Genomic DNA, 71,476 nt, shown 5'->3' with positions numbered 1-71,476 from the left:
AAGGCAGACAGAGGTAAAACAAGATTGCTGACCATGCCGGTGCTCCCCAGTGTCCTGAAGCTCCACCAAGCACAAAGGAGGGAGAAGGGCCAGTATGGACCAAACCTAATCTCTTCTGCCTTACCCCATAAAGGAACCTACCAACCAGCCCATGTTAAGCCAAAGGACACTCTCACACTAAAATTCATGGAGATTTCACCCAAACCCACAACAACAAGATTAACAGGTTTAATTACTAGCTCCTGGATTTGGCTGTTGCTGCCAACTCCTCAGTACAATACCACATACAGAAGTCCATCTCCAAGCACACATATGCTCATGAACATCAAAAGGCTTGGAGATGCTGCTTGGGATCGGGAAACCAAGTATTCTGATGCAAACACATCCAGCCCCATTACCCAGAGCTCAAAAGCAAGGCTCAACCAGAAATACAGCTTCTTCAGATTGGGATCCCTTGCGACATCCAGTCTTTCCTGCTTCTAATAAGATCTGGAATTGCCTTGAAAGAGCCTTTCTGAAGGTAGTTCAGAAGATCTGTTTTTAGACTTCACCTCTCTGCACACACGTCTTCACTGAAGGTCACAGGACAGGAGGTGGTGACAGCCCCATCACTGACTTCCCCTTCCCTAAGCAAGAGTCACCTCCACCTATCTCCTGCCTTGTGACAAGGACAAAGATGTCACAGGAACCATATGGGGATCATAAAATTCTAAGTATCATCTTCATTTTACAGTCCCTGGAAAAGAAGTGACTTGCCTGAAACCAGAAGTAGGATTATGGACCATAACCCATAAGTTCCCAGTTTACCCAACTGGGACATGGCTGATTCCAGGTTTCTTATCACAAATGAGCAGCTGCCCCCATCCATGCTGCAAAAAAGCTTCTGCTCAATGTTTCAAAATGAGTGACTTTAGTGAGGAATATGTCTATTTTTCCACTAAAAAAAATTCTCCCAAAAGATTGCAAAATTTATAAAAAGTGGACCCAAACAACGGTAAGAGAAGAGGCCATTCCTGCGCTCTGTTAATGGGGTGTTAAATTATCCCAATTACACGTGTTGCAATGTCACATATTTAGCTCTGTAACAAGCAGTAAAATCTTGGCATTGCTTTTGGCCAAAGGCAATTGCTTATCAAACACAGTGCCAAAGAAAAATGATAACTATTTCCTAACGCATCAGAGGAATTCTGCACTAGACGCAGAGCTTCATTAGCCAGAGAGAAATCCATTGTGATCGCGTGGTTTTCATCTATGCGGGGTCTAAGCCGGCACTGCAAGAGCACATTGTGGCAGGGAGGTCTGTGGAAAGAGGCTCCTGTTGAAAACGAGATGAGCAGAGCGCAGCCAAAGACACGTGCGCTGATGCGTGTTAATTCACTCGCGCTGCTCTTTATTATTATTTATTTAGAAAGCTCGCTGTCTGCGTTGGAGGAGCTGCAAAGAGGGAACACCAGAAGCACGGAAAGGATTTGTAAGTGTTCATTATACCATGTGAAGGATTTATAGAATCATAGAATCATTTAGGTTGGGAAAGACCCTTAAAATCATCGAGTCCAACCATTAACCTAACACTACCAAGACCACCAACGCTACCAAGTTCACCACTTCAGCAAGAAGACCGGCTGCAGAAGGAATCAGCAAAGCTGGGATAGGTGGTCACTGCACCCTGGGTGAGCACAGCAACCCTGCAGCACCAACCAAGCAGAGCCCTGCCCTTCCAAGCACCATCCCCACCTGTAAAAGGAGGAATAAAGGTGATCTGCTACCCTGAGCAACATCCAGATCTTTCCTGCATGCACGACACGTCTATTTATTCCATTTGGAGAGCCAGGAGAACTGCAATGTCCGGAGTGCTCTAAGTCACACAGGCACTCTCACATTTAGGTTACTGGCTTGTTTCAGCCTGGTTTGGAAATCCTGCAGCGACAGCTACAGCCTCCCCCAGCGCTTCAGCAGCTCCACGTCCCAACCCTGCTGGAACCTGGATGAGAAGAGCCTGCGCTGAAGGGAAAAATAACAGGGGGGGAGGAAGAAAGTTAGCTGAACTTTCTTTAACCCCAGAAAGAGTGCAAAGGGATTTCTTATTTTCTTCCCTCTGGTTTGTCCATCCCTAATTAGTATCTCAGAGAAAGCCCTGTCGGTATTTCGTAACCCTGCTAGCACAGGGAGGCTCAGCCAGGATTGCCTGGTGTTGCAGAAATTTATAACTTAGGCTCTGCCCTCCCAGCACTTCTCCCAGGCCAGACCACGGGGTGTGCCAGGGGCCAGACTGCCAGACATCAAAGCACACTTTGGCCCAAAGAGTCCTAAAAAGGTGACTTGAAACAGGATCATCTGGGAGCTGGAACGCCCTGGCCTGAAGCCAGCTCTGGGACCGTGCTGGATTGTGCCAACCACAGAGGGATGAGGACTTCACCATCCAAAGGCTGGCTCATAAATGAGATAAAGCACAACTATTGCTAGCAGTTTCCAGTGGCAACAATTCTCCAAAACTTTATCCAATTAAGCCCAAGGGTGAGAAGCTCAGCTTGGGAGGTTACACCTACCTGAGGCACACCTCCTATAGATGCAAGAGGCTGAGGTGGAGCAGGAAGGATTCAACCTGCTCCCTCCCAAAACTGTTGGTTTGGGACAGTTGCAGTTGGTTTGGGGGAACCCAAGTACTTCTGCCATCAACTACCAGAAAGCAGGATTTCTACTCAGAGTGGATATTTATAGGTGCTTCCCAGCAGTGCTGTGGCACAGAACCACAGACACAGTCTGGAAGGTTTGGGGAAGGCTGAAACAAGTTTAGTTGCATTCAGACTTTGAGGACTGTTTACTGGAAATGGGCATGTCAGGATTAGTTATTCATAACAACCAATTTAAACCAAAAACATAAGAAATTCTATACTAGCCTTTAGATATTCACAACAGAAGTCAGAACAAAGAGCTACACTCAACCAGGCCAGCGAACAAAACCAGTTCTAAACGATCTGTTACCCAATCAAGAGAATTAAATAAAAATGCCACGGACTTACTAACAAGCTAAAATAGGAGATTGCTCATGCAGAAACCTTGCTGTTCTCTTGGATCAAAGTGCTTGAAAGGAATCTCCTCAATTCACCAATTCCTCCCACTCATGGGCTACCAAGACCTGGCCAGTACATGCCTTTGTGGATAGCAGAAGATTTCAGACCAGATGCTGTCAACCAGCACAGCTCCACTGGGTTCATCTTCAGAACAAGAATACAGCTTTACAACCCCTAGCATCTGGCTCACCGGGAGATCCTACTGACCAGAAGGTTCTAAGAGGTGTCCTTGATATATTATCACACCCCCCAGAGCACACCCACCACAACAGGGCTCACAGATGACTTCTCCTGGAGAAGTGCAGTCATTAACAGCTAGAGGAGGGGTCTCCACAGGAGGGATTTACTCCAAAGAAGACACATCCTTCCTGATAATGTGTTCCAGTTTCCTTTTTCCTATTAACATCTGGGGTATATTTATAGGTAGACAATTTAGCTCAGTGATTCCCCATATGGTACCGCAGCATCGTGTTTTCCAAGCCCTCGCATTTGCTGTGTGCACTCAGAGAAACTCTTCTGGAAAGCAGTGAGAAACGATCCCCAGCGCTTTATAAAGTTGACCAAGGAGTTGCTAACATGTGAAGAAACAACAGGAAAAAGGAATATAGCTTTGAATAAAGTGGTGCAACAGCTCTGGAAAAAAACAAGCAAAAATTATCCAGCTTGTATAAGATATTCCAAAACCCGGTGTCAGTCCATCATGTTTCGTATTAAACCCAGATGTATATCATCTTCTCATCAAAGAGAAGTGGCTGTAGTTGTTACAGTCGGCCAGATGGTTTTAAGCTCCCCTTTTCCCCGTAGTGTAATATATCCCGTGCTCGTAGGAGCTTACGTCCCATGGAATATCTTTGCAATTTGTAACCAGCGCACAATACGGCTCAGCTGTAATTTCATAAATCACCCTGGAGCCTCCGTTTAATAATAAATCTTCCGATAGCGCTGGGTTGCGAGGGACCAAGAGAAGGTCTGAAGGGGGATTTTTTTTTTTTGCCTTTCGAAGAGAAAAAGAGATGCGAAGACATTTGCAAAATCCACAAGGGGTCAGTGTCTTGGCAGAAATCCTCCTTCGACGCTGAGGAGCACAAGCGTGGCCTCAGCTCCAGGATGTTTTTAATACTCTGAGACAAGGGTAGGATTTGTGGGGGCAGGGGGTTGATTTTGATGTTTCTCCCTCCCTCTTTTTAATGAAAAAAAGGAACTCAAGCAGCAATTCTGCTTTGCTGCACTGTTTTTCTTCTTCCTTCAGCACAAGTGATAAGAGTGGGAGCACCCAGCCAGAGCCCTGAAGGGGGATGGCAACCCTGGACCCACGTTGCTCAACCAGGATGGATGTTGGGGCCATGCAGGGCAGGGGCTCAGCACCACCTGCCTTCACAGAGGAGCTTCCCAGTGCTCAAAAACATCCTTCATGGTGGGAGAGCAATGCCGCAAAGGGATGGTGGGATCACAGCCCCTTGGGTTCACCCAGTCCCTCAACACTGGTGCAACTCCATGGTGAGCTCAGGGTTCACCTCTGGTGCTGCCTGGTTTAGTGGTGTCAACCCCACCATGCCTGGGGATGTCAGCCCAGCCTGGGCATGAGTCAGGATGGAGCAACACGAGGCTGCACAGCAAAGTGGCAGTGGATCAGCAACAACCCAAGTCCACCCAAACTGCAGCCCAAACCCACACCTGACCATGGAGCCTGCGGTGCAGTGACCTTGCGTACACACGATGCCTCACAGCATCACACAGAGCTTTAAACAAATACCAGCCTCCAACTCATCCCCCCTCCTCAATCCACCTGAGGGGTACGTTACCAACAGCAGGTCTGGAAAAGGAGGGAACAGAACATTTCCCATCTCAGAACAATAATCCCAGAAGTGTTTTTAAAACAAGGGAACATCTTGTTCAGCATTGCTCTGGTAGTTTTCAATCACAACCCTGTAAAAAGGAGGCTGAGCTTTGGAAGTTCATCTCTACATTTCCCCACACCATTTTCCTGCCCACATGGAGGATTGCAGGATTGTTTTGCAGATGTTTTCTGTTGACTCAAGGACCATTGCTCCAAGAGGTGATGTCTGGAGGCTTTATGAGCTTTTACTTTGTTTCCCTTTCTCTGGTGCATCATACAGAATCAGCTCAAACACACAGAGTGGGGGTTCTTATCGGGGAGCGTAGGTTGGTGAGAGAGGGAGGATTGCCCAAGTCTTACTCAAGGAGCAGCTCTGACCTCCCACCTCCCCCTCCGCACACCATCTTGAAGGAAATATGTTTCACAACATCACATTAAAGAATTTTCTCACAGCTTTCTTTTACATTGAATAAGCCAAAGCTTACGAAAGTTAAGCTGATATCAAAAGCCTTCTGGAAATTTCATCTCAGCTTGTCTAGTTTCAGAGTAAAAAGGTACAACCATCTTGGCCAACTCCAAAATCATTGCACAGCCCCTTTTTATCTTGGTTGATACCAGCTCATATGCGCATTTTCATGAGATATTTACTAATGCAAGAACTCAAGGGCATTGCTATCAAGCTTTTTTTTTTTAAGAAAAGAAATATTGAGGTCAGTTCCCATCAGGGCACCACACACTTGAAGTCACCTCAGCCGTTGAGAGGCTTCCTGCCCAAGTGACTACACATACACTGCAATTTAATAGGTTACTTATACCAACAGCAGCATAAATACTGCTCATTTAAGGACTGTCTGCTGAACCCAGCACAGGTTTAACATGTCAGATTTCAGAGACTGATAAAACTGGGAAGCAGAGAGGAAGAATAAGGTCTCCCACCATTTTCCCATGGATGGAGGGCTGCACCTCTGCGGAGAAATTCTCCCTACGGGACCTGCTGGAGGTTTATGTGCAGGACACCAGTGGCACCTTTGCTCTTCGTGCCCATAAAAGTACTGTGGGTGAGTGCAGAGAGAGGGAACCCATGTAAGGACATGGCACCTCAATCCCCAAACCCCAGGTGCAGAGGAACATGTTCTCAGGTCCCAGAGGAGCGGAGCAGAGCTCCAGCAGTGGCTTGGACCACTGAAGAGCCTGGGCACAAGCAGCAGACCAAGCATAAAGTTACACAATTATTTCCAAAGCAAGGTTAGTAGGCACTGGCTGCCTATAACAGAAATAACTCTGCTCATTTTATTAAACAGAGTCCACTGGAAGTGGAACCTTCATTTTGCTATCTCAGTTACACACAAAATAAGAGAAACTAGGAGTGGCAACTATACCCAGAACCCACAGATCTTTCCCAAGAGACACAAGGGGAAGAAACAGCAAAAAGCAGAGAACACAAACAATCAGTTGAACTAGAAAAAAAGCCCAGGACTTCTTAAGAAAATTGAACTTCACAGATGGGCAAAAAATTTGTGAGAATACTTTTTGATCAGAAAATACTGATCTGATGGAACCGAAACATTTGCATGACTGCAGCCTTTTGGACCAAGCTGGAAGTGAAAACCACAAAGCAGTGCATTCTTCAAACTATTCAGGTTCTGACTTAGTTTCTTCATGATTTTTAAAGCAGGAAGGACAGACAAGAAAACCAGTGCTACAGGACAAAGGAGTTCTTGGTTCATAAGAGCACTCTGTGCATCCTTACCCTGGAGAAGTAATTTGGATGCTGCTTTGAGAGTTCATCCTCCAGTTCACACACAAAATCCTCCAGATAATCTGAGCTTGGTCATGCTACCAGCTTGCTGATCCAACTCATTAGCTCATCACCATGCAGATGTCAGCCTAGGGACAGGTCACACATCAAGCTGCACCCCAGCCAGACATCCTGCTCCCAACACCACTGATCCCAGAACACACAGGTGGATTTGTCTCCTGCTGTAACCTGTGCCTTCATCTTACACCTGTTCATAGTGTTTGGCTCCAACCTGAAGAGAAGAAAAGCCTTGCCAATGAACTAAGGCAACATCTCAGGCAGCTGAACCCCTTTCTAATTCCTCTTGCCAAGTATCATAACCCATGGATGCAGACTCCAAATGTCAATGTTGTGTTTTTCCAAGAAACCAGTTTCTTGGCTTGTCCAAGAGGCTCCAACCAGGCACCTGAGCAGTCTCTCACTGGGACTACATGGACCCACTAGGAAGCAGCAGAGTTTTCAGAAGTACTTTAGATCAGCAACATCAAAGGTTCCTTCCAGCCACTTTCTGGAGCAGAGCATAGGTCCTAGAGGGGATTGCTCTGCAAACATACAACCAGCTGGAGGAGAGGGAGGATTAGCCCTTATGAGATACCAGAAGCAATGACCAGAGGGGAATCTGTGCAGTTCACTGCATGCAGCAGAAAGACAACTCAGCAGGGACTTTCCTGGTGGGAGACATTTTGAGCAAAGCAGAACAGCTTTATTGACCATCTATGTGCAACTGTTCCTTGAAAAGCTGCAAGCAAAGCAGCTAAAACCCAGATGAGCACAGGGAGAGAAGCACGAGGGACATTTAAGCAAGAAAGGCCTCAAACCCCCAAGATAAGAGCACTGAAGGCATTCCCACATGCTTAACTTGTTTCACTAGAACTGAGGAAAAACATCTGTAGGAGGAAAAGGCTTTTTAAAGTTTCCCATGCTAAGGGTTCAACTCAAAGAGTGTCACTTCGCAGGGAGCCTCCTCCACTTCACAGCACAGTCAGGACTGGGGGAACACTGTGAGCAACTGGGGGGGCCCTGGGCTCCATGGGTCAGCTTCAAGAGGAGCATCAGGACACAGATCACCAAATGATTTCTAAACCTTCATACGCTTCAGTTTCCAGCTTTACCTATTTATGATATTTCAAAGATTTGAACTGTCAGAAAGTGAACTGAGCTCAAGACAGAGATCACAGCAGTCCAAAACATGGGCTGTTCAACTGAAACTCTTCAAAACAAATCACCTTTAGAGACTACTTTCCATTGCTATGACTGTTCACCTCCACCACATTTGCCACGAGATTTGCAACTGAAAACTTGCTTGAAAGAGGCTGAACCCCAACCATTCCTGCATAGACCATGGTGTCTGGAGGGGCAGAGTAGGTAGAAGCTCTTGAGACACCATGACTTCTGTTTTCCCAGGCAGGCACAAACAGGTTAAGATCCAGAAGAGACTGGACATGGACCACATGTGGTCTGAAGATGAGAGAAAGGAGGATTCTGCAGAATTCAGATTTTCAGCAGAAAAACTAAGGTGCTTCCACCAAAACCTCTAATGTGTTTTAGCTTTTTTCTTGGTCTTCCTAAGCCAAAGAAGAGCTCCCCATAGGAAAGCAGGCCCCTCCCCTGTGAAAACTCTACATATGTGAGTCCAAAAAGTACACAGAGACCTCTGCAGAGGTAAGCAGAGAGAAGGGCCACAGCAAGGTCCCAGCTGCAGCAGTGCCAAACACATCACGTAGAGAGAACTTCTACAGATCCAGCACCAAACCATTGTATCCAGAAATTCACACACTTGGGAGTTTTAAGAACTAACAATGGGTTAATTATTGACTCACCAAAGCTATTTTTAAATAGCTGCTGTGACAGAGAAGATCTGCAGAAGCTGTTACAGCATCAGCTCCCCTGGACTGATGGTCCCACTCAATCCCCACCATGTGATCTGGACCATCGTCTGGCTTACAAAGTCCTCAGAAGAAAGAGAAAAACATGCTGAATTCCCCAGCATTTGAATCACATAAGCATTTGCCAAGAATGGGCCTCCCTCGTTACAGTTTCATAATTCTTCAATCCTTTCAGACTAACTCAGACACCATTTGGGTAATAATTAACCATTCCCAGTGCTCAAGCGCCTGCTCAGTTGAGCTCTGCGTGTTCAAGCTTGGCACGCAAGACCTTCAAAATTAACAGCATTGCAAAGTTTATTTCTGTTAATTATGCTATTTTGGAAGGAGAAGAGGAAGGAAAGCAATTTCCAGAGACTAGTGGGGGCTTTCTTCTCACCCTTCCCCCGCAGAGTCCTTTGGGAGAAGGCACTTCACGCTCATCATGTACCGTCCCCAGAAATGGGCTGTGGTTTCAATTCTGCATCCCAAAAGTGAACACAGCAGTGTGTCAGATATCCCTGCTGCCACAGAAGGAGGCATGGCACACGCTCCACACAAAGCCCTTCAGATGGTGGCATTTAACCGCAGTCATGGTTTCAGTTATCTCCCCAGAGCAGTTTGTACCGCCTGCCTGTAAAGCCTCACATCCCAAATGCCATCCCACTGCACGGCACCATGACCTGACTCAGACCAGTGACAAGACAGAGAGCATCATCCAGCTTAAAACATACAACCCAAGTTGGAAGAGTCTAGAAGGCATGGGTGTTGGGTGGAAGAGACAACCAGGGACAAGGTGTAGAGTTTTCTCCCACTGAAACCCAGAGCCAGGCTGCAAGGGCTGCTTTGGGGACTCCTCCCCTTCTCTCCCATCACACATGCTCTTCCCTGTAATGCCAGGCTGGAGGGCTTGCTCTGGGGACAGAGCCAGGCTGTGACCTTCTGCCACTGCAACTGAGTGACACACAGCCCCCACCATCCTCCAACACTGTGGTCACACAGGTGGGACATTGAAAATGTTTTGTGGCCATTTCACTTGGTTCCTGCCCCAGCATGGCTCCCTGGTGCAGAAGCACTGGGGACTGAGCAAGTGCCAGTGTCTCCTGCACCACAGTCACATACTACATAGCAGTGGCAATGGGCAACCCCATCCTGGGAAGCAGGCAACAGGTCAGAGGTGCTCTCAATTTATTATTTGAAAAAAATAAATCAATAAAGACATTTCTGGGAGTCTTTCACATGGATAGAATAATCCCATTTCCTCTTTCCCCGTGTCACAGGTTGATGTGCACCCTACATGAACCATGGAGGACCCAGAGTCCCATCACACGTGCCACAGGGCCATCGGCTTGTCACCCAACTCAAATTGGCAGCTGGAGGGTGTCACACACCAGGGAGCTGTGGTGGGAAGGAGCTGGGAAGCACCAAGACGCAGATGAGGAACCTCTGAGCAAACACTTGGCAGCAGTTGTAAAGCAACAGGGAAACCATTAGCTCCAAGGAGCGTTTATCAGGACTGCAGGCTGAGTGAGGGATGGGGAGATGCCACCAGTCCGCAGGCCCTGGCAGCAGGCAGTGTGGCATCTGAGGCCGATTCCCACTGCCAGCGCTAACCCCCTCCCGCAGACACGATCATGCCTAACACAATCCCATAAACAGCATCCAGATGTGATCTGGGAGGCTAAATAACAGTTCTTCATCTTCTGACAATAGTGCCCAGAAGGATCTGGAAAACTGACAGAAGGCTTTGAAGTTTTATGTAATGTGCTGGGACTTCTGCGGCAACAGCTCCATCATCTCTGTCCCACCCAGCTGAGGGCCTGACCACTCTTCCCACACCCAGAGGTGCTGCTGTGTAAGAAATACAAGCCTAAAACGTGCAGATCTTGTGCCACACATTCAGGAATCGGGAAGCTTGGCTCTGCTCTGCTGTTTATCTCCATCTCGCTGGCCTAGAAGTCACACTGATGCTACCCAAGGAATGCTGCACTTGGGACATCTCCTCTGTTTCCTGGCTCAGGTTGAAAATACTGTGGGAAACATTATTCCCAGAAAATATTGGTAGCTATAAGCCTGGCCTAGCAGCAAATGGAATGCAAGAGGCAGGAAAAACAGCAGAGCAGAATCACAGAATCAATCAGGTTGGAAGAGCCCTCTGGGCTCATCGAGTCCAACCATTGCCCTGACACCACTATGGCAACTAGACCAGGGCACTAAGGGCCATGTCCAGTCTTTTCTTAAACCCCTCCAGAGATGGTGACTCCACCACCTCCCTGGGCAGCCCCTTCCAATGCCTAATGACCCTTGCTGAGAAGAAATGCTTCCTAATGGCCAACCTGACCCTCCCCTGGCCAAGCTTGAGGCTGTGTCCTCTTGTCCTAGCGCTGGTTGCCTGGGAGAAGAGGCCGACTCCCACCCCGCTACAACCTCCCTTCAGGTAGTTGTAGACTGCACTAAGGTCACCTCTGAGCCTCCTCTTCTCCAGGCTAAACACCCCCAGCTCCCTCAGCTGTTCCTCAGAGGTCAGACCCTCCAGACCCTTCACCAGCTTGGTCGCCCTCCTCTGGACTCAAACTTCTCAAAAGTAGAGAGTAGCTGATGGGGTTTAGTTTTTAACCGAGTTTCCTATGGAAACATGGGAGCGAGCCACCTATCTGTCCAGCCCCACAATTTTTGAACCATTTATTTGATTTTAGCAAAACCTGCGTGAGGATGAGCAACCACAAAAGACACTTCACAGGGTCTGGCATGCCATCTCACATGCCCCTTGCCTTCCCTGTAGCATAAACACCACACTTATTAAACAAGGAGCCTCCACAAAGGGGATGCATTTTACACCCCGTTCCCAGAGCTCCCTCGTGCACACACCAGGTTTCATCTTGCTTCTCAGAGGTTCGTTCTTGGCTTTGTCCCTCAAACCCCACGTCCCCCCGAGCCGGGGCCGGAGGGCAGCTGCGAGAGTCACATTTCCCCAAGAAATTCCGGGAAAGGCACTCCTGCTTTTAATGAGGAGAAGATTTTTTTTTCTCTCTGCTGACTTCCATAGCCAAGCTCATAAAAACGGAAAGCAATAAGAAATTCCAGCAAAAAGGAGGTGTGGGGGAGGAGGAAAGGGAAGATACCACTCATTTGAACCTATCCTAAATAGGAGAAGATAATTAGCCACATACATCCCAGAAAGAATACTAACAGTATATGCAATTATTGGGAATGCACACTTTAAGAGCATTTGCCAAAAATGCCTGCTTTTATTAAAAAGGAATGGTTTCACAAAGGCCCAACTGTAAGAAAGGTTGTAATTTGCCCAAATAAAACTTAATTTGATCCATGAAATAGCTGTGGTTTATTGTGTAATATATGTGCTATGTGTTTTAATTTAATAGAATCCAATATAATTGTAAGCCAGTCGAGTTTCAGAGCAATTTTGGGTTGTTCCCACAGCGTATATAGTACAGATGCTACTTTGTGCATCGCACCAGCACATACATAAATCAGGACTATAGAAGGGATTATCCACAAAGCAATGCTTCATCACGCACCGAACGGAAAATAAGACCTTGGAGGAAAGCAAAGAAGTTATTTACAGGAAATAACTCTGGATGCTCTGCAGCAAACCACTGTGTCTCACTCCTGGACCCAGCCTTGGGGCACCCGCACTGGGACGGTGGCTGTGCGACCAGCCCCAGGATGCCACCCAGCACCGAGCGATGCTGCGAACCCCGTTGCAATGCCCTGTCACCTCCAGCACACCTCCCTTCCTGGGGGCTTGCCAGATTCAGCAACCCTGTCCACCTCAAGCGAGGGGAAATGGAGATGAAGCTTTGTTATTGCTTTCTAGGACAGTTGTTGTCCATATTGGCCATCCATGAGACCAGATCCCTGTTCAGCTCCTGCTCTCAACCAGCTTGGGCAAGAGACAGGAGGGACACGATGGGGTGACAGCACCAGGGTCCCTCTTGCCCCCCAGCACAGCTCCGCAGTCACCCCACACCCAGTTTCTCAGAAGAGCTCATGGAGCTTAAAAACCAGCCAGGGCAGCCCTGGAGCAGGGAACTCCCCACCAGCCCCACTCAACAGCGCAAAGTCCAAGGCAACCCATGGCACCAGCAGCCCCGTCCCCGTAGCAGCCTCCCTCTGCAGGGCAGTTTACCTGCAGGTGACATTTGATTTTTGGCCATGGCATTTGTCAGAAAGCCACTGCAGCTCCTGAGGCTCATTGCACACCCCTCAGCAGCAAGGGGAGAGCAGCAGCTCTGACCACGCAGCTGCTTCACCCTCTGACCCAGGACCACACTGTCCTGTTAAAGCTCTTCCTCCACTTCGATCCCACCCACTGGCTTTAAGCTACACAGTTACACCACCAGAGCAGGCACAAAGCCTGAGCCTACAGGAGCCACTGAAGTTTTGGGAGGTGTAGGTACATCTATGAGCACTTCAGCAACTCCACTCTCTGTTAAAAACATTAATTCACACCCCAAAGAGCTGGAGATGATCCATTACTTGCAAAGACCACGAAGTCAAGCAGCATCACACCCCGAGACAAACCTCCAGCTCCTCCTTCTGCACCAACAGTGATTTTTTTCTTTTTCCTTGCTACCCCACGCATGGGGGGGAATATTCAGCTTTTAATTATGCATTGAACAAGTCTCCAACACTTTTACTGCAGAGATAAAACCCTGAGAAGAAAGATCATGGTCTAAAGACTGACAGACCCTGCAGAACTGCGGCTAAACCTGTGCCACAAATAGATCTTAGCCTCTCTTTTTAAGAAGAGCTGAATGTGGTTCCTTTCAGCATTCATTTCTTCTGTTCTGGCTAGTAAAAGGTACTTCTCAGTCATAGCAGCAATGAATGTCAAGGACAGGGATGATGAACATCATCTTGCAGGAGGAGCAGCAGCCTCTGGGACCTACCAGCAGCAAATGGCTGCTTCTCATCAGCCTATTGCACAGACAGTTTTAGAACGCAGTATTACTCAAATTAAGAGGATCTTGTCAAATAAACACACTCCACAAACCAAAGCCCATAGGGACTCAGATCCAATACCAGAATTACTAATTCAGGACTTCCACTTGAGTAGACTGTGTATATTTGGCACAGGGAAGCCAGAAAGAGACTGTGCAGCCTTCAGCCTCCTGGTTGCACCCATAACACCATGAGGAACCAGCTGATGCCTCTGTCAATGCTTTGGCACTCCCAGATGAAGGTGGCCAGCGAGTTTCGCTGCCCAAGTAACACCTTAGAACACCTCCATGTCCCACCACCTCCGCAGATGATCCATAAAGCACCCAGGGTGAGTCAGATTATTCATCTCCAGCTCTTCTGCAGGATCAAGATCTTACTCCTCGTTGACAAGGAAATTTGAGGGCTGTGGTCTGGGGAAGCTCCACCTGAGAAGGAGTCACTGCCTTGGAGGGGTGAGACTCACCAGTTTAAGAACAGCTGAGGCACCAAACCCATGCAACACCCCCATCCTACAAGAAAACCACAACTTCTCTGTACAAATAAATGATGAGTTGGAGCAAACTCCAAGGTCAGTGCATTTCTCAGGCCCTTCCACCTTCAGCGCCAGTGGAAAGGTGTGTTGGCTCAGGGATTTGCTGCCCCTGTGTCTCCTCTGACCGTGCAGGGCTGGGGGGTACTACAGGGACCCTGCCATGCTCCTGAGTGGTGGTGGCACATCCAGCTCCTTCAGCTCAGAGGTTGACCCCCTGCAGCAGCACGATGGGTGTCACAGCACTACTACAAAGCACGTCCCTGCTGCACTGCCAAACACATCCCTCCGAAAAAGCACTCAGTGACAGCATAGCCACAGGGGTGACCCACCAACCTTCCCACGACAAAGCTAAACCAGCTCCAGCTCCACAACAATCACACAAAACCCTGCAGCACCCCAGTACTGAGGCACCCAGAGCAGCACCAGGAGCTCAGTCCAAGCACAGCCCAGGTAGAAACACCCCAACACCCTCCCACCAAGAAACTGCTTTCATTTCTGCCCTTAAAATGGTGCAACCCCACATGGACCCTAAAGGAAGGAGGACAGAGAACATGCCACTTACTTTGGGTGCTGGAAAAACCACGACTGTTCCACAAAGGAGAAGAAACCACCATTATAGGATCCCAAGAGGCTGCCCAGAGGGGAGGGGCTTGTGGCCATCCTGGTTTTATAGGGGCTGGGGCAGATGAGCAACCACCAGCAGCTGTGGGCACACCAGAGACCCATCGGGTCGTTAGCAAAACCCAACGATGCCCAGCTGCTCCCACACCCCCTGGCAGGGCAGTAACTGCTCTGTCCCTGATGTAAGTGCCCTCCATCCACAGCCACCCCAAGGGCTGCTCCAAGTGCCACCTCACAGTCACCAAACAGCCCCCGGGTTCAAACCCAGCGCGGAGGAGAGCACGGGGAAGGCTTCAGCTGAGCTCTGCGAGGATCCAGCGTGGAGTTCAACAGCTTGGAAGTCCTAAAGCTTCTTTAAAGGGTCCTAAAGTTTGAATGATTACATGAAGGTATTAAAGGAGAGAGGAGGGGGACAGAAAAGAATACTTGATGTCTCATTTCATTGCCTCACCATAAAATCTTTTTATTCCCTTTAAAGCCTTGCTGTCAACTGAACCAAAACTCCAGATTTATTCCTGGGGAAGTGCATGAGTAATAAAAAAATTAAGCACAATCAGTGGATTGCACAAGGGAAACCCCAAAAGTTAACCCTCAAATTTCAACCCACAAAAAAATCCTTTTTCTGATGCAAACCTGGAATGGAGCTGAAAGGCCCCAACGAAGGGCGAAGAGTTAAGGTAGGGAAAATCAACGGCACGTGAACAACAGCTTCTGTGGTCACTGGGATAAGGTCGGTGGTGGTGGGTGGTATAAAAGCAAACAATGCCCAACCTTGGTGCTATTTTATCCAAAATATGGAAGAAGCCGGTAGAAAGTGGAAAATTATGGCACTGCTGCATCCGTGTGTGCACACGAGGAGGAGGAGAGGGAGGAAGGCAGCAGCCAGCTTGGGACGCGAATACAAACCCTTCTGGGGGGCGGTGGGAAATGCTGGGAAAGAGAAAAGGGAATAGGGAGAAGCGACTCAGCTTTCGGCTGGTTCCTCCCAGTTAAAGGATGGTATTACCAAAAACATCTCTTTAAAAACCCCAAACACAAAACCAGCCTCTTGACCGACTGCGTGGAAGTGATACAGCGAGTGATGGAGGTGCCATGGCAGGACACACCACATCTAAGCCAAAGGGGATAAAAAAACCCCTGCAAAGCCCTTGAAAGTGGCTTTAAACGATAGTGACATGTTTTGACACCGTTCCCTGACAACAATGGCTGTTACACAACCAAAAATTAATGATGGCAAGTATTAATACCGATGCTGCATGAACTCCACCAACGTGGTCCCAATTAAATATCAAGTATGGTTATAAATTGAAAAACAACTGTGGAAATGTCACTGGGACGTCCCCCCAGGTCTGCGCCGTGCCCTGCTGGGATGCAGCTCTCTGCCGCAGTGGGATGCAGTCCCCACCTTCCCCATCCTCATGAGACCTTTTTAGTAGTGAGTTTAAGTCCTATTTTATTGAGTTTTGAGCTGTTGAGGAGGTCTCATTGCATGTTTTTCTCTGCAATTAAGAGGGCTACAAAAATATCCTCTGTAACACGGACTGCTGAGGTGCTTCTGCAGTCACCGGACTCCAGAGGCCAGGACTTCATGAAAATCAAACGTACATGGATCTGTAAGAGAACTCTAAGACTTGGCAACACCATCATTGGCAATAACTAACCTTCCCAACCAAGCCAAGCCAGACGACGTCCAACCTGCCCCTGCAAGCACATGGGTGCTATGGCGCTGACAGCAGTGAAGCTCACACAGAAGTCAGCAAAGTGCCTGATTCTATCCAGGGTTTCCAGAGAGTAAATCAGCTGAGACAAGCTCATTTGACCAGCACTTCTTCTGGCTGCAACTGCTCCTCAGAACAAATTCTTCCCAAACAATTCTGTAACAGTTTATTGCTTGGACAACAGATTGGGAAATCTACAGGACAATTCTGCACACAACTCATCCAACTTTAAGGCCAGGTTGGATGGGGCTTGGAGCATCCTGGTCTAGAGGAAAGGTGTCCCTGCCTGTGGCAGGGGGGTTGGAACTAGATGATCTTTAAGGTCCCTTCCAACCCAAACCAGTCTGTGATTCTAACTCACCTCCACCTTGTTACTGGAGAGGTTCTCGAAATTCAGGCCACCCTGCTGTGTCTCCAGATGAGGATCCACCCAACCATGAGTTGTCCAAAACCACCATTTATTTCTCAACCATCAAACATGTCCGGGAGATACCAGACTCACAGGTAACCCCCGTGCAAGGCTGACAATGCAAACTGGTCCTACTGGGCAGGTTTTAGGGCCACAGTCTATTCTGCTCTTCCCACCAGCACTGACACCCGTTGATTTCCACTGATCACCATTAATTTGCATGAACACGCATGCTCATCTTCACCACGTCCCATCACGTTCTGTGTCATCAGAGAGATCACAGAGCCCTGAGCAAGAACAGCGACGAGAGATTTTCCTCTCACCTTCTCCGTTTGCTCCCTGGCTCTCAAAACTGTCCTCATTTACCCTCCTCTTGGAGACAACTGCAGCCTTCCAGCAGCTCACTTATGTTTCTAAGGGTCCTGGCTGAGGTGGGAGACAGCAGTCACCCCTCTGGAACCCCCCCTGACTGCAGGGGGAGAAAAAAAAAAAAGACAATTAAACCCCCCCCCTATAATGCGAATACTTTATTATCAATGAGTGACTGGTATTAGCTTTTTGTCTGGGTATTAATAATATTTCAAAAAACCATACATCAAAATTAGGGCTTTCTCCTATTTTTGCTGTATAATTTTTCTTTTAAAAAAATCTGTATTGAAAGAATTATATAAGCCAAAGTGCATCTTCTGGTTTTTGTCCATATACACATTGCACCATACATAAATAATTACATTGTAAAAATGACTCCATAATTACAAGTATAATATATATTTTCATATAATATATAAAACTTTATATTAAATCTAGGTAGATGATATTTGGGATAGTCTGTGTCTTTTTTTTTTTTTTTACTTTTTCCTTTCGCCAGAGGCTGACCGTTATCGATTGTTACTGAGTAAAATCTCCAGCCAACAAGGACACGACGTGATAAACTGTCTCGAGTAACACGGCCCCCAGCCTTTGGCGAAGCTGATCCGCACGCTGTTCGGGTCGTAGGGCCCGTCTGCGTAATCCAGATCGGCCGTGTGCTGCAAGAGGCAGGACTTCTCGTAGTCGAACACCTTGATGGAATAGCCCGGCATCACCTTGCGCACTATCAAAGTCCTACAGTTGGGGATGTCCAGTGTCGGGGAGTTGACGAAGATGGGATGCTCGCTGCGGTTGTAAGCCCACACACCGTCCGGTTCTTTGCTAAGTAAAATCCCGTAGCCGATTTTACTTCGAGTCCTTCTCACAGTCTCGCTCCTGTTTTCCAGGTTTAGCTGTCCGAGGCAGAAGCCGTTTCCTTGAGGTAGGTCATAAAATATACTGACAGACTGTTCGTACACTGTGTAGAGGCGGCCGACGCGTGTCCGGTGCTCCCAATAGGCCACGTTGCACCAATGGCTCCTCTTCACGGCATCGGGCGACGTACTGGCATCTGCGGAGGGAAGCAGAGGAAGAGTCAGGGTTTGCTGTGACCACCTGGGAAAAGACAGGTATGGAGGGTAAGAAAATGGCTCTTCCCACCCATCAGCTTTGCTCATGTGGGAACTGAACTTGTGTTCAACACAAAACTTGTGTTCAACCCAAAACTCGTGTTCAACCCAAACTTGCGTTCAACGCAAAGCCCATCTTCAACACAAAACCTGTGCTCAACCCAAAGGCCGTCTCCAACCCAAAGCTCATCTTCAATTATGTCAAATACCACCAAGAAAGAAGGCTCAAAGCAAAGGCTGGTGACCCAATGGGTCACCCACTACCTCCCGTGGAACTCAACGCCTCTTTCTCTCTCTAATTTAATGTTCCTGTGTCCAGCAGTGGGGACCCTGTGTACTCAAGATATGTGCATTTCTACCACGAAGAGCCAGCATGGATACTGTGTACCACTGGAACTCAGCCACCCCTGAGCTTGGTGGGTCCCCAAGCTCCTCCAGCATTGCTGTGGTGGTGTACCCCCCTGTTCAAAAGCCAACTTGAGCTGAAACACAGGAGATGTCCAAGAAGTGCTTGGATGACCAACCCAACAGTTATCTCTGCTATGTAATACTCTCTGACAGCGATGCTGATGTTCCCACAGGGAACATGAAATCTGAGGAGGCGTTTCATGCCAAGGGGGAGTAGTTGCTATGAACTATACATGTTCTCCTACAAAGCCATCGCTTTCTCCAGAATAATGAGAAAACATCTCTTCTTTCTAGGAATTACATTCAAGGAAGACAGGAGGGAAGCAGACTGCCAGGAATCTGTTTAATTTATGATGTCTCCAGAATTTATGATGCCTCCAAAAGGAAGATGAGAACTCTCAGCCTTAAAAGTGCTTCACAGAAGGCAAATTAACCTCTTGCTGAACATCATTCCTGCTCCTACCACACTGGTTAACAGAAAACCACCCTGGGATTTCAAGCAAGGAGCTCTGCTTCGAGCCAGCCCTGCTCTGTGCCTGGCATTAAGCTCCCTGACACTATATCACGCGCCCGCAGCCTGCTGACCCCTCTGCCTTCGTGCCATCATGTCTGATTAACTCGCACGCGGGGTGATGCCGTTATTTTGCTTCAGAGACTCTATTGACACACGGGACTTCAAGCGCAGCCCTACAGCCCCATTTCTTTTCAGGCTCAAATTACCCTGGAGGGGAATGGGCTGTCCTCCCCATTAACGATCTTTGAATTAAGCAGCTTTGTTAGAGTTTAACTTGAGTTGTAACTACATACATTTAAGGGGAGATGAGGGGAATGGAGTAATTGGGCAAGTTGGAAGGCAGCGGGGCCAGTGGGATGCCCTTTGCTGTGGGCAGTGCTCATCGTCTTGCACTGACCCCTTCACCCATCACAGGTTTAAACCCAACTCAAAAATGCCAGACTGGCCGCTTTCTCCCCCATCATCTGTTTAAATAATTTTTAGGACCCAGCACGGCCACCAACAGCCCCTTTTCGGTTTGATGCATGTTATCCAGAACTGGGAAGGAAATCCCGCAGCAATCAGACACTTCAACCCCACTAGAAAAAGAAACACCATTTCCCTGCATTTATGGCAATCCTTCATGGAGGAGCGAGCCAACAGCTTCGTGCCTTCTAATACTGGAGGTGATGTCCTAGGCCTCCTAAAGGCATGGGAGAAGCCCTGCTGAACACAACTGGGTGAGATGCATCCCTTAAATTCAGAGTTAGTGGCTCTGCACAGCAGGGAAATGGGTGAAGACCCTTGGTCAGAGCAACGGCAGCATCCCAGAGCCAGGTGAGGCAAACTTGGGTTTCTTTACCCCAAGGGACCAGGTCCTGTCCCCCAGCCACAGCCCTTATGGCAGGGTGGGACACTCCACCACGTCCCTGTGACACCGATGGGTCTTTGTGTCTCCGTGCTTCTGAGCCATCCTCAGTGGAAGCCACTCCGAGTCACTCTGCACTCCGCTAACAACAAAACTCATCAAAAACAAAGGTTTTTCCCCATTCTTCTCTTTGGCCAATAACTGTATTTCCTTTGCCATCTCAAATGACCCTCCTGCATCCAGATCGCCAGGAGTCAAACAACCAACCCAACTTACTTGAAAAGGGTAACGACTTCATTGGCAAGTGCATGATAGGTAAGTTGTACCCAAGCACATCATTAAATACTGACAACTGGACTTGACTCTTCCTGAAGTACCTCATGATGCCTTGCAAAGCACCAGCCATGTGAACATGAAGTTTTAGGGAAGGAAGAGAAGATTCAAATGTAATTCTGGGTTAGAAACCCCCCTAGCTGCCTACTGCCAACACGATGCGCTAAGATCTCCACCAAGAACAGAAACTTTGATGAAATGGGTGATAAAAAGTTTCAGAACCTCTTCACAGTATTTCTGCAGCAGTTGCAAAAATGATGTTAACCAAGTTTAGGCATTAACACAAATCTGACTCCAATAGTCTTACCTAACTGAACGTTACTGAAGCAAGACCACCCTTAGCTACGTCTGTGCAAACCCCTGAAGTCAACAGCTTGGCACAGACAAGGATCTTTTGACCTTCTCTGATAACATCCCTTGGTCTACCACCATGCAGACGATCAGTGCGTTTTGCTCTTTAAAATGCACTATGGCAAATAGTTCCACATTTTTAAGAGGTGAAACAAGATGTAGTTCATCAATAACACAACAGAAGAAGAAGAGGTACTGAGCAACTGAGTTTCATCTGCAGGTACATCATCCACAGCGTCCAGTTTCCACAGTCATCTTTCCCCTGGGACATCACACAGCTGAGATGCCCCCACAGTGCCTTTCCAAAACTCTTCTCAAATGCTAAACTTTGCTGTTGTCCCACTTGAGTGATGCTGAGGGGCTACAGACAAGCTCAGAGCTTTTCATCTGTCGGGCCCGGAGGCTGGTAGCAATTACCGAGCTCTGCGTCCGTTTAACCTCCCAACCTCCACAAAGCCCTCCATGCCCATTAGGTGAGTTGGTTTTGTTATTACATTTTTTAGAAACTACCACTCAGCCCCCGAATTTCCCTTACAGACTAAGAATGGGACAACTTCAAAACTCAAGTTTCCCCATCAGCTGAATTAATTAGGGGAACAGTCAGCAATAAATATTTAAATACGTGTTTCCCATGGTTTATTGCAAATTAAAATACCTAGTGGGGGAAAGCAAAGGAGGAGGAAACCAGTGTCTATGATACAAGAACATCTCGCTGTAGGTGCCACCACCCCTGGTGCCATCTCTGCTTTCCAGGAACTGGTAAATATTTTGTCAAAACCATCAATCTACATATGTGCTGAAAACAGGGCAAGTTTTTTTATACCTCCTGCTTTCGTGCATATGAAATAGCCTTACTAAAATCACTTCCACACAAATTATGGCATGAGCTTCAGTCCATCCATCCATGCATGCACCTCAGGGCTGAAATCACCCCTGCCAACGTGCTTCTTATCTCTTGTCACCCCGTCACAGCTCCTGCCCGGCAGTGACAGCTCTGCCAGCTTGAGCCTGGAGATGTCCTGTGCTCCTTCAAACGGGTGAGGACGTGAGTTTTAGGTAACTGCACATCAAGCAGCTGGAAGTTTCCTTTCCACCCCACTCCTCCTGGCCAGGGGTGAAGGGAGGCTTTAAAAGCCATGCACCAGCCGCGAAAGCAACCTGCCCGTGGCCTGCAGGCAAATAAAACATGCCGACAGGAGGCCGTTAAAAGGCTCATCTGAAGTTCCTCTGCCTCCGGGAAGCTTTGGGCAGGGACCCCCTTCTCCCCCAGCCCCATCCATCGCCGCCCTGCTCCCCGTGCCGCGGCGGGTTCCTTCGCCGCCTTTTATCTCCCAGCGCGCTCCACCAGACCCTGAGCAGATGAACTCATCCCGCAGCCCTGACATAAAGCAAGCACTTCAGCGAGCCCCTAAGACACGGGGGCCTGCGCTGTGTCTTATCCCCTGCCAAGTATCAGTTTCGCCTCCAGCTATTAGCCACTACCACTCAGCAGACAGCAGGGGCAGAAAAGCATGTCCTCTGCCTTTTAAATAAATATCCCATTTTTCCCTCCTCTTTTTCCACGCTGCCCTTTACGCACAGACAAAAAAATCCACTTTTTTCCCCCCTTCTCCCCCTTCTCTTTCTGCTGGAACAGAGGCAGGCTTGTTATCTTTCTTTTTGAAGAAAGAAAAATATTTTAGTCCTGCCGTGCCTCCCTCGATGGTATACGCCGCATTTTTAACAACTACCATCGTAGGCAGCTCCAACTTCTAACAGCCACATTTAGGCTGGCGTCAGGGCTATCTCCTCCATCAAAGCCACCTTTATCGATCAGACGGACGGGCTGAAACTCCGGCTCTTGTTTACACGTTCCTCCGAGTCACCGTTTCCTCCGCTGCAGCGATGCCTCGCAGCAGACACATCCAGAAGGAAATTCAAATGATTTAAGATAAAAAAAACAAGATAGGAAGCAAGACGCAGAATTAAAACCAGAACTTAGTGGGAAAAGAGTCTTGAGTGGCTCAGGCAGAAGGATCCGGGTATGGGACCAAATGCAAAGAGCAAATACTGTAAATCCTCGTGGTGTTAGTGCTGTTGCTTTCGCTCCCTGCAGAGCGTGGAGGTAAAGAAAATAACTTGAGGTTTTAGCTTATTTGTGATTTGACAGTGCTTTATGCCAGTAAAGTTCAAAGCAGCGCATTAAAAGAGAAAAGATGCTTTTTTTCCAAAACAAAACACTGCAGAGTCCCACTGCTCCATGTTGCACTTAAAAGCAGGATGGAAAACATGGGCAGATCACAAAACACACCATTAAAAAAAATCTCTGATTCACGCTCTTCCGAAGCCACCAAACCTCCTCTCAGCAGGTCTGGGGCCCCCCAATATATGGCTGCGAGTAAGACCTCGCTGTATAAGTGAACAGGGTGAGAAGGGAGGTTTGCTGCAGCACTTTGAGGAATATTCCCATTTTTGCATGGACTCCTGATGGAACAGGCAGAAGTGGCGCCGTGTTGTTTGCCCAAGAAGAGCCGTGGGTGATGGCAGCCCCCCCTTCCCCACCCAACCACAAACCGTGCTCAGGGGTTTTCAAAACACATTTAAGAGGCGCCCACAGGGAAGACGACGCACGTTAAAAAAGAAATGACCGGGGGCTCGAATGCACATCTGGGCACCTGAAGAGATGGAGTGGGATATTCAAAAGTGTCCCCACGACTCAGCCCACACCCCATTTTCACATCCCACCCTCCCGTACCCCTGCAGGGTCATTAGCCATTGGAACAGGCTGCCCAGGGAGGTGGTGGAGTCACCATCTCTGGAGGGGTTTAAGAAAAGCCTGGACATGGCACTTAGTGCCATGGTCTAGTTGCCATGGTGGTGTCAGGGCAATGGTTGGACTCGATGAGCCCAGAGGGCTCTTCCAACCTGATTGGTTTTGTGATTCTGTGATCTCGGGGCAGCCTCATGCTCTTCTGGCCATGGAGCTCAGTTACATCCTTTCTCAATGGCCAAGGTCTTCAATTTTATTCTTTAGACTATTAGATAAATGCGCTGCCTTTTTTCCCCGCTCTGCCGTAGCACAGACATATGCTTACGCTACTCAACACGCAGGAGCATGGAAGCAGGATGGTTATAGCCATACACAGGTCACCGTGAACAAGGTCCAGGTAAAAAGCCCCGCACAAAGAACACATTTCCCAAAAACCTTTTAAGAGTTCACTGGGGAGCTATCGGTTAAAATAATGCCCCATTAATACCCTTAGAAACAAGCTCCAGGGTAAGGAAGGGGTTAAAACTTTCCACAGCAGAAATGGAATTTTTATGGCCCTGCAAAAAAAAAAAAAAATTAATTGTCGATCTGCCCCAGCAAAGCTCACAGCCATTTTCATTAAGCCAATACACTTAAAATACCTCAGCCTTACAAGTTTCAGCTGGAATGCATCACTGCAGCCCCCCGAGAGCCCCTGCGCTGCCACCACCCCCGGCACAAGACCCTCCCCGTGAAGCTGGGGAGAAGCTGAGCGTTGCCCCCAGTATGGGGCTCCCCCATGCAGATGCCCCGGGCACGCAGGACCACAAATGGGCCACCATCTGTCTGTTCGTCCTCGCTGGGAGCGGTGGGGTGGGACTTTGAAGGCACCTTCCCACCCTTGGAGGAGCTGCAGCTATTGGTGAGCCACATCTTGCCCAGCAGCCGCTTTGTGAACCCATGGGAGTGCTCTAACGTTGGCTCCACCATATATATTTAAGGCAACATCCCAAGTCCACCAGCAAACAAATGGAGGAAGCTGGGCAGGACCTGGGCTGCCATCCTGCGGTGGTCCTGGGGACACCAGAGGAGCCTAGGCAGCAGGAGGTTCTCCATGCTGTACTCCAGCAAAAGTCAGGGAAAGTCCTGACAAGGACAGTTTAGTGCCCTTTGCTAATTACTTCTTGGTTTCTCCAATGAAGCAAGCAGCCATGTGTTACAGCAGGAAAACAGGCCTATGCAAGGAGATGGCAGTTGGGTGCAAGCAGGAGGTTGGACGGCCCTGGACCTTCTCCCTAAAGCTCATAACGAACTGAGGATCCTTTAATGTCCCAGCTTTGACCAAGACAAACTTGCTCCCTGATTCATAGAGGCCCTGAGAAGCCTGTCACCAGCTCCCCAGCTGATGACCGAGGTCAGCCATAGGGACAGCAGTCTGGACCTTCCCCACGGTGCAGAGCATCAAACTCTCTGCCAGGCTGCTGGTTTGCTCTGCTGAAAGAGATGTAAAGATTCAGCCCAGCTCACACCTCAATTACAAAATAAAAGTGTTGATTTCATATTACAATTACTCTGGTGTCACCGCTGTTGTGGCCTCGCTGCCAACATACCCACCATGGAGGAGGCATCTTCTTCCTCCTCCTCCAGCCTTTACCTTGGAGCAGAGCTCTGGTGCTCCCCAGCCTCCTCCATGAGCCGATTTAATTCGTTAACCCAGTAGATTATTAACTCAGAAGAACACTTGTGCTGGCTTAATTAATTAAATTAGTTCAAAAAAGGGTCTGATGGGCAACAGAGCCGGTGGAAGAGGCGTGTGGAGAGGCCTGGGGGGAACGGGGGACATTTCCATGGCAGCCCAAGAAACAAAAGCAACACAGGACAAGAGCCAATGCCAAGGGTTAGGATGAAAACAATTTTCTCTGCATAAAAAAAAACACTCTGCAAAATCATCAGCTCGTGCTAATTTTTTATATCCTTCAAAGAAAAAAACACACGCCATGTTTAGTTCTGCCTGGAGATTTGTAAGCCATCATCAGTTAGCTTATTTTCAAGCTAAATTCATGGAGTTTGTTTCTAATGTACCTTCTCTGGCCATTAAATACGTAGTCCAGACATGACTTTAAGGTATTTTAGCAGGTTTTTTTTTTTCCGGATCCCCTGCACAGTTTACAAAGGTCTTTTCAGTCAAGGGTGAAAAGTCCTAGAAAGTAAAAAAAACTGGAAAAGCCCAACTCAGAAATTTTTCACTGACGTTTTTATGCGTTACTTCTAAAGGCCAATGTTTTCAGAGATTTAGGTGATTTTTTTTTTGAGTCAGTCTCCCTATAACCTCAGCTTCCCTTGCTCACAGCTTTCACAGGCACCTTCATCGCTTTTAAGTTCCTGGGCTGTGCGTGTAACCGCTTCATACCTGGCACGTAAAAGTTAACACAACAGTGTAAATACATCTTCAAAAGGAGCCCAAAACGTAATCACCTCCGTCGGCTGCCAATTATGAAAGCACCAGACCTGTCATCAACCAGAACTTGGCTGAGACTTCTCCACTGTTGGAAACCAGCTCTGGGGAAGTCCAAGCAAAGTCCCGGGGTCGTGCTCGGCATCTCCGTGAGCACCCGCAGCATCCCCACCCTGTGCCCCAACCACCCGAAAAACGGGGAGAGAAATGAGCTGGGGAAAGACACGGGGGATAGGGTGGGGGGAAGGTTTCCACTAACTGATTTTCTGTATAAGCAGGAGGTTTGCTCAAAATCCTCCGAGCATCGTTGAGTTGGGGTTGGCTTTTTTCTCTGGCTCCTGCAGCCAGCGGGACAAGGCAAGGGGGAAGCCTCATTCCCCGAGTGGTGGGGGATGTCGGGATAAAAAAGAAGGGAGGAAAAAAATCCCCCTTTTTCATTTTTAGGTTGAGAACTCGCATGTTTTCAGCTCTTCCAAACAACGGTGTACGCAATCCCCCTTTTTTTTTCCTTCCCCCCAGAGGCTGAAAAACACTGAGAATCCAGGAGAAATCACCCCATAAATCACCCGCCGGCACATTTCCCTTTCAGCCGCCGTCCAACGCTCCCGTCCCCGCGCCTGGCGCCGCGCCAGCCCCTCGCTATTAATTAATCCCGGGGCCGCCCGCTGCAATCCCAGCTACGCCAACCGCATCCGACTTGGGCTGGGCTGGTGGGCAGAAGTTGGGCTGGCCAAATCCCCCGGGACCTCCTGAGCTCTCTTCTCCCTTTCAAAGCCGTTTCGGCTTTGCAGCGCAATTTTGGGTGCTCTTAGAAATCCCAACTGACGCCCTCGGAGAGGGAAATAATCTGCTCAGTGACGAGAGCTGCGGCACATCGGAGCATCCCGTGGTGGAGGAGAGACTCTGGGAAATGGTATTAATAAATAATAATAGTTTTTGCTCATAGAGGAGTTTCGGTTGAGCGCTTCAAAGCATTTTAAAAGCAGCAACTAATTAGTAGGTCCCTCTGAAGAGAAACAGGAATAACACCACGTTCCGCCTCCATCACGCGTCTTGGGCAGAGCACGTCGGGTGCCGGACTGGGCTCCCGGCTGAGCCTGGGCATCGCCGTACCGGAGGGTGACGGTCCAGAGGCGCGAGGCTCGGGCTGTAACTGAACCAAAGCCCTGCCTGGTTCACAGTGGCATTAAACGAAGGGGTTTCTGCCCGGATGGAGGGGACGCTGAGGTGATGGAGCTGTTTTGGGAAGCCAGATGCTGAGCTGGTGAGAACGTCGCCGAGGTGGCTGCAGAGATGCTCCTGACGATGCTCGAGCCTTCCCGCTCCCCGGCGGCAGCAGGACCACTAACCCAGCACACAATGCCTGACGCAGACACCTCCTCCAGGGAAAAGCAGCTAATTAAAAAAGAAAAGGCCTTTTTTTCCCTCCAGTTGTTAAGACAATATGAAGGCATTGAGCTCCTCCAAACAGAGGGCTGTCCTGTGAAGGCCACACGGCCAGGCAGCACACTGTCATCTACTCGCACCGCTCTCGGCACAGCCCCAACCCTGAATTACAGCTCAGCTGCCCCCAGTAACAACCAAAATTTGCCATTTCCAGAAGGCGAATGCCCAGCGGTTCCCCTACACGAGGCCTCCTTTGGATATCCCAGGCTGGTCACGCAAAACCCGCTCCCCAAAAACACCAGCAAAGCTGGAAACTTTGGGCTGAAGAGCCTGCACAGGACACGGGAAGCGAAGCAGGCTGCGGCTTTAGCAGCTTTGCTGCGCTTTTCTGTTTTTACTAACCAGAAAATGAACAGAGATGCTTCCCTGGGCGGAAAATCAAAGCAAAACCAAATAAAACGTCACCGTCGGATGTATTCTGAGAGCCTGCAATTGCGCTCCAGCCCGACCCGTTCCCTCCGGAGCGAGGGCGAAGGCAGCCTCACCCCGCTATCGCCCCGCTATCCCAGTCACGCCTGAGAACCAGCCGCGGGGCTTCGGAGCGCAGGCAGACGACGTGAGAAGCAGCGAGCGGGCTGAAAAAACCCAAGGCCACCCTGATTTCTCTGAGGCGAGGATGCCGCGCAGCCACAAGCAGCATCCTCGAGAGGAGACCGAGGCGCTGGAGGCAGATGTCTGTCGGCTCGATGCCAAGACCACTGCAAATATCAAGGACTGTGAAAGCTTTAGGACACTATCACCGACCTGGAAAACAAGCTGCGACGGAGGAGTGCCGGGCTGGGGAGGCTCCCCGGGGGCCACGAGCAGGAACCCATCTAACGTTTTTCTCCATATGGGCTGGGAATGAGCTGCTTTGCTTCTCACTGGCCGGCTGGGTGCAGACTCTGGCCCTGGTCAGACACCAGACCCCCAACCTGGGACCTCTGAGAGAACAAAAATCTTGGACTTTCATCCCAAACCCCCATCGGTACCTGGATCAGCTGTGGGTCCCCCATCCCAACCCATCCTCTGCTCCCCAAAACGGCTCTCACTGATGCCTCCCCTCGCCTGCTAATTCTCCCTCAGCATCCTTAAAAAAAAGGCACTTTTTTCCAGCACGGTATCAGTGTCCTCACATATATGGGAAGCAGACGGGGGTTGAGAGTGAAATGGGAATTCAAGCTTTGTTCTCGCTGGCCGAAGCCCAAGATCCCTCTCCCGATAAAGCTCTCCCCACGACTCTCTGTCTGAGCAAGCGCCGCAAGACGGGGAGAGCCACGGCTCCATGGTCACTGCCGCACGTCACACCGCCTGCGGCTGCTGCAAGTCCTCCCTCGTGGCGGATTTGCCCAAGTTTTACAGGGAATTAAAGGATTTTGGGTGCCAGCGTGGCCTTTGCAAGGAAACAATCCCCTCGGTGTGCGAGCCAATTTGGTCACGCTAAAAGGATAAACCTGTATGGGCAGGTCCTGGGGCTCGTATCTGTTGGGAGAGGAATTAAAAGCAATGGGGATGGAGTCTGCATACGGTGTGAGCAGCCATGGGGAGAGCCCAGTGGCGGGCAGCCAGCAAGGCAGAGACAGGTCCCTGGTCCTGTGGCACTGGTGGGAGCATGGGGACGGCTCCTGCGCCCCAGCTCGCACACGTACACTTGTGGGGACGGCTCCTGCGCCCCGGCTCGCACACGTACACACGTGGGGATGGCTGCAGCCCCGCCAGGAGGAACGTGCAGAGGGATGCGTGCATGCATGTGCACCCACACACGCCAGATTTTCCGATAGCTGGTTCATGTATTTACGTGTAAACATTTTCTGGGTCTATTCCAGCCCTTACTCCAAGCAAGCAGCTCGCTCCGCTGACAACTGCTTGTGGCCAGCATCCATGGGCCCTTACTCCCACTTAAAGCAAAGACTAAACAATGACTTAAGCATCTCAGGATTGAAGCCCCGTAGTTGGTCCCTCGCATTCAGGGTCTAAGCAATGAGGATGCCGCGCTGGCGGTTTGTGCTTTGCAGAAGGACCTACACCACCGTGAACGTGGTGGACAATAACCCTCGTGCCATTTGTGTGCCAAGGTGGCTGCACAAGGAGAGGTCTCCTGGCCCTTTTTCTGTAAAATCCATAAATCAGAAACCCAGAGGAGCAGACATGGCACAGGGCACGCATTTCTGCTAGCCTGGGATAAGATCACCCCCAAAGACCAAACATACCTCGTGTTGTTTTTATACTCCTTGGAACGGCACTGTAAATCTATTTAAGTTCAGATAAACAAAGTAAATTTGTAGAAGGGATAAGCAGGGGGTGGGGGATGAAAACCAGCGTATTTGCATGACATCCACAACATTCGCAAGCATTGCTGCAGCCCAGCGAGGCAGCGACGTGTGGCCTCCAAAAGTCCCCGAAAGCATCTTCACAATAATCTCCCAGATGACAAAATTCCTAACCCTGTATTTGCACATGGAGAGTGGAGGTGACTCATGCTAATTACCCTCCCTGGCCAAGAAGGACTTGTTTTCATTTCTAAAAACCACAGTTCCTTATAAAAAAGGGGGAAAAAAAAAATAGGAAAATACCAAAATATACACACAACTCTGTGGGATACATCCTGTCCTGCTGCGCTAATACGAATCCCAGACACCCTGATACTCCAGCTTCACTTGGGATCTTCAAAGAGAAAAGGATTAATGAGTTATAGCACTGACACAGCCAGAGACGTATGGCAGAGACGCTGCCAGCGTCAGCTCCGGGTCTCCTGATTTCCAGTAATGCTCCATCGATATAACCCAGCTAAAATAATCTGAGCGGAGCTCAAGAAGGGTCTTCGTTCAGATTAAAAACCCTCCCACCTTTCTCGGGCAAGCTCTCATCTTTCTTGCAGGGCAGTCGAAATTTAAAGCTAAAAATAACCTTTTCAGGACCAGGGCTCGTGGCTGCAACTCCTCCATGAGACGTTTCAGCGGGGGGGAATGCACGGGCTGCGGTTATAAACTCTGCAAATGAAGTACCAAAGTAAACGACTTTCCCATCGAGAGGAAAACTGGAAGGAGAGCAGGTCGAGCTCTTTGTAAATCAAGGACGGGGAGATTAACGGAGCACGTGAACGCTTCGTTATGGCTAATGAGTTCAAGACTGCACACCCTGAATGCAGCCGAGTGCTAGAAGAGGAACGTTAAATTCTTCCCCTCCCCTCAAGGGAAATTGATTTTAAAAAATAAAGCAAGGCATGTCGGGGGGAAATAGGCCTGGTATTATACATTAAAAAGGCAGCCTGTCAGCAGGCTAAAAGAGACTCATTTCTCTTCTCTGTTCTCCTATAAGTCATATATATATATATTATGAAATATCCACATGGATGCAAAGAAACCCCCTGCAAAAAACCTGAAGAATAACAGAGTGTAAAACCAAGGTCAGATATTTTGCAGAAATACATTCACAAAGCTCCATTGAGCAGCACAGTTCCCACTTTGGACAACTTTTGCTCATTATTGCAACATTTCTGACTATTTCTGATGGGGCTGCGGATGATGCAGAAGCCTCGTTGTTCAACCCCAGTATTCGCACGGTACAAACAAATCAATGCGATCGATGGTATAAACTTTGTCAAGCTCCTGCACTAGAATCCTTAAATTGTTAAAAATCGGAAAGAAACTGCACAGTTCACATATTTTATAAAGCTGGGTTAAATCAACATCTGCAAAAAATATCCCTGTTAAACGAAATAGCAGGATTTCATTAAGTAAATTGCAAGTTGGCAAAAATTCTGAAAGAAAGGGAAAAAGCCACAGCCAGCCTTGTAATTTAAACCTTATTTTAACTGTGACAGCATGACTGCGAGAGGCTGCATTTCCAAACGAAAAAATAAAATCTTTAAAAAAAAAGTACCTGTTCCCCCCTGTTCCTCACCTCAGCACACCACCGTGTCTGCAGTCATTACGCTAACGAGCTCTTCCACAGGGAGGTGAAGAAGGAGCGGGACCTTCTCCCGGCCCTGCACGCTCTGCATCAAACCCACAAAACCAAACCCAGGATTTTCCACCACGGGAGCACCCGGACACGCACGGGGCGGTGGAGGGTGATGGGTGACAATGTCTGCGCAGCCCTTGGAGCTAAGAGTGCTTGGGTACAACCCCGTGGGTCTGCAGCCCCAGCAGCTGAAAGCCGGGATGAGATGTCTGCGGGTCTGGGAAACAGCTCAGTCCGGGCGACACTTCATCACTTTCTACATTCTAAACACATCCTGCTCCCCTGCACAAGACCGGGAGCCAGGCAGGGGCCGGCTCCTGGGGAAGGGCTGGTGGCACCCACCCCATCCCACGCAGGCAGCGTGGTCCTGAACGGGTGCCCGTCGGGTCTGGGGCGGCACCAGTTGGGCTCCTGGCTTGGATATCCCAAAGAAGTCCCTCAAGGGATGGGTCGTGTCCTGCTACCGAGCGGGACGGCGGTGCTCACCTGTAGGGAGATGCTCGCAGGGTTTCCTTTGGGACTGGCGCTTTAGGGCGGTCGTGGCACCATGTGCACTAACTGAGGGTTGTTTGTTTAGCCTGGAGAAAAGGAGGCTTAGGGGAGACCTTATCGCTCTCTATAACTACCTGAAAGGAGGGTGTAGCGAGGTGGGGTCAGTCTCTTCTCCCAGGTAACCAGCAACAGGACAAAAGGAAACAGCCCCAAGTTGTGCCAGGGGAGGTTTAGATTGGACATCAGGAAACATTTCTTCCCCGAAAGGAAAGAAATGCACCAGCGCTGGGTGCTCAGGGTCCAAATATTAGCTCCAGAATTACAGTACTTACAATTTCCCACCCAAAAGCTCTGCTGGCCCAGGGAAATCACCTGGAAGCAGCACTCTGGGATCAGTAAAATCTCTCGCCCGGCACATACTGAATCTGTTTGCTTTGAAAATAATTGCAAAACCTCAGAACAAAACCTAAAAACAACCGTTCCAATATGCAAACTCAGAGCTGAAAATGAGACTTTTAACAAAAAGACCCATTATTTGCTTACAACGGTTTAGCTTTGCTATTTTTCCTGGCACTTACGACACCGGAGTTATTTTGAAGGGCTGTTTGCTTCACGAGGAGCTGAGAAAACAGCGATCCTATTTCCCTTCTGATCTAAACATCCGTTTGCCGTGCGAGGAGGAGGAAAAAAAAGAAAAAACCCAGCCCATGCACCTCAGGAAGTGCCAAGAAAGGGGCGGTCGGTGCCAACGGGGGGGAGAGCAGGCAGGCGCCCACCCTGCAGCTCCCCGCTTTCACCCCGTGCCATCCGAGGGGGCACCCGTCCCGTGCCGGCCCTAAATGAAAGGGAACGGCCGCCTCGAGGGCTCTGGGCTGCTCTCCTCGAGCAGACCAAGCGATGGACACCCAGCCGGACCCTCGCACCCTCCTTAACGCGGCCACGAAGGCAAAGCTGCCCGGCCCATCGCTGTCAGCGACTGCACCCTCGTACAGCTGGACAGAGCAGCTCCCGAGGCTGAAAAACGGGCAAGTCTCACAGCCCGGCGCCAGATGAAGCACAAAATAAAAGCTGCACGGGCACCTCGTAGGCGTGCAACACGTACAGCACCGTTAGAGCCTCGCAAAATCCAGTTTGGGAGCAAAGGGAAGGTGGCTGTCATGGGGCAGGTGCAAGGCCAAGTGGGTAGGCCCCGCCTGCCGCCACAGCTCACCCCAAGCCACGTCCAGCGCGTGGCACCTCAGTGCCCAGCGGGATGGCGTAGGGGTGCAGGACTGGGTAGTCAGAGTAATGAAGTGCTGGAGATGCTCATGCCTCCCCAAAAACCACCACGCACCAGCCGCCTGCGTCGCAGACACCCCGTGTGTCAGGGAGAGCACCCGGGCCAAACCAGCCGCCTACAGACCACGATGCCAGCACCACCCGAACCCCCGAACCTCGCGACAGGAGCCCCCAGGGCTGTAACTCGCTAATCAAACCCTGCACGGAGATGAGACCTTGCATGTGCCATTGCTGTGCCTCCAGCAAGATGCCTCCTGCCAGGGCTGGGTGGCCGCGGCCACCGTGCCTCCCTGGCTGGGGACATACGCGTGTCACCCCAGGACTCGCGCTGTCCTGGCCGCCATCTCCTCCCAGCCACGCTTTCCACCCTTCGGTGAGCTACGGGCCAGCTCGCCGTCATGTTTCTAAATTTCCTGGCTTTTGAGAATACAAGCCAGGTCATTAACATTATTTATAGGTTCCTGTGTACGAGTTTCCATTTGTTTGTCTGCTGAAAAACAGTTAGGTGAAAAAAAGAAATTCCTGGAGGTCAGACAGTTAAAAAAAAAAACCTTCCACGTCCATGGTCTGATGGAGCTAAAGGATCAGCAGCTCCTTTAGAAACATAGCTGTTTCCTTAAATGCTTATTGTGTAAATATTTAAGCTACTTTATAAAATTTTTACAATGTACTTAGGAAGCATAAATCTCCCCATCAGAACTCGGCAGGCCATCGCAGCAGCGCACGCTTAGACCGTCTTAAGAACACAAACAGGGACATTTCCAATGCTAATGCTGGACCCAAGGGGCCCTGAGGTCACAATCTTACGACAATCATTACTAAGCTGATCCCCTGCATTCGCCCCAAAATGGAGCGTGGTTATGTGCAACGAGTCACTGCACTAAGTGTAACTCCAGTGTCACTGGTTTTAAAAAAATCTATTTACAGCTGCTGCGTAACGGGCGGCGTTGTGGATAGAAGTCCTGAGATGTTTCTCTTTGAAATGCAGCACCAGATTTAATGTCACACAGGCAAAAAGTATATAAGTCCAGAATAATCTGCTAACACGCGCCCACTTCAAGAATTAAATTATTTTTGTTTTTCGAATGCCATGTGGCAGGTTTGAAACAAAGCCTGATGTGTTACAGCCGACTTCTGCACCCCTCACCGGTACAGATGACTGCAACCAAACCAGCGCCAACCACTCACCACAGCCGCTCTCGTGGGTGCTGTCTGCAGAGACGCACTTCTCAGAGGTGAATATTCACTTGCATTCAAAAAAAAAAGATGTTGTGCTGACTGACACATCTGTATTCAGGGTGGTTTCCATATGGAAACGGTGCAGCTTTATGAGATTTGCTTGGACACGGTGTTTCCCACCTCGAATTCTTCAAAATAAATGCAGATCTTCCTACCTAACGTAGGAAATAACACGTTCAGCAGTTTTTCCCCAGAACGGTTTCTTTACTATAATTTAGGCGTGTTTGAGGCAACGACAACAAATGGAAATGGAGAACTGGGAGTTTATTCACTTTGCAAAGCACGGCTTTCTGTTGTATATGATGAAGTGCAAAGAAAGTCCAGAAAAAACTTGGATGGGAGTTCAAGCACCGACGTTTTAAAGATGAAAGCGTGCTCTTCGATTAAATGTTTAAATAAAGTTTTCTTGTACTAAATCATTTAAACATTTTCACATTCCTCGCATTTCGAGAAGCACTGTTCACTTTTATTTATTATCATAACCCAGTGCCCTCAGCAAGCGACCACGGCTATTTGAGGCAACCTGTTTTCTAAAGGGAAAGTTCTTGCATGATGGTTAAAATGCACCATAAGCAGGGCAGCCCGACTCTTATTCTCCAACCCTCACTTATTCTCCAACCCCCATCACATTTTCCTCTTTTTCTTACAAATAAATTCTTCCACGCTGCACATGGGGACAGCCAGGTTCTGCTCAAAATATTGACCAGAAATTCAAAGTAACTCAACTGACTTCACCGTGGTTGTATTTAGACAGCTGTAGCTCAGAGCAGATATTGGCCTGGCTGTTCAAATTCTCTTTTTTAGCAACATTCAGGCCGTTCCAGCCTGCTGTCAGTGATGAAGTCAGCCTCACTCACCCGAACACGGAGCATGGATCTGCCATCAGCACCACGAAACAGCTCCCATAAGCTGAAAATTCACGTGTGATTCTTCTAATGATGCAACTGCAACCCATGGAAAGGTCCAGCCACAGATACTTTGGCCATCCCCTGCTCCCAGCGACAGCATCTCACCAAGCTCATTTTAATGCTCGCAGACAACAGCGATGGCAAAGAAACCAGTGCCCTTGGTGCCACTGGGATGGGAGATGCTGGGAAAGCTTTAAAACACCAACGTGACTACAGAGCCATGCTCAGACCACGCAGACCTGGGATGTCTCATTCACCGAGGTGCCCGTCTAAAGCCCGTTAAGTTTGTTGAGGAGGTACAACCCATGCAACCACAAAGCACAGCGTCCAAGCCCCGCGATGCCTCAAAGCTGCCCTCTCCCAGCATATGCTACAAAGCTTAAAGGAATGAGTAACTACAGAGAGATCCTGAATAAATGGGGATAAACTTGCCACGAGTCAATTCAGTCGATTTTTATTGCAGGACAATGCAGTAGTAGCAGAGGAGTAACTTCTTTTCAAGCAGAGGTTGATAACATAATGCAGTTTCTAAAGACAGAAGGCACCCGGGGTAAGTCACTCAGCGTGCTGTTACCAGCCCTTATGTTCTTACTTCCTTGTAAATCCATCATTAAAAAAAACAACAACCCAGACCCAAGGGGACATTAGTCTTCATGAATCCCGAGCCCTGCTCAACGCTCTGGGTACCCTGATGGCTCCACCCCCGCTGTACTCCACTGAACCTCTCCCCACGAGCTCACAGGGCTGTTTAGTTAGCGCGTCCCAGTATAAAACTCCGTATTTATTTTGGCACTATTCATTCAGAAGGCCCTAAAACCCAAATAAAGTCCATTCCCCGTTCTGTGTATCTCCAGCTATTGACACTGCTCATGACCAATTTGCAAAACCAAACAAACGCGCGTTGTGTAATGGAGCTGGAAAAACAATCAGGAAGGGGCTGGAGATCTGCTCGCAGGTTCCCGCGGGGAAGGCTGGAAGGGGCGGCAGCCCAGGAAAAGATTACAAGAAATTAAACTTTTACTCTGATAACAACAGGCGCTATTTTCTGCCCATGACATCATGCTCCCAACCGCTATTAAACAATGGAGATAGTCCAGCACTGGTTGAAGTCGTGGAGAACTTTGCTGTTCGTTTTGGTGGCCAGCATGGTATATTTCCCTCTTTTAAAAACAGGTATTTTTTTTTTTCTTTCACATGTCTCTCAAAACACCCAAATCCTCTCCACTGGCTCAGATAAATCACAGCATCCCAGGTCCACGCGAGCAAGCCCAGACCTTCACGGCTGCACTCCCCAGCACAACTCATCTGACTTTTAGACTTCTCCCTTCCAGAGAAGATGAATTGTGCCCTACAAGTGGCTTTTTCTCCCTGTTGACTGCAGTCAAGTATCTCGAAAAACAGCTCAGACATGGACACTTATCTAAGATTAAGTGTGAGAACTGCTACCCAGACAGAATCAAAATGGCCCCAAAAAATTATCAACTCTTTAATTACACGTAAAAGCAACATCTCACTAAGGCAACTTAAATCTTATGGGTAATGTGTCATCCTCATAGGTTACTCTGGATGTGAAATCAAGCTGGAAATGGGACTGTGAATGTAAATACATTATTAGCGGATCCTTCTACCTGCAGACACAAAACTGCTGTGTAACTGGTGGCATTCAGCTGCACCTGTGTAACTAAAGGACATCCTCTGAATTCAGTATTTTTCAGTACTGCTAAAAACAAAGCACACCCTCATGCCTTGAAGAAGGTAAGTAAGACATCCCGGCGGTCTTTTGCAGCTACGACCTGCATGCTCCAGCTTTGCAAAAATCAAGGTGGTTGATACAAGATTGAACGGACTATTTGGAGGAACCAGGGGCTGGAAAAGCACAATGCTGCAAGTGTGCAGGAGATGGTGAAGTTACAACTCACATTCACGCATCCCTGATCTCAGAATCGATTTTTAAAAATCAGAACTGCCACTAACTTCTCTTGCAGCCTGAAGGACCCTGTGACGGCCAAACCCAGGCTGCTGCTGAACGGAGACGCACCCCAGCCACGGAAGGGTCTCTGCATCAGCAGAACAAGGGTTTCCTCTCGTGTGCAATGCAGAAGGCAGAGCACTGATTCTTTTTTAGCCCTGTTGCTAAGAAAGATGTCTATAAAAATAAGTCCTGCTCGCACACCCCTTAGGCACATCCTTGTTCCGCTCCTGTTCACACCGCGGAGCTGGGGTGGAGGAGAGAGCTTCCCCGGCGAGAGCTCGGCCTCGGCCAAACTCACCTGGTTTCAGGTTTCCTTACAAACCTCGAAACGTAAATACGTTCCTAATTCTGCTGGTGAAGCTGAGCCAAGTTTCTGGCAGGGCTGCATTTGGGATTGAAACAAGGGGAAAAAAAACACAGCGGTTTTGACCCAAAACCAAGATCTCCCCCCTACACTTGGCAGTTCCCACTGCCTTTTATTTTGTCTCAAAACTCAGGGCTCAAACACCCTCCTTTGGGAAGGGGTGGGATTTTCAGAGCCCTGTGAGACACCCAGCACCCCGGGCTGACGTTGGGGCACCTCGATGGACAGGTGCTCCAACAGCCAGCGCTTCTCAAGTGCAAAGAGGAGGCAATTGCAGCTTTTAATGCAGCAGAAACCCCGAAAGGACGGGAGCCTGTTTCTAAGCCCTCGCTGCAAATCCCAGCCATGCCCAGAGAGGAGCACTCGCAGCGGCGGCAGTCGGAGGCTGCACACAAATATAGCTGCAGGCATCTTTCCGACTGCTGCGAAGTCAAGTTTAAAAGCAGGATGTTTGGCTGAGCTGCTCTTCCCTCAAATAAACACCCACAACCTTACTCAAAACAGAGAGGCACCACTCTGGGAGTACTCGAGTCGCCTGATTTCCAAAAACCCAGCCCTGGTTTTTCCCCCTCACTGGACGAACGCCATCGGGCTGGATGGTACCTCGGGAAGGGAGTGGTGGCCAGAGCACTCCAAGGGGATGCGGGCATCCCGGCACACACAGGCAAGCATTTGTCTCATCACCCCCTTTGCAGGGAGTCACCAGGGCAGGCTGGCCAGAAAAGTCATTGTTTCTGAAGCTGTGAAATGTGGAGAATTTCTCCCTGCATCACAGTCTGCTTCAATGCACCAGAGGAAGATAATTCAAGGTATCAGAGTGACCCGATAGTGCAAGTCTGGGTCTTGTGTGCAATGCTCGCTGTTGCCTTTGTAGCACCTACTCAAGTCAGTCTGGAGACCAAGAAAGAGTCTCCAGTAACGTATGACTCCACACTACCCACAGCAGCTGCACTGGAGCATCACGCTGAGGAGACGCAGTCCCATCCCTGTGCCCCCAGTTAAGATGGGATAAAGCACTTTGGAAAAACATTTCTGCTGCCTGCATGTTACACGCCTTATGCAATATTTCAGCTTATTCATAAGACACGAGCACTAAATGCAACTTTAAAGGAGAAATGTAATAAAACTCCAAGATAAGCCCATGCTGTTTCCTTCAGGTCAATGCACTCACCCAGGTGCTGAAGAAAGGCTCTTTCCCTCTGGTAAGGCAAAAAGCCACCACAGGTAACTGCACTCAGGTGACAAGCCCACGCCAAGATGTTAAACCTGACGTATGTTCTAGCTACAACCCCCAGTTTTCCAGTTTGTGCTGCCTGCACCATTCTGGGGCACTGAGGATGGACGTGAGGAGGCATTTTGGTACTTAATGAAGCAGAGAGGGGTGAGCTGTTAATGTTTTAACCCATTTCGCTTGCAGTTAAATCCTCATCTTGCTTGCCTGCCTTGGAAGCATCCTCTGAATGCCTAAGACCTTCCTGGGTGTTTGAAAACACAGCTCGAAATCCCAGCGGATGCTTCCCGTGCTCAGCACGCCACAAGCACTCAAACCCAGAGATCTGCACTGAGGCAGCCCGAACTGCAGGAGAGCTTGAGAAACAAATAAGCTCCATGTCTTAACAAACCTCTAATCAAAGCAAGCTTGTGCTGGGATGGCCAGAGGCGGCTGAGCCCCGGCAGCGAGCCCGAAAGCCGTGCGGCACGTCCCGCATCCCCATCCTCCCTCTGCACCGGCACCCAGGCGATGCTCCAGCGTGGGACGGCTCAGAAGCCAGCCCAAAACCCCAGGCGTACAAACACCGTGTGCTTCGAATAGGACAGAGCCAGGAGAAAAAGCATTTTGGAGGCCACGGGAGAGCCAGGCAGCAGCGGGAAGCGGGGCTGAGCCCGCCCCGGCCCCGCACTGTGCCAGCTTCGCCCTCGCCCGGCCCCTCCGCACAGCTTGCTCCTGCCTCCGAGCCAGCTGGTTCTCGTTGCGTGCCTCTCACAGCCTGCGCGGGGGGAAGAGAGCCTGCAGGGAAGGGGAGAGGAAGAAGGAGGGGGTGAGAGTACCGGGATTAAAATAATATTGTGTAGAAATCTCAATGAGAGGGAGAAAAGGGGGGGAAGAGGAAAGAAACAAACATTTTCTGCAAGGAAAATCGCCGCGATGGAGCAGCGGCGATTCGAGCCGTGGCTGATCTGGGATTATCTTCTGGCTCACAGAAATGTTCTGGCGTTGGGTTAGTTTGGCCTCATTTAAACCCTGATCGATCGTATCACATCCAGCTAGCCAGGGCAGCCCCTTCCCGTCGGTGGGATAAGGCAGCCCCAAAGCATCACCAGGGATGAAGCCTCTGCATTTAACGCGGACAACACCCTCCGCTCACATAAACCTTCATCCGTTTTGTGTCGGGCTCTGAAAGCAACTCTCTTCAGCAACCAAGTCTTTGGGAGGTGACAGCCCTGCCATTAGCATTTCCTTTTGCTGCTGCTTATGTATTTTAAAATGAACAATTAAAACTTGCAGCACGCTGGGATGCGCACGCATACGTCAGGCTGGACAGGAAAGGGCTTCCTGCCCCACGTGAACAAAACCTGTTTGGTGGCAGATCTGATCCAAACATGCAAAAAGCCACAGTGTTACACAGGTTCTTGTATTTTCTGCTTTTGAGATAAAATTAGTTTTGGAAAAAATAGATTTTGAGCCAAGAACTGGGAAACTTTGCAGTATTATTTTTACTCTACCTTTTTTTTTAAACAGCTATGGTCTGACTGCATCTCTTGTGGCTGGCTTCTCACTGCTCTCAGCTGAATTTTCTGGGACCAGCTATCCCTAAATCTCCAAATGCCACACAGTCACCCGCGGGCTCCTTTCATCCGCAGCCAAATCACGCAGGAAAGGGGCAGGGAGGGGACCACGTTTAGGACCGTACCCATCACAGAGACCAAACCCAAGGTGACTGCACCCACCCAAGGCCCTGGGAGGAGGCGAGTCTGGCTGCTATGGCAAAGCAAGACCCCTCCAAACTGCCCGGTGCCAAAATGCCCATCTCCCCAGCCCCAAACACCTGGCTGGCCGGGTGGCCAACCTGCCCCAGCTCTGCACGCAAACCTCATTTAGGATAATTAAAAAGCCAGCTATACCCTCTGCTGCATCTACATATATACACATATCTGCTTGCAGCCCGTGCAAGGGCAGGCTTAAGTGCATCCTCACGTGTGTGTTACAGGATTGTACACCAGCACATGCCAGTCCCTGACGGAGCTCTGGCACTAGTTTCCTATCAGGAACGAGCCCTGGGCATCCAGTTTCCTTGATGGCTTCGCAGAGCTCTGCTCAGCTTTTCCTTCCTGCAGGTTTTAACAAAGTCATTAGCAGACGCTTCCCTGCGAAGCAGCGGAGCTTCACGGACAGCAGAGCTCAGCCTATAAAACACCGAGTGCAAGCAGCCTTTGAAGCCAAGCCCTTCAAAGACAGACACATACCAAATCCACTGAGGTTTTTTTACACAAACAAATTCAGCATGGCAAGAGCAAAACTAATTTGCAAAGATCTTTAATGTTAAAAGGCTCAAATGACCGACCCTTTCAAGCACAGCTGAATTCAATCTACCTCTAAAGGTCCATGTTGATGATTCAACATGGAAAAGACCATAGATACTTCAAAATATGTGGCCGTAATTACCTGGAAATAGAAAAACTGCTCTAATTTTCTTGTTTCAGCAGTAAAGAAGCTGCTCAGAGTGCTCCTATTCTAAAATCAGTGATGTGCGAGTGACATTTTTTTTTAAACGTACTTTTGCTGACATTTCCCTTTCATTAAAATAGCTCAACAATGGGGGGAAGAGCAACTCACCACGCGCATAGGATCTTTACCTTACTTTGTACTCGCAAAGGAATTTCCTTGTTCTCCTCTGGAGTAGAAGTTTCCACAGTCACACGCGAGTGTCCTGTGGCACCCCAGACACTGGTTCGCTCCCTTTTTCCAGGAAACAGCTGTAAATCCTTTGAGGTCGGGTATAAATCAGCTGGGCTAAGACAGATGCGATGCGCTGCAAACGGGGTGCAAACGGCCACCCCCCTCAGTGCTCGCCCCGACGGGATGGGGTGGCCGTGGTACGACACGGCTGCCTGCAGACCAAGGGCCATCCCAACACTCGGCACGGCTTCTGACAGATGCCTGCTCGCCTCCAGCGATGGACAGAGGCTTTGCCAACGGGTGGCACGGACACCAGCTTCCAGCACAGACCATCCCTCCGTGCAAGCGTTGAAATAAAGCTCAGTGCAAATGGAAAAGTCGGATGGATTCCCACGCTGGGAACCTCCCGCGATACTTAAAGACAGGTCAAATGAGAAAAGGGCTTGTTCTGGGGTCTGGTCCTCTGACCAAGCCATCACCTGCCTCACTGGGAAACAACTTGGGGCTTTGGTGGGGCTGGGATGTCCCCACCAGAGACACGGGCTCAGGAAGCAAAGCACATGGTGTATCACCAGCTCATTGAGGGACATGAAACGGCCCGATAGTCTCCTCTTGCCCACCCCTCGTGCCAGGATCACCCCATCCCATGAGGACAAGAGCTGACACCACATTGACGGCTTTGGCTGAACTAGGAGGATGGGGACCGAGTGATGGAGTAAGAGCCACACCAGTGCCATCCTGTGACGGGGACCCAGAATCAGAGCAGCTCTGTGGCCTGGTGTCCCCAGGGGCTGCCCAAACCACTTCACGTTGGCCTGTAGGAAAAGCCACGTGCCCCGAGGCCACAGCTCTGTGCTGGCCGATACTGATGCACGATGGCCGTCCCACCACAGGGATCTGATAGGCTCATTCATACCACATTAATCAGTTGCTATTGATGGTTACAGACTGCAGCAGGTCAACGAGTTAACTAGTTATAGCTGCAATTTGGACTGACTGACCCATTCGCTTCCTTGCACGTGACATTTCCCCATGCTCCCCATAGGAAAACTGAACGAAAAGGGCAGAAAACACGACACGAGCAGACGTGTCTGCGGCACCAACGTCAAAGCCCCAGGTTAAGGCTTTTGCCAAGTGCTGTTGAGCTACTCAACACGCAGCACCTAACAGCACCCAACGCTCCCGGCAACACCCCTGCACCGGCACAGCCACCCCGACCCAGCTCTTCCCCTCGCGTTGGATCCAGCGAGTGAACTGAACGTGCCATGGATGCAACACTCATCCAGCATCCTCACCTGCACCGTGGAAACCCTGCAGAAACCCACCTGAAATGGAGGAGAAAGCCCCCAACCCAGTTTTGCAAGCTCCGGAGCTAGCTAGAGCTGTCACCCTTGCCCAATTCAGGCCCCAACCATAAACCAAGCTCCACAATAGTGTTATTTATTTTTTTTAAGTCACAAATTATTTCCAGCAGCAGGAGGGTGGAAGGATGCAGCATGCTGGACCCTGCTCGCCGGCACCCAGCCAGTCTCATAAATGGTTGGCAGCCGGCAGAGCAGCAAACCCATTTCTATTGAAATGAGCTTGTTACTACTAATTTTTACTGGCTTCCCGGTTGATTCATAAAGTTTTGTTGGGTTTTTTTTTGTTCGGTTGGGTTTTTTGCAGATCTCAGAAAGCAATTCCTGAGACACTTGGGGAAAAACAAGCCCTGGCCTCCCCACGAAGGGCTGCTCCTGGCACCCTGGCACAGGCGCCTATGTTCCCCTCAAAACGACGGCTTCTTGTTTTCAGAGCTTCATAAAATCTTATCAGAAAGAGTTCTATAGTTTTGAATAGGCCAAAATCAAAACCTCATGGATTCAGTTTTACCATTATCAGCCCCAGAAACAGCTCCAGACTCCAATGGCAGCTGCAGACACACAGTTTATAGGGACGGTTTGGGTCCGAGACATTAAACTCCCCATTTTCACATCTGCTCTCCACAGCTGGATGCACCAAGTTGTTCCACTAGACAAAACCAACCAGATCTAACCTTGGAGCCTGAGCTTTCTGTAAGTACCAGCGACTCTTAGCTGCGAGACTCGGCACAGCTTTGCTCACTGATCCCAACGCCTGCATGGACGAGAGCTCCTCTTTTCGGATGGGCAAGGACAGCCGGAGTGATACACCCTGCAAACACCAGAAGGGCCACAACAGCTTTACTCCATCAAAAACCCCAACACGGCGACTGCACAACACAACACACGCACTCAGCACCGAGAGGGGCCCTGGGCCATGAGCCAAGAACACCATTAGCCCAGTCAAGGCCAGGAGGAGGATGCTACGGCTACAAGCCCACGCAGCGTCGCCTCCGCAGCATCATTTATGTCTATGTGATGTTTCAAAGTGTCTGTAACACTTTAGTACAGCACCTCCCATATGCTTTGCTTATTGCTTAGACTTAATTAGCATCAAGGCCTTTCCCTACACTTTTGTTTCCCCTTTCCAGGCGCTGGACCCTAAAGAAGCCCGCAGCACTGAGCACAAGGCAAGGGGCTACGCAGTGCAATTCCACAGCTCCCTTTTTGCAAAAGGTGGGGTTATGCCATGGCTTCTCTGGATCTTAAGAACGGGGGAAAAAAAAGAAATACATGTAGCTCATTTTCACATACACTTTAGGGCTCAAAGAGCAGCAAATGTAAAAGGCACAGGAAGAGTTCAGGGCACAGTGACTGTGTGTGCTACAGAGCTCGGCGGAAGATGCTACGATGCTCCCAAAGGCATCGCTGGGGACCAGCGACACAACGTACTTTATTCAGAAGCGAGGGAAAGCAGAGCCAGGGGAGTTCCCAGCCACTGCAATCCCTGTTTGCCTTCCCAGGACGGGGCAGGCAGGGATGCTCCGAGACCCCACAGCCCTTCCGTGGGGGGAGACGAATCAACTGCCTCATTCTTCCAAGTGGACAAACTTGCATTTTGCCGGCGCGGGATCTCACAAACGGAGCGTTGTCTGAGCGCAGCGCCAGGCGCTCGCCCCCAGAATAGGCCACGCTTTGTAACAGCCAGAAGGGGGGAAAAAAAATAGGAAGTAAAGGAAAGAAAAGCGATGTGCTCTGAACAGCACATCCATCCCTCTGGAGACAGGTGGAATAAATCTAAAGGCAACACAGCGTTATCATCACGCACCAAACAGACACACAAGTGCTACACCTCCATGCAGGCATCTAGGGGGCTTTTTTGCAAACCCTTCAGTCAGTGCTTTTTTGCTTTATTGCACAGACAACAGTGGTTTCCATCACTGTGTGAAAGCATAAAGAAGCTAGCATTTTTTTTTAAAAAGTCTTTAACATGCTTTGGCTCCTCGAACGGAAAAATCTTAGCAAATGAGACCTTAATAAATGGAAAGACCTGAAAAATAGCCTTTCTGCTGGCAAGTTTGCTCCTGCTAATGGAATATGTAGATAAAACTGACACGGTCGTGTCTCAAACCCTTCCGCACTGCTGCTGCTGCTGTGAGAAGTCCTGCCCAGGTATCGCCGGCGTGGGCCTCCTTGCATCAAGAGATGCCCCTGCAGCGGGATGAAGCCTCCAACGCCTCCTCCAGCCTCCAAAGCACAGCCAAGGGGAGGAAAGGGCAGCCTGATCCTCCTCAGCCACTACAGAGCACTGAGGAGGAACATCTCCAAACCCATAAAACCCACATGCAAAGGAAGGGGAGGGCAGCAACCAGCACAGCTCTTCAAAGCCCAGGCAGGGAGACAGCCGAGCTGCAGCGGGTCCAGCTGAGCGTCAGCGTCCAGCTGGGAAAGCAAATGTGACACGAGGGCACTGCCATGAATTGCCATTTGGGGAGGGCAGGAGGGCTTTGTCCAGGGTTTGCTCTGGGAACCGTGCTTGGAGAGGGACAGGGAGGGCTGGGGGATGCTGCGGGGCAGGACCACGCGGGCTCCGCTGCAAGGGGCCCTGGTACCATCAGGAAAGGCCTTCTGTTCTCCCAGGAACAGAAAACTGCTGCGGAGAAAAAAGCAAATTCTCCACTGATCCCTCTCTCTTGCACTGCTGGGAATTTGACTTTTTGGCAGTTTTGTACACGGGCTTTTATAACCTGAAATGCAAGATGCTGAGTGCACAGAGAAGCACCGCAGCCTGTCCCCAGCCAGAGTCTGCATCCCCGTTGAGCACGGCTCAACCCCGGGGCCCTGCGCACCAGCAAGGGGTGGTTGAACAACATGAGCCACTTGCCCTGAAACGGCTGAAAAAAGGCTGATGAAGGAGATGCTCGGGCAGAAACGGGGCTTTGGTTTTAATTGCATTTATAGCCTCTGATGCTGCTGGTATTTTCCCATAACCAAAGCCCAGGATGACATACCAAAGTGATGTTCAGCTTCTCACCAACAGAAAAGCACCTCTGGGAAGGGGGTAGCGGGACAGCCACAGGCTCCAGCGCTTCAACGCTGGAGAACCTTTAATCCCTGCTCCAGCCCCAGGAGCTGCAAAGGCCATTACAAGTCAGCGTTCAGCAACGCTGGAAGACGTCAGCCAAGACAGGCCTTTTCATGCGAAACGTTTTTGTTCTTACGGAAAAAAAAAAACCCAAACAGGAATTCAACAGTTCCCAGCGTCCGAAGCCCAGACCTCAGCACTGGTGGTGCATTGCACAACTTCACAGAATCACAGAATCAATGAGCTTGGAAGAGCCCTCTGGGATCATCGAGTCCAACCATTGCCCTAACACCACCATGTCAACTAGACCATGGCACTAAGGGCCATGTCCAGGCTTTTCTTAAACCCCTCCAGAGATGGTGACTCCACCACCTCCCTGGGCAGCCCCTTCCAATGGCTAATGACCCTTGCTGAGAAGAAATGCTTCCTAATGTCCAACCTGAACCTCCCCTGGCAAAGCTTGAGGCTGTGTCCTCTTGTCCTAGCGCTTGTTGCCTGGGAGAAGAGGCCGACTCCCACTCCGCTACAAGCTCCCTCCAGGTAGTTGTAGACTGCACTAAGGTCACCTCTGAGCCTCCTCTTCTCCAGGCTAAACACCCCCAGCTCCCTCAGCCGTTCCTCGTAGGTCAGACCCTCCAGACCCTTCACCAGCTTGGTCGCTTCTCCTCAACCTCCCCTCTCCGAGTGCTCAGACCCCACAGAAATGCTTTTTTCCAGGCTAAACGCCCACTTTCTGGGGGAAATCAACCAAGAGAAAGGTTTAAAACAGGAGGGAGAGCAAGTACAGCCTGCTGCTGGGACAGGCACCATCCAAACACAGTGCCCTGTGAGCAAGGTGGGACCTCGATGAGCCGCCATCCCTCCTCATCCTCGCTCCCCGCCGCGCTGGCGTTGCTTTGCTGAACTACACGATTCCCGTGCAGGACGGGGAGGCCGCAGGCTCCTCTCCTCCCTCCTGGAGCCTACGGCATGGCAGGACCCACGGCAGCGCTCGGCGGGGCCGGGAATCGCAGTGCCTAATCCCCTCTGATCCCCAGCACTTTGGAAGGACAAAGAGCCGAGTCTCCTTTGCCAGTAAATCGAACCTGCGGTTCCAGGGGCTCGAGGCACTTCAAAGCCTGCGGCAGCCCGGCCAGCAGCAGTAAAGGGATGTACTTTTCAGCTGTCGAGCAGCAAAGTAAAATCCACACAAACAAGCAGTGTTCCAGAAAACCAGGTTTAACCATCAGCAGCTCTGAACGCCGGGGGATGTTTTTCCTGAAGGGTTTTTTTTTTCCCTTCCTTCTCCTTCCCAGTTTGTCTTAGGGTATTTTTTTTAATTTCTTACTAAAACACGTCTCGAGCTCCCACACCGCACGGCCCTTTCGGGTCTGAGCATCCTCCAGAGGTAAAATGCTGAGTTAGGTATTGGAGTCCAGGAAAGGAGGTGCCTTTGATGAACAGCGAATCTACAGACTTCAATCGTTTCGGTGAGCGCCACAGATTTAATAAGTTATTTCCGTGGAAAACCTTAGTAACTCAGTTATGAATCAAGCCTATAAACACCTCTCACTCATCAAAGTGCCACAAAAAAATAATCTATTACTGTAACTGTGAATACAAGCCTCTCTCTACAGGTCCCTATAAGAAGCCAAAATTCCTCCTTCAAAACATTCACCATTTTCAAAGGTCATAAATACACTATGTCCAGTATTCAGCAAATCTGTTTAAAAAGCAAAACACAGGCACAGAGAAAAAGTAAAAGTTCAAACAAAGACGTACCATCAGATATGCACTGTTTAAAAGACACAACCGGAGTTACATCAAAAGAACTTTTACTACCTAGAAAGCCATATCCAGCTCCTAATAGGGTGCAAGAATGTAATGTTTTGGCTACAAAGATTAAACTAATTTACTTTTAAGTAACTTGCTTACTTCCTGATGTTTCTTTTTTAAAGAGTGATGCTTAGGTGCTTGGAGAAGTGAGGGATGTGATTATTCTGTGATTCAAGGCCAAACATCATAACTACTCAATGAACCACAGACAAAAACATATTTTATCTGGGTGTTGTACTTACTCCAAGAACTTCTAGGCTGAAAACACCCCGGCTAGCTGCGAAAAGCCATCCCAGCTCCAGGTAAAGGGAGGGAGAGAAAGGGCAACTCTCTCCCCTTCTCTGCAGAAACATACTGAGAAATTCAGTGTATTGCCCACAACGAACTACTGCCCACGGTACATTCATTGCAGGGCATCCTCCTGCCTGCCTCCATCATGGGAAATCTCCTTCAGAGCCGGGGAGCTGCATCCACACGCACCAACGCAGAGGTATCATCTGCAAAGCAGCTTTAAGCCCTGCATTAGGCACGGGGCCAAATATTGATAAGACCAACCTTCTTCCAACCCCTTGTGCACCAAGCACCCTGTGGTACTCCAGACAGATGACCCTAAGGCTTTGGCAGCTGGTTTTGCTTTTTTCCCCTGCTTCTTCTGGACTAGAGGCAGCTCTGATTGTCCACATTTTTCTAAGCGCTGTCTCTGTTGGAGGGTTGAAGCAGTAGTATCAGCTGTCATAATAATTGAAGAGGAAAGATGTTCTGCACGTGAAGCAATGCAAGATGGTTACAGGGGAGATTTTGGCTTGATTCAAAGTTCTGCAACAGCTGCTCCATCGCAGGTAAAGACACATGGGAAGATGGGAGTCCATCACTGTTCCATCAGTTCAGATGAAGAACGTCACCGGAGCTGTCTCAACTAACGATGCTCCTCAAGGCAGGCAGGTCCTTGGGACACAGGAGCCCCAGCTGAACGCAGGGACCTCCTTCCCGTCCTCCCCTCTCAGCACCATCAATGCGCTGGAGAACAGCATTGCTCTCGCAAAGCATTTGTACAGCTAACAACAAAGGGACATTTCTCCATCTCCTAGTCCAGAAGATACCTTCCCTCCTGGAAGACAGTTATTTTTGGAGGCTGGTGATGATGCTCTCTCACTGCGCAGGACGCAAAGCCTCAGAACAACCTTTATTTCCCTCCTCAGGAGACCTTCAGCACAAACCATCTCTTTTCCCATCTACAGTAAGTTCCTCAGTGGTCCCTCACCCTTCACAAAATTAATTTCCCCTCCCCACATTACTACCCTGGCTCAGCTCCGAATTAATTTCAAGACCAAAGGTTTGCATTGCGAGCTCAAAACCCGTAGGATGTTTTTTACAAACAGGTGTCACCTGCTTTAGAAACCCTTCTACAGCCGCATGGCCACTGCCAAAATGTCATCCTTCTTCCAGAGGCCCATGCTCTGCGTGGATGGGGTCACTGGCACTTCTCCTCTGCGTGGATGGGGTCACTGGCACTTCTCCTCTGCGTGGATGGGGTCACTGGCACTTCTCCTGCTTCTCCAAATGGGACACTGGGTACAGGTGGCAACACGAAGGTGTACTGTCACCAAAGCGTGGTCATCCACGAGCTCTACAAGAGCAAGCTCCTGAAGACCTCAACGCTACAGCTGTTGGGTTTGGTGGCCCAACATGAGTTCCCCTGCAGGGTTTTAATGAAGAAGCAACTGTGCGCAGGGAGTATCTTCCCCAGCCTTGACGTAAGGTGCTCTTTCTTCAATTGGTAAATAACCGTGTGTTTGCTCAGTCTCAATGATCTGGGCAACATCTTCAGCTGCACATTAACAACCCAAGCGGAAAATTCTCTGCTGTGTTACATTGCTCGTGGACAAGGCACTGCCATCAACAGGTTCTGGACACAACAAGAAGCCCACCTGGCTGCAGGATCAACAACTGCTTCCCTTCTTCTTCTGCTCCAAAGACAAAAAGTGTTTGAACTCCAGGAGCTGCCACCTGAGCCACCACCACGGCAAGCACAAACATAATGCAAAAAAAACCCGCAGCCCTCGTGTAAATCTACAGGCTCCGGCAGATTTATCATCAATCCAGACATTTGTTGTAGAATGAAACATCACATCTGCGTCTCTCGGAAAGGGACAGGCGCTGAAAGCCTGGGGACACCGTCTCCAAGACCTTCCCTACCTTCCCTTTCAGGGATTAATTCCGTGATTCACTCTGTAGCTTGCAACGTTGCCTTTGATGTCAACCCCAGGCAGGGCCAGAAGCTGCACATGAACAAACCCAAAGCAAAGGCAAGTTATGGTCTTGAAGTTCTCCCAACCATCGGGAAGGATGCTGCTGCGTGGTCACACGCTCTGATGGGGACTCCAACGTTCACGGCCATCCACGGTCACGTGGGGAAAACCTTCACACCGAGCACAGAATTCCTCTCTGAAGCACATTGGAAAATAGATGCACTTTATTTCCCGTTGGCAAACTGAAACTATGGAGGGAAAATGTTTAATATAAAAACATCTGACAAAGCACCTCCAGGATGTACTTTTTTGCATCAAAGAAGTAGCTCTTGGCAACGCGCGCGCTCCTCCGACACGAGAAGTTTTTAGCCAAACCCTGATTGTTATAGACTGCGCAGAGTAAGGCATGCCAGCGAGCTTAAAGTTAAATGTGAAAGAAAAAGGAAACCAAAACCATTACTGGCCCAAATAAACATCTGTCTGTGATTAAACTGGATGCACAGATACTCTCTGCTTTTTTTTCTTTTTTTTAAATGGATTTATGTTTCTGCAATAGGATGGGGGAAAAAAGGACAAAAAGGCTCCACGGTGCTGCTGGGTCAGACCCACCCTGCAGCCCCCAGCCCACGGCGCTGCCACCCCGAGCTGGCACCCGCGCCCGGGGCTGCGGTGGGAGCCCGGCACCGAGATGCACCAAAGCCAGCGGCAACCATCAGAAAGTTGCAAAAACATTTCACCCCCAGAAGAAATTGCTGCCCTATTAGTGAGAAAAATATCTTTTTTTTTTTTTTTTTTCCTATTAACAGGTAATTTCACAACCTCTCCCCCAGCCTGGGAAGGGCAATGTTTGCCCAGTTCCCACACATATCCGCCTCACATATTTACAGGCTTTTTTTTTTTTTTCCCCCTGCTCCTAACACACAGGATCTTCATAAATTTCCTTGTTAGCATAAATCCTTGCAGTCTGTTATTTCTGGGGGGAGAGGAAGAGAGACTTTCACTTTCTCCATTCAGTGGATTTTAAAATCCAACACCCCCCAGTCCCACCACCGCCCCACAAGCAACCTCTCCACCTTCCCAAGCCTGGAAGAAAATCCAAAATAATTTAAATAAGCTCCAGCCCATTCAGTCTCTCTTTGTTTCTTCTCTCTCTGTTAATTCACAATTATCCTCCGTGAACTTCAGAGGGGACAACACAGAGTAAGTCACTGAGCAGACCCTGTCTCTACATGGAGCCCATCATCTTCTAGGCTTGGACCCTTTCAGGTACGGCTCCCCACCACTCCGGAGTGCGGAGAGGAATTAATCACTCCTCCAACAAACCACCAACTCACAACTTCTTCTTTCGGATGCACATTCCCAGCTACAAATGGGTCCGCCAGAGCTGAAACTCTTTGAGGAGTTTTAGCACAGAGGAAATGAATTGATTTAAAAGTCTATAAAAAATAGTATTTTTGGAAAAATCTAAAGCAGCATCTACCCTGGCCTCCTGCAAAGCCTTTTGCTGCTGGTGCAAACCCCACTCCCCTCCTGCCCTTCTCCCGTTCCCAGCTCTCACTTCTCCCCTGGTAGCACTTATTTCTCCTCTTCTCTCTGCTCGGGTGCGTTGCCCAGCACCAAGCTCCACCTGGTGCTGAGCATCCCCTAACTCTGGGCACCGGCTTGGCCGGTCCATGGCAGGAGGATCGGGTGCAGGATGCGGTCCTTCGACGTGCAGCAGGCGGGGTGGACACGGACAGCCACGCTCAGCAAGGAGCCCTTTCCCTCCAGAAAACCCTGCCACACACAGGGCTCGAGCCTCGCGGGCAGCATCACTTCACAAAGGCATTTCCATACGAACAATGGAACTTTCCGGGCAAACGCTGGTATGACTCCCAATTAAACGAGGAGTAACAAGCGGGCATGTAGGGACACATGAGACAGGCTCTGGTGACGAGTGGCTCATTTTGAGGAAACGTAGCTATCGTAACAGCTTGGCACTGAGTGCTGCAGGGAATTGCACAGGGCATAGTCTTCCTTAAGTATCTTCAATGGAGACACTCAGCCCATGCAGGACCTCTGCATGGTGGCCAGAGACTTTCCTGGAGGCAGCGGTGAGCTGCACCCATCCCTACCCATCTGCTCCTACAGCTAATTATCAATCAATTCGGTTGGAAGAGCCCTCTGGGATCATCGAGTCCAACCATTGCCCTGACACCACCATGGCAACCAGACCATGGCACTAAGGGCCATGTCCAGTCTTTTCTTAAACACCTCCAGAGGTGGTGACTCCACCACCTCCCTGGGCAGCCCGTTCTCACTTTACTCGTTATTACTCACCCTTATTTGTCATTGCTCCAAAGAAAACCGATGCCCCATCATTTCTGCACTCTCTAGAGGATGGACAAGCTACTCCAGACCTGCAGCGGCCATGAGCAATGGTCCAGTCCGCATGGAGACCTACGGGAGTCTCCCAAGGAGCACCACCACCTTTTACCCTCCTACTTGATGCTCAACCCTTCCCCTCCTGCACAGTCCTCAGGACCTCCAGAACTTAATGCCACCACTAAGGAGAACTCTGGTCACTACTCATAGGAATTCACGTGGCTTTTTTAGCAAGACAGACAGACCCAACGCAGAGCGCTGTACAAGGGGAGTGCCGAGGAGCGGGACTATTTCATGGTCTTTAAGAGAGGGTCCTTCCCAGAGAAGGCGAGGGATAGCGCTGTGGGATTCAGGGGAAGGCAGGGAATCTCAAAGCCCGTGGCCCACAACATCTGCTCCAGCACGTCCCCACCGTACTGAACCAGCTCCCGCAGCGGCGGCGCAGCCCTCTACAAGCCTGGCAAGTCTAACGGGTACAGCAGCTTCTTGGCATGTGGTAGAGGAGCCAAGTCTGAGGGGAAGGGAAAAAAAAAATTACTACAAATCTTCCACTAATTATGAGTCACGGGGCTGAGCTTTTGTTTCTGCCTCGCTGGATTTTGCCCTTTCCCTGGTATTTCCCCAGCTCTGGCCAGGGAAGCCGCAGGGACGCTGACACCGGCCAAGGCTCTGCCAACACCCAGGGGACGGGCACAAGCCCGGCCAGGGGAACACCTGGGCTCAAAATACAACTCCCAAAACAGCAGGTTTTGTTCACCTCCACTCCCCAGGCACACACAGCTGCAGAAACAAACCTAATGAGGAGAAGACGTAGCCTCTTTTCACACTCCCACAAGCCTGAAGCTCACTGCTTGAGCTCTGAGGATGGAAACTTTGGGATCAAACACCTCCAAGTGCCTTTTCCCACCAACCTAGATCTTCCCAAGCCATCGTGCCTCACTCAGAAATCAGGAGCATCCCCAACCCAACCACACGTGCTCCCAAAACCTGCTCTCTGGGGGAACGCCGTGGTGGGACACCGATCCTTGGACAGACAGCTTTATCTCATGACCCAAACACTTTGAACCTTAGCTGAAGAGGACTCTGGGGTTTCATCCTTCGATCCAGCTCGTGACACCGAAGGTCGCATCCACACAATTACTCACAACTTGTGCTTCCAGTTCACATTAACTGTCACTCCACATTTTATAGCGAGCCTGCTAGTTCATTGAAGATTTTTTCCTATTTTTAAGAGCAGTATTATAGCCATGAAAAGGTCTACTTCAAAAAGAGAGGGGTTTTTTGTAAATTGATACTTATGACAGAGACGATCTTTTGACTTCATGCTAAAACTCTGCTTAGAAGTTCATCAAGTAAACGAATAACAGTAGAAGAATGGTTCTCTTTGTTATCCAAAATTGAATTTTGTGGTTTTAGTAGGAAAAGCCTTTTTGATGATCAAAGCTGTAGCAGTAAATAGTAGTGGCTTGATGCTAGATCCAAAATGTACTTATTTTTGGAACGAGAGTTAAACGCCCATTGAGCTCCTTCAGTACACACAAGAAAAGGCAGGGAAGACCACATGCTTTGTGTATCCTTTACACAGGCCTACGTTTCAAGCAAACCCATTAAATAAGTTGAAATGGAGAATAAACAAACTGAAATATGGCAGATAGACTAGAGCCTAAGTGGTTTTTTTTTCCTTTTACTTCCCCATGATGACAAGTATGGGTTAACTGCAGTGAAGCTCTTATCCTCTTTCAGCAATCATGAGCACTGGGGAAAAATAAATCACACAGCCCAGACTCTTATTAAAAGTTACACCATTGGAAACTACACAGGGGGAGAGGAGGTATCCGATTTCAGTACAATCTCGGTCACATGTTATCATTATATTGTTCAAGTAAAAGTTAAAATCTCTCTTCTACTCCAGAAAAATCCACCAAATGTCCCATAAAGGACTCAGCTGTGAGAGAAGCTAAACCATTACATCCTCAGGAACCCCGGTTTTCAAACTGGGCTGCTACAATTCATGGCAATTATCAAGTTACAACAAAAGCCACGGGTATGGGGAGCTTTATGGACACGCATCCAGCCCGAGGAATGTTTGCTAGGAATTGCAAACACATATTTATTATAGCACAACCCTGAACGATCCAACTCCTGGCTATCAATTGTTCCCCTGCTATGGACACTTGGCAGCACAACAAAAGCAAGGGGAGCCGGCACGCCGGATCCGGCACGCGGCAAAACCCACCGCGGCAGGAGAACCTTAAAGGAGAAGGAGAAGGGAAAATCCCCCAGGGAAACACACCACCATGCCATGACACTGCAGGGCCGTGCTGTTTAAATGTGCTTTAAAGCGCTGAGGAGTTGGGATCAGCTTAAACATCCCGAGGAAGCCGCAGGTCTCACCAAACCAGCCATAGAGTCGTGAAGGCCAAGAACAAGAAAAGCCACAGCTAACAGACCGCTACCCTGAGGGTCCCCTCCACCACCGTTGGCTTACAGCATCCCCCAGAGAGAGCAGCAAACCCCGTCCATGTGCTCAGCAAACCCGGCACCGAGGTGCCCAAGTCCCACCCCACCGCAAAGCCCACTCCAATCGCTGAACGAGGCACATGGGACCTCACCAGGATGAAGGTTTGTCCGTGTTGATCAGCTCTCAGACCACTAACCAGGTCATTTCTTAACACAGAAATTAAACCTGGTCCTACAGACGGGTCCCTCCTGCCCCCCATGCAGCCAGCCCCCAACCTGGGACAGGACACCTGATAGGGAAGACATGAAACCATCACCGTAGCTGGAGCCCAATGCCATCAGATGAAAGCCCCAACTCCCCGCCTGCTTACATGTAAAACCACCCCGGGCCTTACAGAGAACCATTAAATGAATGAAAGGCTGCAGGGGTGGGGCAGAGCACAAACCAGGACCTAATTAAACAGAGCTTTGTTCAGGAGCTTCAATGGCATCGTAGCTGGGAGCGCTGCTCGGGAAAGCAGGGTTTGCACTGCAGGGCCGGGACCCGACAGGTAACACAAGCCAGACGGACTCGGCAAGAACCACCACAAAGCAGCATCGTCTGGAACAGCCTCAGCACTCCCGCCATGAAACGGTGACGGCGGGGAGCCCAGCCCACGACCCCGGAGCCCAGCCCACGACCCCGGCGCTCCAGCGAGCTCTGGGCGGCTTCCACGGGGGACACGCACGGCCCCGTGGCCACCCGGCTCATCCCACCAACAGCATCTTATCGCAACACACAGAACACAGCATCTCTGAATCAACTCGAGCAGCTGCTCTTTCTTACCCCTCTATTCACACCCAGAACATAAACGAGCAGCAGCACCACAACCCCCCCATCTCCTCCTGCATTCCTGCCCCAGCCACGAGCTCCCCGGCGCACACCACGCGTACGGGAAGGCGCAAACATCTGCCAACCTGAGAAGTCTCCGGGCGTGACGTTGGGCGAGTTTGTAGCCTCTGTTTCAGTGTAAGACAACGTGGAATCTGATAGATCTGGAGAAAAAAAAAAAAAGTGCTTTTAGTCCTCCTGTGTTTGCAAGCACTACGTGAGCACCCGTGGCTCTTCAGCTTCCCATCATCTCCCCACGAGAAACTCTCCACCGGGCCAGAAAGCAACGATTAACGTTGTACCTCTACCATGCAAATGAAAAGTCTGCATTGTTTCGACCACAAAAATAACTGCAGTTAAGTTGATCAAACAAGTAGGAACTTGGTGCTTACTGGGTAAAGTTACATTAAGCCTCTAAACAATTCATAGTTACTATACTTAATTATCACCATTAAAATTCTTGAAGCTGTTTATTCTTGCTTCCTTCCTTCCTTCCTCTTTGCTGAAGCGAAGGAAACTTTGTTTTAACAAGTTAAGAGTCTTTGTTATTCTCTCTTGCTTACACCCCTCTAATTAAGTGCTCAACTGTTTGCTCACAGATTAACTATTATTTTTCCAATCAAACAAGCCAGTGAAGCACATTTCAATCCCTGGCTGTTGTTTTAATAAAGTCACGTGTCACCCACTATCATCTCTCCCTGCAGCACAAGCAGTTTCTAAAGGGAATTAACTTGGAAGGGGGAGCGTGGGGAGGGACAACTCCTTTTTTTTTCCTCCATACCTAACAAAAAATTTAAAAAAAAAAAAAATGACCAGCAAATTTTGCTTTGCAGGACGCTCTGGTCACTGCGCCGTGTCAGGGGCTGGGTGGGACATCCGAGTGGCTGCAGGGATGCAGGAGCCGGTCCCTGCCATGCGTTGCAGGCAGGTCGCAGGCAGCTCCCCGGGCTGGCAGGGCAGGGACTCACCTTTGGCACGGGGCAGCTCCCGCCGTGCCCCGGGGCTGGGTGCGACGGGCAGGCACGCTGCCCCGCTCCTATCGCCCTGGCAAACCCCGCCTATCTCCTCCCTGCCCCTGCGAGCGAAAGCAGCTCGCCTGGGTCATTACCCCCTCTGTACATCAGAGCCACTGATTATGGGATGAGGGCAGAAATCCCACGCTCCCGACATGGCCACAGCTCCACCGATCCCAGCAAGAAACCCAGGAGGGGCACGGTATTCCTCCCTTCCCTCCTGCGTCTTTGCTTCCCATTTACTGGAGCAAGAAAGGACGCTCAGGATGCAGCGATGCCAAGTCAAAACATCTCCAAACCCACGTGCACTGTGGTCTCCAGCAGCCTTCGCTTCACGCCCAGCCAACCCACCCAAGCTGCTTTCACTACCTGTTTCAAAAAACCTTTTATAATTCATCAGGAAAAGTGAAAATCCACTCAGAAATTATACAGCGCCGCGTTTCAAAGAGTTTACGTCTCATTTTAATAAGCAGAGGAAGGGTAATAGCCGGTTCCACCGCGGCACTGGCAGCCAGGGCTGTATGGAAATGGCACCCAGGAGCTCCGGCTCCCCCTCCGCTCCGTCATCCCGCAGATTACCCACGCAGACAAAACACGGAGCACGGTAACCTTTCATTACGCCTTCATTAAAAATAGCGCTTCGTATTATTTTGGAAAATATGCATGTGTCTACACGGTAATTTGGTATGATAAACTGACATCCATTTGCTACTTAAAACCTGTCAGCTGATGCTTGCTCAGAAATAATGAGCAGCCATAAAATCCCGACTTGTTGGCTTTTGCCTGACACGCCAGGTAGGGATGGATGTCTTAGAACCAACACCAGGACCGTGCCATGAAAGAGCTGCCGGGAGATCAAAAGAGACAAAACACGTACCCAGTGGCTTTTGCTCATCGTTAGGAGACAGCCGAGAGTAGGGAGGTGGCGGAGACTCTGGAAAAACAAAACTCTGTTAGTGCTGTGTTCAGATTATCAGCGAAACCCTCACACTTTCTCCTTCAAGGTTATAAACACCCAACTTGGAAACAACTTGAGACCAAGAGTTTGCCAACTCTTTGACAAATGCGGGCTCCACCTTGACCTTTCAAAGTGGGCTTTACTACCGAAAATGCTGCAGTTCTGCCCTACACCCCCACCCCACGCCCTGGCCTGGGCACCCGTGACCCAAAGCACACAAAACGGCACGTTGCTCCCAAAGAATGACGCCTTCATCATCCGCATTGGGAGATGACCCTCCAACCATGGCTCAAACACACACACAGACTTAACAAGAGCTCCCCAAACACATTACAAGGACTGAAAAAGGGTGTCTGGTGATGAAAAGACCCTCCTCTCCTGGCACGTGAAGCCTGACAGCAGGGGCCAGGCTGGCTTCAGCCAACGAGCCACCAAAGCAACGTTGGTCCATCCCAACAAAGCCCTCGGCACACGAGTGGTAGAGGCCTCCCGTGATCCTGAGCAGCCCGACCTCCACTCAGCAAAGCTCCCAAGCACAGTCATGTCCTTAAAGTTAAGCAAGTCTTTCGAAGTGCTCTGCTGAATCAGGTCATCTAACTGGCTCTTGCTGTCCTCGTAAGAGTCAAGGCCATGCGAAGGCTGACCGAGGCCCTCCATCAACTTCGTGCACTGTTTTTTTTCCTTCTGAATTATGGCAGTGATGTGCTGCTTGAATTACAACTTGCTAAAATTGATGTATGTGCAGCTGGTTGGGCTCTATCACGGCACAGACACTGAAGAGACACTGACTTCAGTGAGGAATTGTCCTGAGAAGCCAATGGCACCATGGTGACCCCAGACTACTGAAACAAAGGTGTGCTCCTCAGCATCCCCAGGGATCCAAAAGCAAGGCACTCGGCCCAACAAATGCAGCTCAGCTGGGGTTAGCTCGTTAAGAACCACCTCAGCACCCCCTGTGTGATGGCTCTGGGATGGCCTGCGGTCATTTATTGCTTCCAAGAAAAGGTTCCTCATCTCCCCTAACCCAGCAAGCTGCCCAGCAGCAAGATGCTCTTCTCACAGGGCGCTCAACAGTCTCAAAATGAAAAATAATAGTGCCAATATCCCAATCTGGATGTAACGGCCCGACCTGCGCCACACACAGCAGGCTGGTCCTGCGCTGGAGCCAGACCTGCTGCCACAGGGGACTCCTTTGAGGCGTTTTTCACACCCCTCAGCTACGTCACCCCACAGTAAACTGGGTGACAAACACGACCACGGCTGGTCTCTGTGCAAACACTTGTGGAAAAGGGCATCGAGGCCCTTCCCGGGCTCCCGGGTGGGGCCCTGGCACAAACACCTACTATCAAAATGACAAGGAGCCACTCGATAAAAGCTCTGCTCTCTCTACTCCTCCCTGCACAGGGCTTGTAGCCACACACCGCTGGGAAAACAACGACCGCTGCAAGAAAGCGACCTGGAAACTTCGCCTTCTTCTAAAACAAACGCACCGTTCCTACAAATGCACATCTACTCCAACTGAAGGAGGAAAAAAAAAACTGCTTCCAAGCCTCTAGCGATCTTCGAGGGAAGCACGCCCAGCACAGAAGTTTCTTTCAAAGAAGTGATGCAAAGCGAGGCAGGATCCCGGATTGCAAAATAAATATTAAAAAAAAAAAAAAAAAAAATCAAAGCTTCTGCCAAGAAAGGGACCGTCAGCAGGAGGTCGGTGTCCTCCACGATCCCTCTGCCCACGGAAAAAAATAAAAAATAAATATAAAAAGCCCGAGAAATGCCCGAACCGCAGCTCCCCCCGCTTCCCGGGGCATCCCCGCAGCCCCGCCCGGCGCGGCCCCGCTGAGCCCGGCGGGGCCCTGCGGCTTTAAGCCGGCGGCGGTAATTGCCCGGCTCCGCGGCCGCTCCGATAACCAGGAGCCAGGCTGGCGCCAGCAGTATGCAAACCGCGTATTATCGCCCCTTCCGCGCCTCCATAGCAGGGGGACCTCCGCGGGAGGGGGGGAAAGGGCTTTTTAAGCACAACTGGGAACCGCGCTCCGCTGGGGACGGGGCGGGGGGGGGGAATGCCGGCTCGGGGAGGGAGACCCCGGGCCAGGCGCATCCCGGCCGGGCATCCCCGGGCTATCCCACGAGGGTCCAAATAAGCCAAGGAAGAAGCCCCAAACCCCCAAATCAGTGGTGTTGGTGGGGGGAAGACCGCGACCCCCCCCCCCCGCTCCTCACCTGGCCCACAGAGGCGGCTGAAGTGGTAGGGGTTGCAGCAGACGGTGGGTCCGTCGGCGACGCCGAAGCTCTGGCACTCGCAAAGGGGCTTCAGCTCGGCGGGGTGCTGCAGGTCGGGCCAGCGGAAGAGTTTGCCCAGGAGCAGGTGGGGGGGCGCCGCTTGGCCCCCCAGGCGCAGCTCGGTGCGGGCCACCAGCACGCAGCCGCTGGGCATGCCCCCGCGGGACTCCACCGCCTCCAGCAGGCTGTCCAGCGAGCGCTCCTTCAGCCGCTTCAGCAGCGAGTAGGTGACGGCCTTCAGCTCCTGCTCCAGCAGCAGCAGCCGCGACCGCGCCTCCCGGCCCCGCCGCTCCGGGGAGCCGCCGTCGGGGCTGGGGGGGGCGACGACGATGGCGGCGGCGGGGGGCTGGGGGCCGCCCGTCTCCCGCTCCTTGAAGAGGCAGCAGGTCACCGTCCGGCCGTCGCTCTCCTGCGCCCGCCGCGGGCTCGCCCCCTCGGCGCCCTCCCGCCGCGGCGGCGCGCGGAGCCGGGCCGCGGGCCGCTCCGCCATGGGGTCCCCGCGCGGCGCCGCCTCGCCGCGCCGTTCCTCCGCCTCCCGCAGCAGGCTGCGCGCTACCGCGCGGATCTCCGCCGAAGGGTTTTTCTCCGGGATCTTGAAGCTACCGGTGGCTCCGAGGTCGTGGCCGCTCCTGGCGCTCCCATCTCCGCCGTCCCTGTCCGGAATGACGCGGCTTCTCCAAAGTCGCCGCACCAGCCCTGAGCGTTTGGACCTGAACATACGACACGCCGGCGGCCGGGGGTCGCGTCGCTCTCCGCCGCCACCCCCCCCCCCCGCCGCCCGCCCCGCGCCCCTCCTCCGCGGGGCTCCTCGCTCCGCCGCCGGCTTTATCTCATCTCACACCCGCCGCCCTCGCAGGGCTGCCCGGAGCGCCCGGCGCGGCGGCTTGTTTCCCCGCGGCCCTGCCCAGCGAATCGCCGACGGCCCGCGGCGGGGCCGCACCATGGGGGAGGCGGCGGGGAGGGAGCGCGGCGCGGGCATAGACGGCGCCGCGGGGGCTGTGCCGACGCCCGCGGCGGTGCGGGGCCGCTCCCGTGGCGGCGCTGGGGTTCGGGCGCGCCGCGCCGTGCCCTACATCGGCTGCCAACGCGGGGCCAGGCGGGACGGGGCCGGGGAGAGCCCGGGGCAGCGCTGGGCTGCGCCCCTCGGCGGCTCCACCGTACGAGGCGGGAGAGGAGCGGGGGGCGAGTGCCCCGGCGCGGGGGTGCCGCCCCGCGCTCGGAGATATCGATTCCTTTCGGCCAAAAATAGTAAAAAAAAAAAATAAAAAAAAAAATTAAAAATGCAAAAAAATAAAAAAGGTAAAAAAATATTAAAAAAAATCTTTCTGAAGACAGCCCGCAGCAGCGCCCAGAGCCCAGGCCGGTGTCAGCACGTGCGTTGTACGTATCCCAGCGGCGCGGCCGGCGGCGCCCCGCGCTCCGCTCCCGCGGCTCCTCGCGCTGCCCTGCGCGCGGCTGCCGGGGCCGCCGCCGCCGCCTCCACGCTCGCGCCCGCCCGCCCCTCGCTGGCTTTTGTGTGGCCGGGGCGCGCGCGCAGGGCCCCTCGCGAGCGGCGGCGCGATTGGCTGCCGCCCATCATGTGCCAGTCTAGACACTTTGGCGGCTCCGCGCGGCACCGGGCGTTGCGCAAACACCGGCTCAAGTTTCCGAAGTCTTAAAGGGACACGCGCCCCGGTGCACCCCCCCACGCCACAACCGCGGGGTGAGGGGGAGCCCCCGCCCGCCCCGCCGCTCCGGGGAGGCGCCTTCCCCCCCCCCCGCCATCACCCCGCGCTTCCAGCGGGCGGGCGGCGGGGACGAGGATGTGGGCGGGAGGGTGGGGGGGGGAGCCGCCCCGCCGCGGCCGCCCCGGGGGAAAGTAGGTCATGGCGGCGCGGCGGCGGCGCAGGGGTTAAGGCCGCTCCCCCCCGCCGGAGCCGCCGCGGCGGGACACACCCCCGCGATGTATCAACTTGTCCGCCGTGGCAAAAGTTCAGGCCCGGCGCTCGCCCATTGGCCCGCCGCCGCGTGACGCGCCGTCTCGCTGCCGCCTATTGGCTCGGACGCCGCGCCGGCACCGCCCACACCCCCTCCTCGCGCGGCGCGGCGTGCCCGTGAATGAAAGACATTCCGCGGGCGCCGCGGGCCGCGCCGCGCCGGGTCCCTGCGCCCGCCGCCTGCGGGGGCCCCGGGCGGCGGGGAGCGGCCGCCGGCGGGGGGCGGCGTGCCCCGGCCGCGGCCCCGCGGGGAAGGGCGGGCGGGCGCCGGCAGCGGGGGGGGGCGCCGTGGGGGCGGTGCGGCGGCGCGTCCTGCCCCACTCGGCCTCGGGGGGGAACGGCGGCGGCGGGAGGGTGCCGCTGGGGAGCTGCGTGTGGGGATGGGAAACACCCCCCCCCCTAATTATAAAATAAACCCCCTAAAATGGCGGTTCTTCTTGCTGACCCCCGCAGTGGCGCCGCTCCCCCGCGCGGAGATGTCACGGGGACATCAGCCGCGCACCGTGGCCGGGCCCCGCTCCCGCGGGGCTCCGCTCGCCCTCACCCGCACGGCACCGCGGGGCCTGTCCCCTCACGCTGGGCCTGGGCTGGGTGTGACGGAGCCTGCGGGTGGGAGCGGCCCGTGGCGGGGCTCTGTGGAGGAGCGGCCTGAGAACCCACGGGGGAGCTTGGCTGATGAGCACAAATAGATCTTGGCGATTGATTGACCCGTTAGGAAAGAAAAACCCCGAAAACAAACCAATAAAAGTATTTCAACCAACGAACTGTGGGTGAACCGAACGTTCATCATTTTCCTCTTGGCATCTTTGGGTGGCTCGTGCTGTGACTCAAGGCTTATCTCCACGTTTCCTTAAACCTGCATTAATACACCCAAGAACATAATTTAAATACACTTGGTTAAGTGAGTCCATTTTTTTTTATGGCAAACTTAATTTGCATCATCTTAACATAAGGAATTCCAAAATACTCCATTTAAAATCAATGCCTGTGTGCCACTGAGGTTTGCACCAACACAATATGTAAACAGGTCTTTTGACTTTGGGGTTACTTGTGTTACAGTTAAATGGCAGGGAAGGGCTGCAAAAAAGATTCATCTTCAGATGTGGAAGCAGAAATCATGATTTCCTGGCTCTCGGACCCGGGCAAGATCCCTGCCCATCCCCAGGCTGCTCCAGAGAGGTTCCAACACTTGTTTAAAATCCACATTGATGGACTTGTCCTCCATGACCCCAAGATTTACCTCCCTAAATGCAGCCGATGCTTTCCTTCCCAATATCTTATTTACAAACTGTCATCCAAATTATAATATGTCACAAATGTGCAATTACCGACATTTAAATATATATAAATCTTAAATATAGCACTGTTTAAGCTAAGGATAGGTTATTATTTCAGCAAGCGACGTATTACTGCTCGTCCGACGCTATATAATCATGGTTGGTGCAATATGGCACTAAGAACAATGGAGCCTTCACGGGACGCGGGGCGGCCGACCATCTCCGCGGGCGCAGGTATGCGATGGAGACGTCCCGATTTCACCCGCAGTGCCGTCCGTCCCGGCCCTTACAACAAGAGCACATTGTTCCGTGCTCTAACACGGGGCAAGAAAAACAGAGCACTCGATTGTACTTGTCATAATGCACATATAATTTATAGTAATGTTGGTTATTAAAGGATTTCTAGTAATTAACAGCAATGTGCTCTTTCACTGCCTTTTTTTTCCCCTCTTTTTTTTTTTGGCCTGTCATAATAACAAACATTCCTGGGAGATGCTCTGGAACACATCCTATAGGTCTTGGCACAAAAGCTGGAGAGAAGCTTTTGAAAGCCTGCCAGTCTTATCTGACACGCATCTCCCAGGTGCTATATAAAGCCAAATCCTCTTGGGCCCAGGAGGACCGTGGGTGGCCAGGAGGGCACCATCACCGACCTCTTCCCAAAGCCAAACTGCAGCCGGGGTGGGGGGAGAGGGGTCAGCACGAAGACATCGGCAGAGCCCAAACCTGCAGGTATGGACTGCTGCGCTCCGGGCTTTCAGTAAGTGAAAATAATCTCGTAATTTTCTGTTTTTTTTAATCTCTAGTATTCTATACAGAATCACAGAATCAACCAGGTTGGAAGAGCCCTCTGGGATCATCGAGTCCAACCATTGCCCTGACACCACCATGTCAACTAGACCAGGGCACTAAGTGCCATGTCCAGTCTTTTCTTAAACCCCTCCAGAGATGGTGACTCCACCACCTCCCTGGGCAGCCCCTTCCAATGGCTAATGACCCTTGCTGAGAAGAAATGCTTCCTAATGTCCAACCTGACCCTCCCCTGGCGAAGCTTGAGGCTGTGTCCTCTTGTCCTATCGCTAGTTGCCCGGGAGAACATTTCCAGTCAAAGAGAAGGATGCAGAGATTCAAACACAAAATGAATATTTCCCATTTAAATAATGCTTTAACATTAGTTTGTAGTTTATTTTAATGCCTTGAAAATGGGGTTGAGACGGGGACCCCGTTGACTCGATGCCGAGGGGACACACTGCACCCCCCGATTCACCCCCCCGGGAACGGGGGCACAGAGAAATCACGACAAAACCGCTGCGCCAGAGCGAGGGGCTCTGCCAAAAACTAAAATGCCTCATAAAATCAGGCTGGTTTTGCTGGAAGCTGATTTTGAAAGGAACCAGAGGAAAAAAAAAAAAAGTTTTGACAACATCAGAATGTCCCGTTTCATTTGTTTTAATGACATTGCCGTGATTTTCCAGTTCAAACCGACTTTTCATTTTACTCTTGCAAATGTTCTATTCTGTGCGGTAACACACTGTGATAGGACCTTGGACCGTCTTCAAAATGGAAAAAGCTAAAATCAGAACAAGGCGTTTTGATAAATCCAAAGTTAAAAAAAAAAAAAACAAAACAACAAAAATATTTGAAGTTTTTCCTTTATGGAGAATTTCACAACCGCTGGACTCCACGCTCGCAGACCTCGGCAGCTTGAAACCCTCCACGCAGAGGATGTGATCTCTCCCTGGCACCTCGGTGGCCACGGCAAAGCCCATCCCAGCTCCTCTGGGCTCAAGTTGTAGCCGCCCTTGGCCACCTCTCCTGGGACACGGGCGAGGGCACGCGTCAGGGGAGCGCACGGGTTGTTTTGCACCACCACGCACTGAGTTAAGACCCGGGATTCGCTACCTTCACGTGTTTTCCAGTCGGCAATAAATGCAGTTTGCAGATGGCTCCAGGATAGCCCGAGGTCAGCCGTTTGCACAGACCACTCTGAATCGTGTGCACTGGAAAACGGGGCTGAGCTGGAGCGCGGTGGATTCACCCTCGGGCAGCACAGCACGTGTCCTGCAGACCCCGCGCCCCCAAGGTGGGTTTGCGTGTCCCACCGCAGCACCTGCACGCACACGGCAGCATCACACCCGCGCCCCGACCCTCTCAGGGCATCCCCGCCATGTGTGACGATGCCCCGCGGCCACCGCCGGAGTGGGCATGGAGGCTGCCCGGCTGCTGGGGGGATGGCAGGCACACACGCACCCTGGGCCCGTGTCCCCGTGGGGAGCAGGGTGGCCACACGCCTTCTCCCGGTGAAGCCGGGACATCGCTGCACGACCCCCTTCCCTTCCAGGGGATCACAGAATCAATGAGGTTGGAAGAGCTCTCTGGGATCATCGAGTCTAACCATTGCCCTGACACCACCATGTCAACTAGACCAGGGCACTAAGTGCCATGTCCAAAGGACGCCCAAGTCGATGCATTTATACCCCAGCACAGCGATACAACCGGGAGGGTTTGCACTGGCAGAATTTGCACTGACACCTTTGCTCCAAGTGGGATGAACGTTTGGCCGTCCAGTGACCCCATCCAAATCCCCGTGGCACCGTGGTGGGTGCTGCATCTGCTGCCCAGGTCCAGCCTGTCCCACGGAGCTCAGGGGGTGAACCGGGGCCACGGCAGCCGAATTGCTTAGGGGTGAGTTGAACTTAAATATCCTCCCAAATTTATCAGAATCAGCAAGGGGATGAGGGGAAAAAAAAGGGACAAAATCCCATAGAAATTTGCCAAATACTGCATTTCACCAGACCTGAAATTAATGTGAATGGGTTAATGGAAACTCCACAAGGCAAAAGCTGCTGAGTTTCCAGGCTTCTCAAGGCCCTTCCCACGAGTATCTGCTGTGGGTGGGGACAAGCTGACTCACAGTTTCCAGGGCTGTAGTAACATTTCAACACCCCAGTGCTCCAGCCTTGGGGACTGATGGCAAAGAGCACATTCCCAGCAGAGTGGTTGGGAAGTTTTTTTGACAACGTGTTTTCTTGGGTCAGAAAAAGTCAGTTTGGCAAAACCAAAACTTTTTTTTTTTGGTAGCAAACTACCAGTTTCCACGAAGTGCTGCTTGGAAAGGTTGCCTGGGCTCAAGCCTGGATTTCTAGTCAAGCCCACAGAGATAAAATCATCTCCCAACAGGTCCTCACTGGAAAGTGACAGCACCCGTCCATGGTGGTCCCAACCCCAGGAGAGGCTCCTTGCTTGGAGCAGGGACACGGACTCTCGCATCCCAGGAGAAGACCCAGCTCTATGGGTGATTGCAGCCCCATTTACTTCTGGGTGGAGCCAAGCCAATTTGTATAAATAATTAAGAAGTTATCCAGGGACAAAGGGTCTGACTTTAAGCCCGGAGATGAGAGCACCCATCTGAGATAGGGGGTATGAGGTTCAGTGCCCTGGTTTGGGTCAGGACAAACTGGGATTGAACCACAAGTCAGGCCAGGGCCATGAGTACAGGTTTATTCCTGGTGCTGCTGCTTTCATTTTGTAGGAAAACAAATTTAAGCCATCCCAGTAAAGTCCTGGTGCAACCCGAGGAAAGCACTGGTGTCTCAGGTTTTGTAGGACAGAAAGGACACCTTCATCCAAGCCTAATGCCAGCCTCCACGACAGAGAAAGGAATCTGTAGAGAAGACAGATGGGGTTAGGTACTGCTCCTCCGAACGTGGATTTCTGAGGACTTCTTGGGGTTGGAAAGCAAAGCTACAATTCCTCAAAGCAGCAGGATCTTGTGGCCCTACCTCCGCTTTACAGATGCATTAGGTGGCTGCAGGACGTGGATGTCCTGACCGCCAGTGGGGCACAGGAGTGAACAACAGGCATCATTGTGCTTTGTGTTCTGGAAGGAAGCTGCTGATCCAGGGGAAGAGCTACCTGCCATCAAACCTTTCAGTGTCTTTCCTGATGCCATTGACAGCGATCATGTCCTTTTGAACTGATGGGCTCATAAAATGGAGAGGATGAAGACGTTGACTGCTGAGCCTTAATCTAGTGCTTTCTCCAGGAGCACACCCTACCTCGTGGCCAATTATGAGCGACCACCCTCCAATGGATCCCACAGAACTGTAAGCACCATGATCGTCTCCCAGGACTCGCACAAGGAGGCACCAGTGCAGGATGGAGAAGTGGGTGGGGAGGAAAGTCACGTTCAGCCGGTCCAGGGATGGTGCAGCCTCTGACACTCCAGCAGCAGAGAGCTGGACATGCCGAGTCCAGGCATCCAGCTGCATGAGCAGTCTGGGGATTTCTAAGTCCACAGAAACTCGTAGCATCTACCTCAGCCTCATTCTTTGCTTCCCCAGTTGCAGGCAGAACAGCAGGGCTAGCCATCAAACTCCTCCTGTCCTGGTCTGGCTACAGGAGTCAAGGAATATCACATAAAACAGATGCTCTGTTCAAATAGGAGGGGAATTACAACCGCCCGCGTCCACCCGAGGATACAACTAAAACCACACCACCCATAACAAACACGCGGGAGTTTGTCCTTTTTATCAGCATTTATTCAGCAGCCTGTGGAGACAGTCTGCCTTTCTGGAGCCTTTTCCAGGCAGATAACACCCCGTTCTGAAACTGCCCTGTACTTTTTTTTTGGCTTGGCTTTGGCGAATTGTCATTTTTGAGCTGGAAAGGGTCTATCTGAGTAAGAAAAACAGTCCAGCACTGCGTGCTGCCACCATGCTGATGTAGCAACAAACCACGTAATACGCCAAGCCCAGCATCTTTAAAAAAAAAATATCTACCCCTATCCATATTTACCCATACAATTTGCAAACACAAAACTGGAAGTTCCCTGGGAGGGCAGGATTAAAAAAAAAAAAAAAAGGATTATTCTATTTGGGGCTGGTCCAGAAAGTCGAGGGAGCATGCATATATGTCAAAAATGGATTTTAATTGAGGTTGGTTGTGTCCAGTGGTGCTCTCCTAGAAGCAGGAGCTAAAAACGTGGTGGGGCTGGGCGAGAAGGAAGCATAGGTTGACAAAGCCATCAAAGCAGATCTGAGAAAGGTCAGATATAAATGGCAACCTGTCCGTTTATGCAATAGTTTGCTCTTCTATTTACGATGGTATTTTCTGGGAAGAGCTGGTCAGAGCCAACTAGGGCAGGCTTGTAAAAAGATAATTTTTCTCCCTTAGAAAACACAAAGACAGACAGACTGGGCTGCTGGCTTTTCTCCCTGCCCAAGATCTGCTGCCCTGGGCAATTTGTTCTGTTGCAGCAGCTCTTTGCTGAAGCGACTGGCGTCTGGTCCGCTTCAGAGCAGACGCCAGTCACTCCAGTAAAGAGCTGCTTACCACATCTTTGGTAAATATTTTCTGCAGTGGTGCAGTAGTGTCTTAAAGAGCAGCACTGTTATTTCGTAGGCATCTCCAATAATAACTCAGAGAGAAGCAGCCACAGGACATTAGCAAAAGCTGCTGCCACTGACCAAAACTTTAGAGAAGCAGGAACAGAAGTGGGAAGAGAATAGAAATAGTGACTGAGTCATTGGCTGGAGAGGCTGAATGCAGCAAGGGCAAAAAAAAAAAGGCAGGCTTCAAAAGCCAGTCCCAGGACATGTCTATGGGACCAGCACACACTGGTCTGATGCTTCCCAAAATTTACTGCAACCTCAAAATGGGGATATGCAAATCATTATGGGAAAAAGAGAATATTTTCTTCTCTGTTTTGAGCCTGGACCAAAGGTAGCCAGAGGCAAGCATTGCTAAAGCACCAAAACGACATCTCTTTTTGTGTTGAAACTGTATTTTGAGTATCTCTGCTGGCAGCTGGCTGCAGGATCTCCAGGGCTTGTTCATGCAGAAGTATGTGAAAATTGAAAGCAGGACCAGGGAGGAAAGGAACTGACCCTAAAGTCATTGGCACTGCTGGGTGTTACTGAGAGCAAATCATCCTTAACTACACACCAGGACACAGAAGTACACAGTTGGACCCAGCAGTAGCACAGTTGCTTCTTAAAACCCCCAGCACACGGAGCAGACTTTGCTGACAAAGGAGATGGTGGTTGGAAGCCAGTCGGGTCTCCAGGGGATCTTCTCCGTGCCATTGCCAAACCATGGAGTGAGACAACCCCTCTCTGAGCAGGCACCCCGCAAGGTCAGTCCTACTGTACCTTAAGCTGTGCTGAGAACCCGTCTCTGTCCAGGAAACTGCTGGCTCTGACATCTCAGGCTGTTGTGAGATGATCAGAAGCAGCAGCTTCTTCCCTTGGGTGCCAGCAGCACGTCTCCCCGTTGGGCAGCCCCCAGCACGGCCGCACGTGGGCACCAACCCGTCCGCTGTGCCTGGATGAAACACCTACAGAGCTAGGCAGGCCCAGAGGTGCGGGCCTCCTCTGCAGATCCCTTATCATCCTTTTGGAGCCGCGACTGGGGTTTTCTGTAGTTCTGCGTGCATTTATGACACCAAACCCTCTCACCGGTATGTTGGTGCCAGCCGTCTCTAGCAGCCAAGCCGCCGGAGGGTGTGAACTGGCGTAGCTCCTATCGCCTTCAGCGGACAGGTCCCAGCCAAAACCAGACCATTTATTTACCTTCTTACGCAGGCGATTACCTGGGGCCATGCCTGAGCACCCCGCCTGACCCTGCACGCTGGCGCTCGCCCACCCTACCCAAAGTCCAGCCCGCGCTAGAGCCAACCTGTCACAGGGATGCAGAACTGTCCTGCTGTCTGGAAAGGGCAGAAGGCTCCCCATGGCCCATCGGGCTGTCCCGGCATCGTTTGGGATGAGAACGAGAGGATGGAGCACTGACTGGAGCAGGTACCTGGTGACAACGTCTGCTAGAAAACGAATTTTATATAAGGTGAGTGATTTTTAGCTGTCAGCCTCTTTTTATTCAGCTAGTGAGTGAATAATGATTAACGCACCGTGATCAGATTTGATGAACCGAGACCCAAAAAGCCACGAGAGAGAGAGGAGGAGTGTGTGCAAGTGCAGAAGAGCTCGGCTGAGGGCTCGGGCGCTGCATCTGAGGGAACCGAGTCCCAGCAGTTCTTGTCCCACTTCTCATGGGACCCGCTCTCTCTTCATCGAGCTCCATCCAGCCCTGTGGTAGGGGACAGCACCTGGTCAACAGCAGCTAAAGACAAGGCTCATTTAGGAGAAAAGATAATAAATTGTGTTGCATTAAAAAAAATAATCCCCCGAGCCAGGTTAGGACATAATTTTCCTGCCTCAGCTGCCAAGCCCACCCGAAGCCACCTCCAGCCAAGGGCTGCTGCCCACCCCTGCTCTCGTATCTCCTCACTGTGACACTGGCCAGCGGTTGTGACAGTGACCCACTCGCACTGAGGACCAGCACGCTGCCTCACGCGGGCCCACCGTCCTCCTGCTCTCGATGCTCAGGACGACAGAATGACATCAACCATCCCAACACGAGTTATTAATATCGTCATTAGCCAAACAACAAACGTTTCTCGCAGAGTCGTAAAGCAAGGGTGGCATTTTTATTAGCTGAGGTTTCCTCCTTTTTTTTTTTCCCTTCTCCTTTTTTATGGCCTTATCCACAAATGCTGAGAGCCAGAGGGAATTATTTGTTACTTACATTAAAGCAAGAAGCCATCAGACCACAGCGCTACAACCACTCCCCATATCATTATTTTCTTCTTCTGGATTTATCCGAACCTCATTATTAAACCTTAGCTAATGCAGACATCCTAACAATGCGCCGAGTGCTAATAACTGCTAAGCAGCATTATTAATTATTGTAATTACAGCATTTAAAATATATTTTGATTCTATTAAAGAGAATACTTTCCTATTTTTCCAACCGAAAAAATCCACAAATGTAGCTTATTAACACTAATTCTATTCTTATTGGTAAAACTATTGTTAGATTTCAAAGGCAACTAGTCTGGGCCCTAAAAAAATAGATCACGCTGGGATGGCGCGGCATGTCCTGCCACTCTGGTGTCACTTAGGGGGCTGGAGGGAGCTTAGCAAAATGTGTTAGCGGGGCCTCAGATGAGGAATTCAGTCCCTGAAGTCTCACAGCCGCCTTTAGGAGAGGCATAAAGCCGTACATCGCCCTTACAGCTTACATCCCCCTTAACGTACCCCCTAAAGCTGACTTCAGGGGATGCTGGCGGGCTCAGGGGAATCAGGATCACCTGTCCCACGGGTGTTTACGTGCAGTAGGTGGGATTGGGAACAGCAGGGAAGTACCTATAGGCTCACCTATGGCGAGTTATAGGGCTACTGTTATGGGTATGATATAGGGCCTCCATCCTGCGACAGGCCCTCTCGTCTTCACCCCTCGCTTGTAACCTTCAGTGGAATT

General features: G+C 50.8%; 1 protein-coding gene across 1 annotated transcript; it reads right to left on the bottom strand.

Annotated features, from left to right (window-relative positions):
* Positions 1–17,586: 17,586 nt before the first annotated feature.
* SMAD6 (SMAD family member 6) lies at positions 17,587–61,357 on the bottom strand. The gene is made up of 5 exons (XM_068410343.1): positions 60,461–61,357; positions 59,845–60,346; positions 57,544–57,600; positions 55,740–55,817; positions 17,587–18,236 (listed from the first exon to the last, which is right to left on the bottom strand). Exons 1-5 carry the CDS (start codon positions 60,620–60,622, stop codon positions 17,695–17,697), a joined length of 1,341 nt encoding a protein of 446 aa, XP_068266444.1. The 5' UTR covers positions 60,623–61,357; the 3' UTR covers positions 17,587–17,694.
* Between the last annotated feature and the right edge of the window lie 10,119 nt (positions 61,358–71,476).

This window comes from Nyctibius grandis, chromosome 11, assembly GCF_013368605.1.
Source record: "Nyctibius grandis isolate bNycGra1 chromosome 11, bNycGra1.pri, whole genome shotgun sequence".
Classification (NCBI taxonomy): domain Eukaryota; kingdom Metazoa; phylum Chordata; class Aves; order Nyctibiiformes; family Nyctibiidae; genus Nyctibius; species Nyctibius grandis.
This window is presented reverse-complemented; position numbering and strand designations above follow the sequence as displayed.

Bases quoted from the DNA above. Each gene is read 5' to 3' on its own strand.
- SMAD6 (XM_068410343.1), bottom strand. From the start codon at position 60,622: ATGTTCAGGTCCAAACGCTCAGGGCTGGTGCGGCGACTTTGGAGAAGC. The intron at 55,818-57,543 runs GTACGTGTTTTG...TTTTTTCTCCAG, and splicing joins CGATGAGCAAAAGCCACTGG to ATCTATCAGATTCCACGTTG. The intron at 18,237-55,739 runs GTTGGCAGATGT...TTCCCTCCGCAG, and splicing joins CACGCCCGGAGACTTCTCAG to ATGCCAGTACGTCGCCCGAT.